Below are 72,089 nucleotides of genomic sequence, written 5' to 3'. Positions count from 1 at the left end.
CCTTTGGATAAAAGCAGCAACCGATTCATCGTTTATTTGTCTTAAGCTGGTCAAATCGGTCAACTTTAACTCAGTAATCCCAAAGAAAAAGAACTGACGAAATTGTCTCTCTAGATCGACCCAATATAATATGGAGTTTGCCGGCATAGTGGTGAACCAAACAAAGGCCGATCCAGACAAAGACAAGGAGAACAAACGGACTCTGAGTGCATCATGGTTGCCCACTTCTCCCAACTGTAGAAGGAACCTATTAACAAGTTCCATCGTAGAAACTTCTCCCTGCCCTGAGAACTTTGTGAAGTCAGGCATCTTGTACTTGTGTGGGAGAGGAATCTGATCATAAGCCGGAGGATAGGGAGTCTTGTACATAATGGATTGTTGCTTTGGCCTCAAACCAAACTGCTCCCTCATCACTTCAGCTATCTTTGTGCTCCAATCAACTTGCGGCTCAACTTGGCATTTGCTGAGGAGAAACCGTGCTCGCTGCATTGGTCATCATCGCAAGTTGTTGAGCTACATGGTTCATCGGCTGTCCAGCCGATTGCATCTGATGTGTTTGCTGAGCTATCCGATTGGGTGTCTGCTGAATCATCGTCGGCTGTGGAGCTGATGGACTAGCCGACTGTTGCCCAGTAGCCTCCATGTATGGTACACTAGCACACCGTATCTGTCCGGTTGCTTGATTGTGGAATACCCAGTTGACTCCCTTCTGATGCGGAGATTGCGACAACAACACTTCTGAAGGAGACTGGGTTGGAGCAGGATAGCAAGATGCTACTGTGGGGTCATCGGCGGTGGCGCCGATGCATTAGCTTGTGCCATCTGTTGTGGACTCCATGCGCCTTGTGCATTCAGCTGTGTTGCCGATGCATCCTGCTGTGCACCCATCGGCTGGATGACCGATGGATCAGGCTGAGAGGCTATCGGCTGAGAAGCCAACGCATTAAACTACATCTTGGGTGGCGTAGAAAAGAAATCCAGATACATACCATACCCAGTAGAAGGATTCCATCCTTTAGGAAATACGGACGCAGATCCATGTTGCATAGTTGTAGCAATCGGCGGCGTGGTTGAGTAGATAGGATCTGTTGTACCCGTCGATGCTGCAGTAGTCATCTGGGGTGGAGTTTGACTGTTGCTTGTTCCTGCCTGGCTATTTTGATCCGACAGGGCTGCTGCCATAGATATTTCCAAGGGAACATACTGCATCTGATCTGGCTGTATATAGCAAGGATTCATGCACCCTGAAAATGTGCCTTCAGCAAAAGTCTTAACCACCGTATTGTTCATTGTGTTGCCCATAACTATTGCACTCTTGATGAAGGCTTGTGCCACAACTTGGCCAACTGCGTCTATCATCTTGCTTTCACGTTGAGCCGCTGTCAATGGCTGGAAAGATGGAAGATTAAACTTCTTGATCACCTCACCAGATATGTTTGACGCTGTACAACTTGAGGCATTCACGTTTGAATCTCTCCACCAGCTCTTCATATTTCTTCTTTTGTTACTCTTTGAGCTTGTCTTCAGGAACATGAATCTGGTTTTCTTCACTAACTGCAGATTTATCTGTGATTTCCACCATGTTGAAGTTTTCGGTCCCATCGGGCGTGCCAAAAGATGTGTTGATGCAAAAATCAACACACTAGAATCCGAGGGCAAGTGTTCGCCAAGCTCCGGAAAGTAGACCAAGTGTGCCAGTCAATTTGACCTGTAATTGACAAGGGATAAACAAAGTAAAATCCGAGAGCGTATCGGCTGGAATTCCGAATGTCTCTCAGGTGACGTATCGCAAGGCTCTGCTGATACAGAAAACGATAACAGATCGGGTAATATAAACGTGTATTAAAAACAATCTAAGGGAGATCGGCAAGATGCTGCCGATATCGGTATGCAACAGACGGCTTTGATCTAAACAGACACGTGTCAGAAAACAATGCACAAACCCACGAATGTATGGATCTGAACAAAGCTGAGCTTACAATCAATCTAACCGGCTTTGCAAGATTTAACGTGAAAACAAGAGAACTAACAACCGATTAAATAGATCGTGAAGTCGGGTAATTTGTGATTTAATCTAGACGAGACGACAGCGATACACCCAGAAGTCAAAGCCTAAATATAATTCGATAACTTCTGAATAGATCTGAACAAAGTGACAGCAATACGTCCGGAAGCTAAAGCTCAGGTTTACTCGGTAAACAAAAACTTACCAGCAGATCAAGTCGCTTGAATGTGAGACGTCCTTGATCAACTCGAGAGAACTCGCCGAAAAGAAAAGAAAAGTGGCGAAGTCGCCGAAAAGTAAATTGCAAGTAAAAAGTAGAGTTTGTTAGTTGATCGTGTGATAAATCTTTCACAATAGATGGAGGTACATATTTATAGCCTAGACAACCTAGCCGGCTACGGCACACTAAACTTGTTAACTAAGAAATATCTAAACAAATTAATATTGAGATACACGGACTCTATCTTTCCTTCCCGTAGAATCCTTGTCAAATGAAGCTTCTGTCTTGCATTTGTTTCGGCCAAGGCAATTAGATTAGGAAATATTTTATTCTCGACAGGCCGAACACTATCCCGAGGTCATCAATTACTTTATTCACCCGGCATGCACATGCTGGCTTCTTTTATTGACGTCATTCTTCCTTTTCTTTATTCTTCTTGCCTTTACTAGCATGTCCCTTCTTTATTCTGATTATTTCTTCTTCATAGGCGATACGCCACGCATGCATACTTCTTAATTAATCAAATCGGCCACCATACTTTTAAGGTAAAGGCTTCGCCACGGCCCGCCGTATTTTTTTTGTTTCGCTACGGCCGGCACTATCTACCATCCATACACGATAGGGGATCATCCTACCGTCAATTCTGCACTGCAGCACAGGCTTATCATCACCACCGACGGTGTTCCCCATCTCTCTCGCACTCCTCGTGAGGGTGGGATCTCCCAACGTGGAGGTGGGATCTCCCGCCGCTGGCGCATGCCATGACCCCCCGTGAGGGAGCGGCGCAGCGTCCCCCGGTGAGCGGCGGCGCCCCATCCCCCGACGAGTGGCGGCGCCCCGTCCTCCCTGACGAGCGGTGGCGCCCCGTGGGGAAGTAGCGGCCCCAGGTGAGGGTGCCCGCTGCGGCGACCTCCGGCGAGGGCGCGCATGGAGGCAGCCCCTGACGGCGCTCGCGGAGTCGCAGTGACCCCCGCAAGGGCGCACGCCACGCCCCCAGCGAGGAAGCGCCTTGGCGGCGGCTCCCCCCAGCACGACTGCCTCAACATGCTAAAGATGGAGGCGAGCCAGGCGTCCTTCATGCGGCTCCTGCGGCGCAGCCGCGCACGGGCCAAGGCGGAGCCTAGGCCGGTGCTCTAGATCCGCAACCACTACGCCGGCAAGGTGAGGTCTCCCGTCCTCCACCTCTTCCTATGGTTTGTATTTCAGATCAGGAGAGTTTTGATGGTTCGTATGTCAGAGATCAGGATAGTTCCGATGGTTCGTGAGGGAACATGTAATGTTTGTTCATCTTTTTTTGCATGATAGATTGAGGCACACTCGATGGTATGGTGCCAGACCAACAAAAGTAGTACTGCAGCCCATTAACGGAGATTAGATGCAAGATGACTCTGAACTTTCAGCATGGAAAGTGAAATAGTGCATTTCTGCTTCTTTGTAGCTATAGGTGCTATATCAGTTCATCCGCTAATTTCTCAATGAAATGAACCAATGACTGTAACGACAACCCTTATTTATAATTAATCTTTGGATATCAAAATACACACAATTATCAGTCACATGTGTTTGTTAATACATTCTAGGTTCATCTGATGCACGATGTGGGACTATTGTGTTCTTTCATGGGGCTCCTACTCAATCATTTTAGCTACCGTGTGGTTATGGCTCAGGTTAGCTTCATTGAATCAATACACCATGGGAGTAAATACAGCTTATGAAATATCTGTTTGCTAGTATTGCACATTATTGAGCGAAAAATAGGGTTCTAATTCTGGCAGTTTTATGAAATGACTCTGTGCCTTGTTCCATATGTTGCACACATGCACCGTCACTTGCTCCTATGTTGCATCTAGGAGAAGCTGTATGGCAAGGTGGCCGACTAGGAGATGGTGGAGGAGCATGATAGCTAGGTGCTGCTCGAGGATGACAACACGGATGTCTCCTTCCTCATGGTCAGCAACCTGCTCGAGTTAAATATTTCCTTTGTTTCTTGTTGATCGTGCTCATCCCTCATATAAAGTTGACTAATTAGCGTTTTCTTTTGTGTGAGTTTTCCGTTGCAGTTCACCCATTTGTTTGGCCAGCTGGCACAATTAACTAGTTTGCTTGCATGAATTCAAAATTTCCAGAAGCTCATAGAGTGCTTCCCAAATCGATTTGCACTGGGGAAATGTGTGCTGCTACTACTCTACCACCACTAGTTTCAGTTTGTTGTTAGCAAAAGGCTCCCTAGTAGAGGAAAATGCGTACAAAGTTCAGTCAAATCAGATCCAAATATGATTCTCATATTGGCAATAAAAATGAATTGGAACTTAAAGAAACAATTAGAAATGGTTCCGGATTATCCAAAACAATATACCTCATTAGATAATAACATGGTTCTGATTAGGCAATAATATGATTCTGAACCATGCAAAATAGTTTACTAGATTAAGCAATGTTTAATTTATAATTTATTTTTCAGTGGTTGCCTAAAGTACTAGGTAATATATAACTATTAGCACTGGTATTTGACACATAGCCTAGTTCTTTAGCCTGATCTGACCACATAGGAGTAAATGCTATGTGTGCAATCATCATTTGCTAAAAATTCCACATAGGAGCTAAACTCAACTTACCAAAATCATTAGATTCATGAATGGTTGTGCTTAATAAACTACACTACCTTGTTGATGCCTTGATGGTCCTGAAAAATCCCAAATAAGCAAATGTGAGCACAAACAAGACAAAGAAACTCAGTATTATTTGATATTATATGATTTCTAGCATTTAAGTTGAAGCCAAGCAGTTTAGTGATTATTCAATACCAATTTAGTAATCTGATATAGGTAATAATATTGTATTTGTTAGGCAATAGCATAGAATAATTCATTGACTCAACATATTCAATTTATTAGAATTTATTTGTAGGTTTCCAATGCTTGAGATGCGGGAGAGGTTGTTGGAGATGGAGTCGGAGGACTGCTTGATGAGGAGGTTGGAGTCTGCGGAGTCGATCAGGACTTGGTAGCTGCGGCCGATGAGCTGCCGGAGCTCCTTCTTAGCGGAGATCTCGCGGCGGGTGGCGCCCTTCGCCGCGCGGATCTCTGGTATGTGCTTGGTGCGGAACAGCTCGTCGGAGTCGGCCACTGCCGCCTTGGATGGCTGCCGCAGGCATCGCAGCCGCGCTTGCCCGGTGGATCTTCGACTTTTACTGTATTTTCTCACACATCTTTATCCCCCAATCCCTGAATGCTTTCGCATTTGTTTTGGCCTTTGTTTGCTGTGAATTGAAGATCCCTGGAGAATGTCAGAGTTTTTGCTACTAGCACGAAGGCTGCCTCCTAGTGAGAAAGTGCATAAAGATTAGTCAGACCCATTCATTTTTTTTCAGTTGTGTTTAGTTCTTGTTAGTTGATCTAGTCTCTCAAGGGTTAGTTTATCTTCAAAGATCAACATTCATGCTACAAGCAGATCAGTACTATTTCTTGGTAATAATGTTTTTTCTACAAGCAGATCAGTCTATTTCTAGGTAGTAATGTTTTTCTACAAGCATATCAGTACTATTTTTAGGCAATAATGTATTTTTATACAAGTAGATTAGTACTATTTCTAGGCAATAATGTATTTTTTATACAAGCATATCATTACTATTTCCAAGCAATAATGTATTTCTTACAAGCAAATTATTACTATTTTCCAGGCAATAATGTATTTTCTATACAAGCAGATCAATTTTTTTTGTTCAGAGAAATCTTGCATGTTTTTGGTTCACTCGGCATCAAAATCACTAATCCAGTTTCTAATCTGCATTCAATCAGGAACTAAAAAAAACTCCTTGGTCCTGATAGAATTTTTCTCTTGTTACATTGATAATTCTATTGAAATGCTTCTATTGGAAATTCTCTGTTGCGTCTCATGTTCCTTACAACCCTTTTTTCATGTGCAACGAGGAGAACTTATGGCTTAAATTCTGAGACTTGGCATCAATAAAGGTGGTGCCTGCAGGTAAGACATTTCTTTTTGATCTAACATACTTTTTGATTGCTTTGGTTTTGGTGAGAGGGAGAGATCAATTGCACATCATGTATGCAATTCAACATCATACTCGCTAGTCTGTTGGTAGAGTTTGTTACTGATTTACGCTTGTCAAGCCGCGACATTACTTAAAAGCCATGGCTGCTTTTCTTTGCTTCGGTTTAGGCACATTAATATTCTGGGTTAGACAATTCTTCTGAGCAACTCAGTGCATTAAAATATGATTAGGCAGTATGAGGATGCATTAAAGTAGGGATTCATCAAAGTAAGCAACTCAGTGCATATATATAGGCAATAATGTGTTAAGAACATGACAAACCCATTTTAATTCTTCTGAGTTTCCGCATATGCAACTCGTACATGTATTCAGGCAACAATGTGTCAAGAATAAGGTAGAATAATGCAATTATTTAGGTAATTTTATCTCTCATGCCTAATTGTTTTTGCACCGCTACAAGTTCTCTAATCAAAGCATTATTTTGCAGGTCTCCGGCAGCATAAGAGGAAGGATATGTGCAGATTTGAAGCAGATTACGTAGATAAAGCAGACAAAATAAATACTTATGTGCTGTCATGCTGGTAGTATAGCTCAAGAACTTTAGGCATATATGCATGTGTATGTAAGGCACCGGACAAAAGAAGGTTGGGTAGAAATATTTCAGCTTGGCAGGCAGGCAAATAGGGGGAGTCTTGGATGGTGGAGGTGGATCTGCCTGGGCAGCGAGCCTATTTTTTGGCACGCGTGTAGCGCTAGTTAGTGCTACTACTTCCAAAAATAGAAAGGCTATACCGGTTGGCACTACTATTTCCAAAAATAGAAAAGTCGTACGGACATGCTATATTACAGTCGGCTGTAATATAGCCGGGTCCTACTTTTAATTGCCTTCCAAGCAGTAAACAATCTTTATGTTGCACCAACACCTGCATGCGTTCATGCGGCTCTACGGGCTACGCCCAGCCCTTCTCATTGCTTGCAAACTCTTGCGGATATATGCCACTAGCCGATAATCTTCATAATTCAAATTACATCGGTTTTGCCAAAATCCGGTGTCAACACACTGTGCGCCGCTCCCCACTTTTGTACTCCCTCCATTTTTAAATATATGACACCATTGATTTTTTTCTTCGTCTGACTATTCGTCTTTTCTATAAATATTTATGTAAATATTCAAATCTTCAAGTTAGATTTAAGCGACTCTTGATAATAAACGTAATGGTACTCATTTCACTTCATTTAGCTAACTGATTAATTAAATAATATTGGTCAAAGTTGAAGAAAAAAAGTCAACGGTGTCATGTAAAAAAGAACGGAGGAATACCTGAATTTCCCCTGCCTGGTGATTGCAATGGCAATCTTCTTCTTCCTCTCGCTAGGTGATCCGCCATTAACATAGCACAGCACAAAAGCACGCGGTGGATAATATATGTATCCTGTGCCCACATGGCCTGTTAGATCAATGCGGCCATCCAGCGACCACGACCCGGTCATGATGTCGTGGAGCATCCAGACCTCCAACAAAGGGGCGTCATGTCGACGAAAACGGAGGTCTCGCACCAAGCAGAGGCGACTGTCGAGCTCGGCCAGCGTCGCGTGTGTGTACTGGCCGCTTCGGCTTGCCGCCGCCCATGGCGAAGGGGGGCAGCGGGATGCGTCTGAAGAACTCACTGCTGAGCACGAAAGCGAGGATGCCATCCGTGTCACCGTGGGTCCCGTTCGAAGCCCGCCTCGAGAGCAACCAGTGGAGGCGGCCGTCGGCGAACACCGGGTCCGTCTCGGTGGACACGAGCGCACCGCGGATGACGGCCGCTCCGTGGCCGCGCGGCGCCCGCCAGCGGCACTGGCGGTCGCCGACGGTGAACACGCTGCACTGGAGCTCCGGGATCTCCCAGCGCGGCGACGCCGGCGGTGGCTGCGCCCTGACTAGCTCGAGCAGCACGGCCTTGTGCCTCCCGGCAGCGCCCGCGTCGTCGTAGCCGAGCCCGGCACTGTAGAAGTACCACTGCGGGCGGCGCGGCGGGAGGCGGAGGGCGCCGCCGGTGGAGGGGTTGCACACGAAGAACTCGCCCCGGCACGGCCTGCCGGCGAGCACCATGCCGTGGCAGGGCATGCCGGAGCCGCAGAACACCCTGCGGCAGCCCTTGCACGGCAGTGACACGGCCACCGAACCACGCGGCCCCGCCGCCCCGGCTGTGACGACGAGCAGCTGCTGGTGCTCGTCAGGATCCACCGGGACGGAGACGAACCTGACCGGCTCGGATGCCGCCTCCGCGGCCTTGGCCTTGTGGTAGAGGCGCCCGAAGGCGGGCGAGGTGATGAGGCGGTTCCTGGACGGGGAGACGCAGCGGGACACGGCCAGCGACCCGGACGGCAGCCGTAGGAAGATGTCTTCCATGAGGTTGTCCGGCAGAGGGACCGGAAGGGCGGGCGCCGGCGCCGCCTTCTTCGTGTTCCCTGGTCCCCCGGCGCCAGCCTTTGTGAGAACAGTGCGATGTGCTCTCGGTTTAGGTGAAATTATTGATTAATTTTTTAAGATGAGGGCCAGTAGCACGTGTCCATCTCTCGACACGCCACGTGCTAATCCACACCTTAGAGGCACTTAATCAACACAATTCACCTAGAACGAGAACAAACCCAGTAGTTCTGGTACGTGTTTGCCACATGCCCAGGATTAAGCACACATACCGTTATACAAGCGCGTATATTGCCGATGACCCACAAAGAGCAATTTTACACGCTTAATATTACAAGTTCGATATAGGTGGGTTCAAACTTTCTTTACAAGCATTGGGCTCCCGAAAGACATATTAAACATAAACTCAGAGTTTATTGAATTTACATGCTCTCACGGAGTTCGATTATGATAAAAACATACTAAGATAATGATGCCTTGCTCAAGGACATCATTACAGCCATAACGACCAACTCCTCCCCCGCATTTGGATCAGCGGGGTAGAAGTGGCCGAACACCACTTCCGGCTCACCTGCAACTAGATTTAGAAAGCAACCTGAGTACAAAAGGTACTCGTAAGACTTACGCGATTAATTAAACAAGGATCATGCAATGGCTCAAGTAAAAGTTTTAAGGTTAAGTAATTATTGCATAAGCATAAGCTCTATAAACTATCACCTAGCAAAATTAATTAATCTTGCCCAACTCCAAACATTTTTAGTTGATTAAGAGAGTAATATAATCTATAACTGATCATAGCTATGACATAACCCATTTCCATCTCAACCGAAACTTTCTACGAAGAGTTCAACGGACAAAAGCTTGCTCATAACTGAGGCGCGGCAATTCGAATTGATTTAAACCCTGCAAGGGTGTACTACTTTACCCACAGGACACAAGGACCATGCGGCTCACCCAACCGATCACGTCGGGTTAGGGGGTACTCACGTCAACCGTTCCCAACAAAGCTCGATCATTGAAATCTTCACACCTAACTTACGCGTAGAGACTTAGTTTCCACCGGGGCCATCTCTAAACTTTCCAACACATAGGTCCACCCTGGGGGACACCTCTATGCCTCTCTGCATAGCCCTTAGCCACGTATCTAAGACTGTACATCAATGATCAAGTCAAAGAAGGTAATTGGCTCATCCGTACCATTATTTGGATATGTGGTAGCATGGAAAGGTGCTCAAAGCCGACGTCATCCACGGACGGTCCTTAAACGATCCAAGCGGACTATGCCCATGTGACTTTATTCTCTAGGCCATACCATTCCGCTCGAATCTCGATACTACCAAACCCTTCACAACCAAATCGAACCAGTGCAATTAATGGTAACCGGTAAATGTGATCCTTCAAACTATTCCTGTCTAGCAAGCGAAATAAATATTCTAAGCAGGGCTAAGCATCTAGCTAAGTTAAGTAATTAACTGACTAACTAGTGCCAAGAACAAGGATAACAAATCAAAAAAGGATAATGCACGCAAATAGTTATAAGAATGCAATATATACATACTATATATAACCCAACATTACCCGGTGAGATAACTAATTAAATCAGGTTAAATAGGAGCAAAGATTCATGCTTAGCTGCTTGCCTTAGTTAACTTCGGGCTCGACACGAACTGGACTACGGGTTCCGGCTCGACGGACTCGGTGGGCTCCACGGGTTCGACATCCAACGGTTTGGTCACTATAATGCATGAATGCGATGCAAGAATTAAGAAATGAACTTATACGGCAAGCATAAATCACATTTTAAATTGAGCATGCAGAAGACATTATAAAGAGCTCATGAAAATTGGTTTTGTAGCAAAAACATTTTCCTAAAATTAATCATAAATATATTAATTTTCAGCTACTCTAAACAAGATAAATCGGGAAAGGCATGCAAACTCAACTAAACAAATCTAAGAAAATTTTTATAGATACTAGGCATGAATACAAAGCTAACAAAACTAGTTTCACCATTTTGTCACTTTCCAGCAAAACGTTCTACATTAAACCCTTTTCAGACAAAGCATAAGAAAACACGCTAAAACTTTAATAAACAGCAAGGAAACATACAAAATAACATTTTTTCTAAGTAGATCCTAGTGATACGAACCCAACAAAACAAGTTTCGCATTTTTCCTAGATCGGTACGATTTTCTACGCATTTTTCAAATTTGCAGCACAAATAAACTCGTTTGAAAACGCTAGACGTACCCCGCAGGGCTAGCCCAGGCGCCGACAGGCGGGCCCCACGGGTCAGCAGCTCCCCCGGGCCAAGTCAAGGCAGGCAGGTGGCCTTGACCCGGGGCGTGAGCGCGCCCACGGCGCGGCCCGCGCGCGCGGCGCAACGCGCGCGACGTGGCGGCGCCGGCGGACAGCGGCGCGGCGGAGGACGGGCCGGAGCGGTTCGGGGCGAGGGCGCACGGGGTGGAGGGGGCGACGGCAAACCTCACCGGCGACGGCGTGGACGGGGAGCAGCGGCGAGCGGGCGGCGCGGCGGCGAACGGCGGCTGCGGGCAGAGGGAAACGCCGGCGGCCCTGTAGGGAGAGGGGAAAGGCCGGGTTAGGGGCGGAATCGATCGAGGACGGCGAGGAGAAGCTTCCCACGCAAGGAATCGAAGCGACGCTCACCGGAGACGGCAAATCGCGGCGGCGACGGAGCTCGGGGGTGGCGCGGCAATGGCGGTTTGGGGGCTAGGGTTTGAGGGAGTCGCGGAGGATAAGGCCGGGGCTGGGCTTTAAGGCGAGGAGAGAGCGAGAGGGCGGCACGGCTCGCGAGGATGGCCGGCACGTGTCCCGGAGATGGCCGGTGGCGTGGCGACGCGTGCGCGCCCAGCAGAGCAGAGAGAGGAGAGAAGAGGAGGCTGACGAGTAGGCCCTGGCGAGGAAAAAGAAAGAAACAAGTTTGAAATTCGAAATGAAGGTGTTTTCGGGCTAAAAAATTCACCAAATTTTTACTGGAGATAGATAAAATCACTAAGAACACAATGCAATAAGAATCACTCGGAAAGATTTTGTAATTTGGTCGCAACTAAAAGAACAAAGAGACTACTTTTAAAATTCCCTAGAATTTTATGGCTCGGTTCAAAGGTCATAAAATCTTGCAAAAATATTTTTAAATCATCATTTGAAATCTAGTATTTGAATAAAATTTTTGGGGCCAAGTTGCATAGCAAAATTTGAATTTTCTTAACAAACACAAATTCAATCATACACAAAAATTAAATTCAATACAAAACACACATGCACATGATGCTCCTTCATGTCTTAATGCTGTTTATGATGATGTTATTTAAATGTTAAGCATGTTTTTACATTTGAAGTCGTGACAGCTGTAGCAGCACCGTCCAAATTAAACCGGCTTAAATGCACTAACCATCAACTTAATACTTAATCAAGTTACTGTGCACTTAAAACGGTGTAACCTGACAGGCTGTCAGGTAAAATCCCGATTAAACTACTGTACTCCAGGATCACAATTGCACTTAGACCCGTACGAAGACGAGCACAGGTGTTACCAGCATAAAAAAATCTTCAAAAATTAATTTACAACACAGGTTTTACATAAAAGTCTTAATACAAGCGACAGAGTTTAAAACACAGCGGAAGTTTAAAACTAAGTTCGAAATACAATACGATAACTACGACGACGATAAAAGGTGAGCTCCACATCCTGCCCACCGATGTGACGCCAACCTGCCCAATCTTCACGGGGAAGACGGGGCCCACTTGACGGTCCAACCCGGAGGAAGCGGACGCACAGATCTCCTCGAAGTCCGCAGGGACACAACCTGCTCAGAAGGGTTACAACAACAACCCTGAGTATACTAATACTCAGCAAGGCTTACCCGACTCTGGGTATACTTAGCCCATTACCTAGACATGCAAAGCTTTTTGGCTTTGGGGTTCGTTTGCTGAAAGGCTGCTAGAAGTGAATCCTTACTTTCAATATTTTAGCTCCATTTAGTATATCAAGCATTAACTAAGTTCGCCTATTCATCTAAAGCACACATGGTGGAACAGATTATCTTTTAGTAACTTCCAACCAGTCTTTTCCATTCCGTTTTCATTCCACTTTCTTACTACGATATGACAAAGTGACCAAGGTTCTCTTAACCGAGAGAGACGGCGAATCGATCCGATTTAACCTTGCAAGGTGGACCTAACTCACACGACACGCGTAAACCCCGTCGGGCCACACACGTCAACTGTTCCCATCATCACCCCGACGTCTGAATCACGCCTGCCAAAACCCGGGTGAAGGGTCCCTCACAGCGAACTCCCAGAGAACTAGGAGGTGACATACACTCCAACACCCGCCATCATCCCACTCCCAGAGTAGCAGGTCGCGATTCAAAGTATCGTTGCAAATCAGGTAATTAGCTTACCGGTTTCGACTACCTCCTACTTCCGGCATGTGGTTAGTACTGTTCAAACTCAGTTAACACTGCCAACAACGGAACGGTCCTCAACCGACTCGGGCGGAGATTTCTTTTCATCCATTCCATACCATTAATCCAAATCATATCCGCCCGGTCTCCATTTCTCTTTATTCCACAAATCATTACAAGCCAAAGCTAAGGGATCAAGATCCTAAACTCGCGAGTGACAGTAATCACTCGACTTCTACCGAATTCCTATTTAGCAAAGCATTTCTATCGACACCTGCATACTAGTACAGGCCCACGGTACCTAGGGAAACATGCATACTATGGTTCCATTCAACTCCTAGAACATAAATGCACAATACTTAAATAAACATTGAATAAATTAAAATAAGGTTATACTCCGGGGCTTGCCTTGCAGGTCAGCGGGGTTAACAAAGTCTGCTGGAGCGTGCTCAACGGCGACCTCCTGCTGCTCTCCTGCTTGTGGCTCCTGGACCGGCTCAGCAACTAGCTCGTGGACAGCTTCGTTCGCGGCGTCTACACGAATAAAAATATGCCATGCACAATTAGAACACAGTGCACTGCATGAGCACCTAATGCGATGAAAAAGATTAACTCAAATTAGCCTGAAGTGTTTCCTTCCAAAAACAACTACTAACTTTGCTTAGAGCAGCAAGGATTAAAACCGGAGTTTGTTTTGTTGAGGTACACATATATGAAATAACAACTAACAACATTTATATAAAGAAAAGAGTAAAGCTAGGGCACAATCTAAGCAAAACCCTAACTTGCTCATATGCTCTAGCAATAAAAATTTACCAGCTTAACTTGAAAACAGTAAGCATGCCACCCAAATTTTTCTAACATTTAACGACGATCGAAAGCATTTATTTTAACCCTAGAAAAGCAATTAAACAACAATAGATCCCCACACTTGCACATAGAACATGCACTTGAAACTCTTTCAGTGAACTACATATGCAAGAATTAAGCCATAGCAAATTTTTCATAATTTTTAGAGCAACAGAATAAGTCGTAATAAATAAACTAGGTTTAACGCAAACCAAATTTTTCAGCGGAGCAAAAGTGATAAAATGCATGCTTAAGCATTTTTCCACTGAAGATCATGATTTTAGAAACCTAACAAAATTTGTTTGGCATTTTTCGCATTTTTCTGTGAATTTCTAGGCAATTTAGAATTACCAGCCGAAATAAATGAAAGAAAAACATAAAAGAGAGGGGGCTGACAGCTGGGCCCACTTGCCAGGGACCCAGCCCACCCCCCAATCCTCTGTTTTGCGCCGCACGGCCCAGAGCCATAGCCGGCGGCGCATCCGGGAGGCCCGCGGCGGCGCGCGGCACCGGCCCCCGCCGGCGGCGGTCGGCCAGCGACACGGCCGCGGCCAGGGCGGCCTGCAGAGCCGCGAGACGCGCGCAAGGCGGCTAGGGCGCGTGCGGGGCGGCGCGGGGGCGTGCGCAGGGCGGGGGCGCGCGGCGGCGCGCGGCGGTGCGCGGCCGTTCTGGCCGGCGCAGCACAGGACGGCGGAGAGAGCGTGCGGCGCAAGCTTCAGGGATGCCCAGCAGCCTCGGGGCGCGCGGTGGTGGCGCACAGGGAGGCGCAGAGGGGGGTGGCGGCGTGCGTGCTCGGCGGGCGGCGCGTTCGCGGCGGCGCGGCGACGATTCGGCGGCGGCCGCCACGGATTCGGTTGGGGAAGAGGTCGGGGAGAAGGATTAGGCCGCGGGGAAGCTCACCGGGGGTTCGTTTTGCGCGAAGGAAGGCCGGAAGGGGGTCGTCGACGTGAGGGGCAAAGCTCGGAGCGGAGCTTGACGGAGGTCGGCAATGGCGGCTGCGTTCTGGAGCTCGGTGATAGGCCGATTCGGCCGGGAATCAACTCAATCAGGCACGGGATGAGGCGGAGGAGGTGGAGGGCAAGGTGAATCGGGGTTCGGGAGGATCGGGGCGCGAGGAACGACGGCCGGCGCCGAGGATGACGAACTAGGGTTCGCTCGGTGCTGCTCGCTCGAGCTCGGCTCGTCGTGCATTGAGGAGGAGAAAGGAGGATTGGGACGGCACGGGAAGCTTCGAGGCGTCCGCGAGAGGAGAAGAGCGGCGTCGTGCGCGATTGCCGATGCGTGGACGCGCTCGCCGGCGACCACAGCGGCGGTATGGGCGTCGAGGCACAGTATCGAGCACAGGAAGGGCACTGTTTGCTCGTTTAATGATTTTAGCCCGAGCTTGACCAGTTGAAATTCAAATTTTTATATAGGAACTTGAAATTTGGCCAAAATAAAAGTTGTAGAGGAAGGAAAGATCTACAACTTTTGTTTTGGGCGAAAATTGATTTGAAGCTCGGATCGGTGACAAAAACGAGATCGAAACCGATTAAACGATGTTTACTAAACGGACTCGATTAGCGCTAACGACGAATTGAAAACCACGATTAGCGAGATAAATCGTGATTAGCGAGCACGATTAACACAGGGGTGTTACAGCCTTCCCCCCTTAAAGGAATCTCGTCCCGAGATTCACGCGCGTAAGGGACAGATAAGGAGGGAAGATGTTTGTTAACTAATGATATTAGCACTATCCTAGTCTTACCTTCCTCAAACTGACTTACCTTCGGAAACTTTCTTAGGGGTAGCGCATTCAGCGTGAACCATCCCTTCTCGATGGTACCATGTGCCGGACTTGTTTCTGTCGCATTGCTTATTTGACCTTTGACCTTGTGTAGATGGTTCATACTGTGCAGCTAACATCCGAAGCAGATTGCTTGAGTCGCCTCCCGACATACGAACACTGGATAGTATCTTTGCCCAGTTCAGATTATTAGAGGTGCTAACCGAATTCGGTGGATCTTTCCAAGTGGATGAACGGCAATCCCGGATAAAATGGCCGTATTCGCCACACTTGAAACAAGGTTGACACCCGGTGCAACGACATTTCTTCTTTGATCTCATTGAACTCCGAACCGGTGAACGAGTTCTTGCTCTTATAGCTGGGTCGACATCAGTAGTACTCCTAACTTGCCTTCTACCATGTGGAGAGAATTCTGTGCATGTAATTTCCCATCCACTCAAGTCTATGCTGCCTGCGCCGAGCTTGGGAGTCCGACAATTTACCTGGTGATCTTTAAGTCCCATCGGAAGTCGCGATGGTGGCATTAAGGAGTCCGAATAAACATTCTGCGTCTTTTCTTGCTTCCAATTTATTTACGGGTTAGTATATTCTTCAAGTACTTCGCTGTGCTCACTTTTCTTTTCTTTGGGGCTGCTTCGTAAACAAGGGCGGTCGTACATCTTGCAACAGTGGCAAGGCTCAAATTGCCTCATTGGTGCTTCAGTTATCACGACGTCGGAAAGTAGAAGGTTGATGTGCCCCTGACCAGGTTCCTTCCTACTACTTCCCGCTGCATACTCCATTATTCACCTGAGAAACAGAATGAAGTGGAGACATCCTTAGCAGTAGGACAACTTCTATTTCGGGAGGACCCACACAAACCTCATACACATAAATAGCTATACACAACAATGCATACACGAGTTTCTAGCCCAAACTAAGCAAGGTCGTTTAGGGAACTCAAGATTACACATGCAGTCCAAAACTAGAATTTCCTACTAAGGTGAAAGGAACTTCCTCTAGCCAGAATTCGCACTTGCTGAGTTTAGCATATAGCTGATGTTCCCTAAGATGCTGGAGTACTATATGAAGATGCTGAGCATGTCCTTCTTCTGTCTTGGAATAGATTAAGATATCATCAATGAATACCACGACGAATTTATCCAGCTCTGGCATGAACACCGAATTCATGAGATACATGAAGTAGGCTGGAGCATTGGTTAATCCAAAGGACATGACCAAATACTCATAAAGACCATAACGAGTGGAGAATGCTGTTTTTGGTATATCCACCGGTCCGATTTTGATTTGATGATAACCAGATCGTAGATCTATTTTTGAGAATACCTTAGCTCCAGCTAGTTGATCATCTCGGTAAATTAACCAAGGTCCTTTGTCTACCACATCTTGTGGTCTTCTAGCATTTTCGTCCATTAGCAGTTCTTTGAAGATCAATCCCCTGGGTAACTTCGGAAGAAAGACTCACTAGATTTAGGTTCAGTATAGAGATTTTTAGGCAGAACGGCGAACGATAGATGCGGGGAATGCCCATGAGGAGATATCACACCGACACAGTGGTATAAGGGATCATAATTAGCAATCTCCATACCAGCGTGTGTCGAGTAGTACAAGCATGTGTTGATTGCTCAGAGTAGGCTCTTGGTTTCATTGCGGCGCCGTCAGGCATACTTCCAACGAGAATCTCTTGTAGCACATATAGATCGTGCATGTATAAGCATTACAAGATGGAGGGATAGCAAGGAGGTGATCCAAAAACGGGGCATAACATGAGAGCAACAGGGATTAGCTGCCACAGATTGCAGGAAATAAGATTCTTTCTTAAGCTTCACATACAGCTTCCGTCCACCGATGAGATTACCTGATTACCGATCAACAGCGGATTCGGTCTGGTTGGACAGTAACATGAGATCAAGTCCGCTAACCATTCAGAAACCTACGGGAGCTATAAACGAAACCAGCAGACACCTGGAACAAAACTGATGTACCTTCCAGAGACTTACCTGATAAAGCAAATGACGTGATTTACAACGGAATGATTTTGACGCTAAAGGAGAAAAGGAGATTAGCATTACACAAGATCATTCTTTACATGCAGTCAGGGACGCCTCCTGATGACGACAATGATTTTAAGAAACATCCGGACTCAATTCTTGCGAGACTCTTCGAGTAGAATAGATAATTGAGTGATGTAAGATTTTCTGTTCAAGAAGAAAAGGTCAAACAAAGCAAGGAATGATGCTGAGACAAGGTAATCAAGTCCTCACAGCGCGGAGATCGCATCACGAGGAAAGCAAATGTCATTGAGATTCATCACAAGGTTCATGAATAACAAGTGAGGGTAATAAGGAAGTATGGTTTAGGAGGTGTTTTCGGAATATCCTTGCTCAGGATTATATTATCTGATGAATTGCACAAAACATGCTTCTTTATGCCAATACAATGCCACCATGCCAAGGAATAAAGATAAAATGTTTCACCCATAGTGCAATGCTTGATGGCTCGGATAATGATGCACTCCTGGAATGCATGATTGCAAGGCTGGTGCAACACGATGATAAAATGTTCCATGCACAATGGAATGGTGCATATGAATTGATGCATTAGCTATGATGCTGGCCCAATGATGTATACACCATGGTGCAAAGATGATGATGCCCATGTTTTATGCATCTAGGAGGTGCATAAAATATGATGCATACATGCATGAGTTTGCGATGCACACAATACAACACGCGTCTTAGGATCGTTCTCTTGCGTGAGACTAACCTCTCGTTAACCCTATACCCTTGAGAGGGATTAGAAGTTAAGACACTAGTAAGGTTGCATAAAAGGGGATTGCAGTGAGTTATGTCACATATACCTTGGCACCAGCGTGCTCCTAGTGGCTCAATCATGTGGCTGCAGCACACATGAGACCCTAGGTTCCGTCGCGGCATCAGGGTTATGTAACTAAACACAACTGCAAGAGAAATCGATAGTAGCAACCCAACAGTGCCAACAGCAAGATAAATTAACGAAACCGAAGACACCCGAAGTGTACTCGAACGCATACCCGTTAGTCAGCCAACGCATTCCCGATCATGATGCAACACAATGCACTGACCAATGAGGTGATGCAGGATGTTACAATGACTCTACTCAAAAGTTATTTTGTCATGAACCTTTTTAATTTATCCAAACTACTGAGCAAGAATGGAATGTACAAAGTTCCGGTGTTAGAATCAAAATAGCCAACAATATAGATTACAAAATCAATGATAGGCCGATCATTGAACGATGGATTGAAGGACTTTGTTGGCAAACTCAAGGCTTTGCCACAAAAAGTAACAGTGGCTTGTTGGAATTGGTCCAAGACATGAATCAAGAGGTTGACTTGAATAACAAGCTAAGATCTACTGGAAAGGTTCTCATATGATCCAAAGCCGCTGAGAAAGATCTTCTCAACTAGGGTCAGACTAGCAGATTGTATAGGTCTCACTACTAACAACACAAATTCTAGGTGAACCTTTAGGTAAAAGCATCACATTTTAGCAAACAACGCGACAGGCATGACAATCAATCAAACTCAAGATTATGCCAAGATGCATGCACGTTCTATCATTTCTCACCCAAGCAAGTACCAAATATGGTATACGAAGACGATCGGTGGCATTTACGTACTCTCCCTATATATAGACTAGTCGTTCCTACGATCAAGGATTTTATAACGTGCTTATGTGGTTAGTTTCCTGCAGAAGAACACAGAGACAGATATATTATCCATTTCTGGACCCTTCGTGCCAGCACACACGAACGGCCCCCATGTGTCCTACGCCACACGGGTAACGCATATGCAGTTTCCCACATATTCATACATACATTACCATCCACTATAGAGATGGCACCCAGACGTTCGACGCTGAATGGGCAGCGCTGCATACGTCATAACAACGTATTCACTTCCCGTACACTCGCCTTACGGGACATCCAAGGGTAGACGTGTCCCAAGGGTCACGGTCATGGCCAACCGCATGACAGGTTTACATCTCGTAACATTGCCTTATGAAATGACCGTGATCACAATCACACGGTATGAAATCCGCACTCCATATCAGGCGGCAGATAGCGACAGGCTCATTTGAATTGAGCCTTATCACCTCCTCGTATGCTCATCATACGGGACCCGCGCACGTATGAAACACGTGGGCTAATCTAAAGGACTACCCAGAATGCTTACCTTGCTTACCTTAGCGGAGGTGCGTCGTTACAGAAGTAAGGTTTAACAAAAAGTAAAAGCTGGAAGTGCTGGAATAAAATAGATACTTAGATGCCACCTAACTTACATAACATAATTAGGGCATACGAACTATCTATCCTATTCCTTAGCGCATCTAGCGTCAACTTTTCGAAAAACCCGAAATCGTTGCAAGGTAATCACCCCAGTGCAATTTAGAGCTCTGATGCCAGCTGTAGCAGCACCGTCCAAATTAAACCGGCTTAAATGCACTAACCATCATCTTAATACTTAATCAAGTTATTGTGCACTTAAAACGGTGTAACCTGACAGGCTGTCGGGTAAAATCCCGATTAAACTACTGTACTCCAGGATCACAATTGCACTTAGACCCGTACGAAGACGAACACAGGTGTTACCAGCATAAAAAAATCTTCAAAAATTAATTTACAACACAGGTTTTACATAAAAGTTTTAATACAAGCGACAGAGTTTAAAACACAGCGGAAGTTTAAAACTGAGTTCGAAATACAATACGATAACTACGACGACGATAAAAGGTGAGCTCCACATCCTGCCCACCGATGTGACGCCAACCTGCCCAATCTTCACGGGGAAGACGGGGCCCACTCGACGGTCCAACCCGGAGGAAGCGGACGCACAGATCTCCTCGAAGTCCGCAGGGACACAACCTGCTCAGAAGGGTTACAACAACAACCCTGAGTATACTAATACTCAGCAAGGCTTACCCGACTCTGGGTATACTTAGCCCATTACCTAGACATGCAAAGCTTTTTGGCTTTGGGGTTCGTTTGCTGAAAGGCTGCTAGAAGTGAATCCTTACTTTCAATATTTTAGCTCCATTTAGTATATCAAGCATTAACTAAGTTCGCCTATTCATCTAAAGCACACATGGTGGAACAGATTATCTTTTAGTAACTTCCAACCAGTCTTTTCCATTCCGTTTTCATTCCACTTTCTTACTACGATGTGACAAAGTGACCAAGGTTCTCTTAACCGAGAGAGACGGCGAATCGATCCGATTTAACCTTGCAAGGTGGACCTAACTCACACGACACGCGTAAACCCCGTCGGGCCACACACGTCAACTGTTCCCATCATCACCCTGACGTCTGAATCACGCCTGCCAAAACCCGGGTGAAGGGTCCCTCACAGCGAACTCCCAGAGAACCAGGAGGTGACATACACTCCAACACCCGCCATCATCCCACTCCCAGAGTAGCAGGTCGCGATTCAAAGTATCGTTGCAAATTAGGTAATTAGCTTACCGATTTCGACTACCTCCTACTTCCGGCATGTGGTTAGTACTGTTCAAACTCAGTCAACACTGCCAACAACGGAACGGTCCTCAACCGACTCGGGCGGAGATTTCTTTTCATCCATTCCATACCATTAATCCAACTCATATCCGCCCGGTCTCCATTTCTCTTTATTCCACAAATCATTACAAGCCAAAGCTAAGGGATCAAGATCCTAAACTCGCGAGTGACAGTAATCACTCGACTTCTACCGAATTCCTATTTAGCAAAGCATTTCTATCGACACCTGCATACTAGTATAGGCCCACGGTACCTAGGGAAACATGCATACTATGGTTCCATTCAACTCCTAGAACATAAATGCACAATACTTAAATAAACATTGAATAAATTAAAATAAGGTTATACTCCGGGGCTTGCCATGCAGGTCAGCGGGGTTAACAAAGTCTGCTGGAGCGTGCTCAACGGCGACCTCCTGCTGCTCTCCTGCTCGTGACTCCTGGACCGGCTCAGCAACTAGCTCGTGGACAGCTTCGTTCGCGGCGTCTACACGAATAAAAATATGCCATGCACAATTAGAACACAGTGCACTGCATGAGCACCTAATGCGATGAAAAAGATTAACTCAAATTAGCCTGAAGTGTTTCCTTCCAAAAAACAACTACTAACTTTGCTTAGAGCAGCAAGGATTAAAACCGGAGTTTGTTTTGTTGAGGTACACATATATGAAATAACAACTAACAACATTTATATAAAGAAAAGAGTAAAGCTAGGGCACAATCTAAGCAAAACCCTAACTTGCTCATATGCTCTAGCAACAAAAATTTACCAGCTTAACTTGAAAACAGTAAGCATGCCACCCAAATTTTTCTAACATTTAACGACGATCGAAAGCATTTATTTTAACCCTAGAAAAGCAATTAAACAACAATAGATCCCCACACTTGCACATAGAACATGCATATGAAACTCTTTCAGTGAACTACACATGCAAGAATTAAGCCATAGCAAATTTTTCATAATTTTTAGAGCAACAGAATAAGTGGTAATAAATAAACTAGGTTTAACGCAAACCGAATTTTTCAGCAGAGCAAAAGTGATAAAATGCATTCTTAAGCATTTTTCCACTGAAGATCATGATTTTAGAAACCTAACAAAATTTGTTTGGCATTTTTCGCATTTTTCTGTGAATTTCTAGGCAATTTAGAATTACCAGCCGAAATAAATGAAAGAAAAATATAAAAGAGAGGGGGCTGACAGCTGGGCCCCACTTGCCAGGGACCCAGCCCGCCCCAAACTCCTCTGTTTTGCGCCGCACGGCCCAGAGCCATAGCCGGCGGCGCATCCGGGCGGCCCGCGGCGGCGCGCGGCACCGGCCCCCGCCGGCGTCGGTCGGCCAGCGACACGGCCGCGGCCAGGGCGGCCTGCAGAGCCGTGGGCGGCTAGGGCGCGTGCGGGGCGGCGCGGGGGCGTGCGCAAGGCGGCGGCGCGCGGCGTTGCGCGGCCGTTCTGGCCGGCGCAGCACAGGGCGGCGGAGGGAGCGGGCGGCGCAAGCTTCAGGGATGCCCAGCGTCCTCGGGGCGCGCGGTGGTGGCGCAGAGGGGGGGTGGCGGTGTGCGCGCTCGGCGGGCGGCGCGTTCGCGGCGGGCGGCGACGATTCGGCGGCGGCCGCCACGGATTCGGTTGGGGAAGAGGTCGGGGAGTAGGATTAGGCCGCGGGGAAGCTCACCGGGGGTTCGTTTTGCGCGAAGGAAGGCCGGAAGGGGGTCGTCGACGTGAGGGGCGAAGCTCGGAGCGGAGCTTGACGGAGGTCGGCAATGGCGGCCGTGTTCTGGAGCTCGGTGATAGGCCGATTCGGCCGGGAATCAACTCAATCAGGCACGGGATGAGGCGGAGGAGGTGGAGGGCAAGGTGAATCGGGGTTCGGGAGGATCGAGGCGTGAGGAACGACGGCCGGCGCCGAGGATGACGAACTAGGGTTCGCTCGGTGCTGCTCGCTCGAGCTCGGCTCGTCGTGCACTGAGGAGGAGAAAGGAGGATTGGGACGGCACGGGAAGCTTCGAGGCGTCCGCGAGAGGAGAAGAGCGGCGTCGTGCGCGATTGCCGACGCGTGGACGCGCTCGCCAGCGACCACAGCGGCGGTATGGGCGTCGGGGCACAGTATCGAGCACAGGAAGGGCACTGTTTGCTCGTTTAATGATTTTAGCCCGAGCTTGACCAGTTGAAACTCAAATTTTCATATAGGAACTTGAAATTTGGCCAAAATAAAAGTTGTAGAGGAAGGAAAGATCTACAACTTTCGTTTTGGGCGAAAATTGATTTGAAGCTCGGATCGGTGACAAAAACGAGATCGAAACCGATTAAACGATGTTTACTAAACGGACTCGATTAGTGCTAACGACGAATTGAAAACCACGATTAGCGAGATAAATCGTGATTAGCGAGCACGATTAATACAGGGGTGTTACAACAGCCTTCTTCTTGCCGCGACACTTCGCCATCCCTGGAATGCAGCAGATCTTCTTCAGAGATGGGCTCGCCTCACTTCAAGATGCTCACCAGTCACCGCCACTGCTCTCGCTCCTTGGGTTGTCAGCGCTTGCTCGCCATGCATGCATCAGGGGTTGTTTGGTTCCAGGGACTTTTTTAAGTCCCTGGAACTTTTTAGTATTTAGAAGTATTAAATAAATATTAATTATAAAACTAACTGCAGAACTCTGGGGCTAAACTGCGAGACGAATTTAATGAGGTATATTAATCTATGATTAGCGTATGGTTACTGTAGTATCACTGTAGCAAAGTATGAATTAATTAGACTCATTAGATTCGTCTCGCGAAAAAGCACACAGCTGTCAAAAAACATTTATAAACATATTTTATTTAATACTATAAAATAGTAAGATTCCTTCTGATGTGATAGGGACTTCTGAAAAAAGTTTGGTCTTCAGCACCGACGGCGACGGGGCTGGGTGCTGGGCGCGTCTTTTGGTAAATCGTACGGTCTTCCGCATCAACGTGTACTAGTAGATGCTTTTGATCGATGGCTCATGGCTGTACTGTGCGTCCGCGAGCAGATGGCCAATAATAATGCTCCGCTTGGCAATATCTTATTTTTAGCTTTAGTTTCATTTATCTTAGGTAAATCGAAATACTATAGGGTGAAGCTATTTTATAAATTTCTTTAAAAAAAGAAAAAAGTCCAGTTTACACCCTCCAACTATCGTAAAAGTCCGATTTTAAACCTTCAACTACGAAATCGGACAACATAGGCCATCCAACTGTCAAAACCTGGCAAATTTGGCCCCTGGAGTGATTTTCCATTTTACGAGAATTAAAAATATTCAATTTTACACTAAATTTTTTTTAAGTAATTCATTTTAAGTCAAAAAATTATGAAATAGCTAGCAAAAGTTTTCTAAAAATGTAACCTGTCTATTGTCACGTGACTTGTGAGCTATTTAAATCTAATTTTTTTATGTTCATAATATTTGACTACTTACAATTATGCCTATTATTTTTAATAACTAAGATTCAAATGGAGCAATAATAGATATGTTACATTTTTAGAAAAATTTTAGTACTAGTTTCATATTTTTCTGGTATAAAGTGAATTAGTTTTGATTTTTTAAATCTAATTAGATTTATTTAATTTTTTTTTAAAATGCAAAACCACCTTCAAAACCACTCCAAAGGCCAAATTTGACCGGTTTTGACAGTTGGAAGGCCTATGTTGTCCGATTTCGTAGTTGAAAGTTGAAAATCAGACTTTTGCGATAATTCGAAGGTGAAAATTGGATTTTTGCTTTTAAAAAATAAACTCGGGTAAAAGTGAACTAGAAATCAGACAAAACCAGTTTCTTTAGCTTCACCAGCTTCAACTTCACTGCCATAAGCTTGGCATAAGCTATGTCAAACAGGTCCTAAGTACTAACCTCTGTCAGAAAGTGAGAACGTTTCAGTAAGGATGTACTTAAATATTAGTTGAGTTCTCTCTTCTGAGAAAGGCGTTCATTGCTCGGTCTCCTCTTTCTCTTTGATCATTAAACTCATACCATACTAACACGATGGTTCTATCCTTAATTTTCGTTTGAGAGTAGCAAGAATGAAGATGGAATTTATCTTGTTCCGTTAACCCCGTTAAATGTAGGGCCATTGATCGTCCCATCATTTCTGGTACTCGGACTAGGCAAATTTAACCGAGAACCGAATACCCAACCGAAATAGTCAAGAACTAGAACCGAAAGAATTCGATTCTGCTTTGGTTCCATGTTTTGAGAAAAAAAAACTTTCTTAGTTATTTCGATTCTTGGGCTCGATTAACCAAAAAAATAGAGACTCAATAACAATCAGCCCATTTCTTAGGCCCAGTAGTGCACCGGCCCAACAACTCTAGGGCACTGGGTACATAAGGCCAGTCGGCCAACCCACCAATCTCGCCTATCCGCCCATCGCACTCCACCCCTACCCCACGCGCCATGATTACACTCAACCATTTGCAAACATTTACGGGAGACTTCCACTAACTTGATTATTTTAATAGTATTTTAACTTGTTTTTTGGATTAACCTTTAGATTCATTTTAAATTTATTAACAATTCATGTTATTTTTATATTTATTTTATTTTGCTAATGAATTGTACTATTTTTTAGATTCACTTTAAAATTATTGACAATTTTTGTTACTTTTTAGATTTATTTGTATTTAGTTAAAAATATTTCTGTGAAGTTAGAATTTGAACATAATTTCTTTATTCCAAATTTTACATATTTAGGAAAAATAACAAAATGGGCCTAACTTATTCACCTGGGCCTTAAGTTAGGCTAGAGGCAAAGCCTAATGGGTATCCAATCTAATTATCCAAATTAACTATCTTGATGATTCGATTGAATACCCGAATATGTGATGGATATCGTCCATATTATATTAAAACTCGACATCCAACAAGAATATCTGATTTCACATAAAATATCAGACTAAATTATTTGGATGTTTGAATGAGTATCAATCCTTGGTTAGTTGAGCAGTTGGAAAATATCAGCACCATTTTTACTGCTCGACAAATTAGTTTAGCTACTGAATTTTAGTTCCGCAGGGGGTTTCAGTTCTGAAGGGGACAAGCATAAGATGGCTAATGAGTACTGTAATGGAGGAAGCCGAATTTTGGCTTGTGACCCGTCTCAATTTCGGGTTCATTTTGTATATATAATCTAAAGTGAACAAGAACCCAAGCTTCTCATTGATATGCTCTGCAGGTAAACAATGTGGGGCCAATTCCCTATATAGCACCGGAAAAAACACAATTCCCTATATAGCACTAGAAAACTTTGTCTTCCTGTAAGGATCGATGGACCAAGAAGGGGTGAATTGGGCCTTTTTCAAATTTCTAAAATAAAATAAAGCAACCTTAACCTATACAATGTTAGTAAGGCTCAATTCACAAACCGGCTAACTAAGGAACCTACACAAGCTATAAAGTAAACAAGATATAAAGCTAAGCAAGGTAGAGCTAAGTTATGATCTCTAGGGTCAAGCACATGAATAAATTACATGAAAGTAAGTGCTTGAAAGTAAAGAGTTGGCAAGAGACGACCGGATTTTTTCCCGTGGTGTCGATGTGTTGGCACACACCCCTAATTCACGTTTTGACACTCACTAAGAGACTTGTCACCTCTCATGTCACCAAGACAAAGGGTGCTCACTAAGAGTCTCCGTTCACCATCCCGGCGTGGTGGAGCTCAAGCCACGTACAATCTTCTTCGGGCTCCCACAATCAACTTGGCAAGCTCCGCAAGAAGCACCTCAATCACCAAGATCGCCTAGGTGATACCAATCACCAAGAGTAACAAGCTAGGACCTTCACTTGAGCAAGAACCGATCACCAAGAACGGATGCACACAACTTTCTCTCTACTCAAGTCCTTAGCCTTCCTTCTTGGATGATTGAATGATCAAATGAGTGGAATGTGAAGCTCAAGGTGGCTCTCAACAAGAGAATAAGTGTATGAGTGTTGCCTGGTGTCAAGAGAGTTCAAAATGACCCATTGGAGGGGTATATATAGGCAGCTCACAAGGATAGAGCCGTTGGAGAAAAGCTTCCAGAAAAAGTACTCAACGTCGGTTAATCCGATGGCCCCCAAAAAGTCATCGTCGGTTCAACCGATGAATGTAAACTGTCCATTTGAAATACTAGCCGTTACAGCTCGGACAATTTAACTGACGTATCATCGGTTTAATCGGTGAGTGTAGTTGTCCACTGATCAACTGAAAAACCAACTCTCTGGACAACTGCACCGACGCTAACTCAAATCCTTCGTCGGTTTAACCGGTGAGTGTAAGCCTGAAAACCCCTGAAAACTGACTCTCTGGACAACTGAACCGACATTAATTTTAAACATCGTCGGTTAATCCGGTGAACACTGTGTCCAGACTTCAGCAACTACGTTTAACCGACATATAGAAAATTGATGTCGTCGGTTAAACCGGTGATAAGACTTTTTCTTGATTTTATTTTTTTTAATCTGAGTCTTGAATGAAATCCAAATATTCTTGAGATATGAGCTGAATAGCACTTATTTGATCTTCCGAGAACCTGAGTGACCAATGTGTGTGCATTCATTCTTTGATTGACCATGTCCATGCTCAAGTTACTTGGTCTTAACCCCTCTTAATAGTGCGATCTCTACAAAACTATAAAACCTATACTAACATAAGTGTCCTTCTCAACCTTACGACACTTAGAACTAGAAAGATACTTAGTCTTGTTATATACTTGAGTTAAATACCGAGATCGCCTTTTTGAATAATGAATTTTAGGGGCCTCTTTAACATATGATCCAATGAGCGATAAGATTTCATTAAGCTGCACAAACTCATTAGTCACAATAATTATTGTCATTAATCACCGAAACATACCTTGAGGGCCTAGATACTTTCACTTCCCTAACTGACACTAAAATTTTTTACTCACGTCTTGTTTAGTTCCCTTCAAAATTCCAAAACTTTACAAGATTTCACATCACATCAAATCTTTGAACGCATGCATGAAATATTAAATGTAGCTAAACAAAATAACTAATTACACAATTTGTCTATAATTTGTGAGACGAATCTTTTGAGCCTAATTAACATATGATGGGACAATAATTACCAAATACAAACGAATGTGCAACAGTACTTTACAGCTTCACTTTTACGTATCTAAACAAGGCCTCAGTTCCTTTTATAGCACTTCCGTTAACAAGTATTGCTGTGACAAACATGAACAGTGCATAGATATTCAATGGCCCAAAAATAAAGATTATTATCCTACCATCTAATAATCCAATAGATCCAAGTTTAGGCAATTGACAAAAAAAAATTCAGATATACTCTGACATGACAACATGAAAATGCATACAGGGAATTCCAACAGGAACATTTCATAAATAGTGATAGGTTCAATCATTATAATAGGTTCAGACATGAGCAACGTTAGCTGTGTTTAGATCATTTGGCCAAAAGTTTTTGAAAGAGAATCTTGCTAATTTGGAGTATTAAATAAAATCTATTTATAAAAATTTTTGCATAGATGAGTTGTAAATTGCGAGATGAATCTAATGAGCCTAGTTAATCCATGATTAATCCATAATTAGTGAATGATTATTGTACATCACTGTTGCAAATCATGGATTAAGTATGCTCATTAAATTCATCTCACGATTTATAACTCATCCGTGCAAAAACTTTGTAAATAGATTTTATTTAATACTCCATGCATGTGTCCAAACATTTGTTGTGACATTTTTTGGTGTAAAATTTTGGAATCTAAACACTCACACGAAATTGAAACATCACGTTCACATGCATATCTAACAGTTTAGTTCATAGATACACATAACCAATATTGTAGCAGGTTCACGTCCACTGCATCTGATTCAAAAGTAAGGCATGTGCAATCATAAACTAAGTCTTCTTTTACTTCTTGTGCTCATTGTAGGGCTACCAGGGCCTCCAACTTTTTTGCTTCTTGTGCCCATTGCTGGGCTGTCAGTGAGAGCATAAGTTTTTGTCCTTATTTTTTAGGTGGTTGCTTCCTTTTCGTTTTGTCCTTTGCTTCCTTTTCCTTTTCTTTTTCTTTTGAGCCACTTGTTGATCTACAAATATGCAAAAATAATTTAGCAAGTTAAAGTTCACATTTTACATTACTAGTGCACAATAGATGTCCAAATATTACCTTTTGGATACTGCAGATTCCGATTTGGCACTTTTTCCCTTTGTTGCAGTTGCAGATTCCAAAAATTGACTACAAAGAGAAGGAATAAACTTAGAAAATGAACAGCAAGTCATCAAATCTAGATACAATAATGAGAATACAACAACTTATGATATAAAACTAATAACCTAGGTGGAAAAGACATAAGATGACGCTGGTAATTCATCGCCCTCAAAAGGCATAATGCTTGTCTGAGATGATTTGATGGTCTTTCTCTTCTTTTTTGGTGGCCCTCTGCATAAGCAATATTAAGATAGTGACTTTTAAAAATGATGCAACAAAGAGTAGAAATAAACAAGTTATTACCTCACAACCATTAGGGCTGCAATGTCCTCAGGGTTACCCTTCTTGCACTTGTGCCAGTGATGGCCATAATTTTCGGGTTTGCCAAGAAGTTTAATTTTCAATAAATAGCATGAATTTGGATCCATCTTGTGAGTGAAAATAACACTAATTGAGTATGAGCAATATCCTAGCACTACTGTTTGGCAATCAAAATTGATGCATTACCATGGAAAACTAACCCTTGAAGGATTGCTGCAGACAGTTGTTCTTGTACTTCATCGTTGATCCCCTCCTTTGGAGGGCCTTCCCCCTTCGCCCCTTGCTGCGCCAGCCCCTGCGCCGTCCAAGGCAAGCACGCCGTGCCCGCTGACCCGGCCCCTTCACCCTCACCATAGCTTGCCCCTGCGCTGGCCACTACCACGCCGTGCATGCCGCCTCGGCCCTCTCGGGACCCTGGCTCGGCGTTCGCCCCCTGCCTGCCGCTCCCCATGCCAACGGGGAGGGACAAACGGGCCGCGCCTCAATCAGGCTAGCACTGTTAGCAGTGTGGCCGGTGAGCGCCGAAGGGCCTTGGATCTAGGATTTCGGAAGGGAACAGAGGAGAGCATGAAGAGATGAGGGAGACGGGAGGGTTGGGATCGGGTGCAGGGACAGAGGGAGAGGTGAGGGAGGGGTATTTTGGTCCACAAAATGTTTTGACCATAGTCGTTGTGTTCGCTTGGCTGTGGCTGTTGGCTGGTTGTTACGAGAGAATAATACTGCTGACTAGCTGGTAGCTGGTGGCTGGTGCTGATTTAGTATGAGAGAACAGTACTGCTGTCTAGTTGGATGACAAGCCAAACAAACAGATTGAGTGTTTTAACGGGGTAAGATAACATACCCGACAGAAGTGCTAAAGGACTGCCAAACTTTTTCAGTGATATATAGGGAAGCATTTTTTTCCAATGCTATAGGGAATTTTCTCTAAACATTGTAAGGTATTCCATCCTTGCAAAAAAAAATTGTATGCAATTCCAGAGTACTCCATTTCATTGATATGCTACAGAGTTGGCAATTGATAGACAAACACACATGAATCCAAAAATTACAATTGGGTAAATTTGGACTATAAAGCTGCAGAAAATGCAATGGACACAAAACCTTAGCACCACGTTCGGATCTGACCTGAACCCGTATTAAGATAGGTTGCAATGGATACAAAACCTTAGCACCACGTTCGGATCTGACCTGAACACGTATTAAGATAGGTTTGGGCCGGTTTCAGATTTTAATCCGTGGGTGGCCAACGGGGCCCATCAAAATAAGCTTTTTTTATTTTTATATTTTTTTGATTTTTTCAAAAATATATGCTGATTTTTTTTTTTTGCAAATTTGTCACTGTGCCGCCGGTTCATCCGGCGGAAGGTTGTTACCGCCGGATGAACCGGCGGTAAGTGTGTAGGCCCACGGCTGGTAAGTTAGATGGGTCATGAGCCTACACACTTATCGCCGGATCATCTGGCGGTATCTACCTTCTGCCGGATGAACTGGCGGAAGGAGCTACCGCCGAGGTACAGCCGGATATAGCTGCGCTGTAGATGACTGTTATGATTTCGCCGTTTGAAACGGCGATAGGTCCTCTGCCATTTTTTTCTAATTATTTTTTTGGTTCTCTGTCCTCTTTAATTACGCTTAGATATATTTCAAAAAGATAGTAGAGCAAGCAGAGCTTATGAAAATACTTTTTGTTAACTACTACAAATTAGATTTAACTCTAATAGAATGTGAAAATATATTTTCATGAGTTCCAATTACGATTTCGATGTCCTGTCGGCTTGCATCAGATTCTTCTGCACCCCCACTCGTTCACTGTGTGTGCATGTGCTCGTACGCCAATTGATAGCTGTGCGCTTTTCAGGTTACGTGAACCATGCCCATAGATCAAATACCTCCATCTATAAATAGGGACATCACCCCATCTCATACGAAATCACTAGACATCCCCGCACTACCACCATGTCTTCCTATGGTTCTACCTACATTCCGTGGAACAAGGTTAGAGAACCTATGCCTCAAGGAGTGCAGGTTCCAATGTATTTCTGCGGTTCGTTGTGCAAGCTGATGGAGTCCAAAGTTTTGGGCGATGACTTCGGCATGAGGTTCTTCATGTGTGACAACTACGAGTATGACCCACCAAAGCGCTACGGCAAGGACAAACCGAAGGTACCACCTCGCACTATCAAGTTTGCGCCTTCGAAGTACAGTAAGTTAAATCTAACTCGGCTTGGAAATAGAGTCCACCACCTCTTTATGATTTCATACAGTGGCTGGACACGGAGCAATCGACCGAAGCTAAGGAACACGTTGAGTGCAAAGCAAGGTGGGCTGCGGAAAGGTGGCAACGAATGTTGCATGAGAAAAAAAAATGGAGGAGAAGCGCAAGAAAGATAAAGAAGAGATCCAGAAGAGGTTCGCAGATGTGGAACGTCAGCAGGCGGAGGAGCGTGAAGCTGATAGGGAGAGGAAGCGAGAGAGGGCCCGCTGTGCAAAGGAGGCGGGGTCCGAGGCTATTAGGAAGGGAAAGTATCCTCGGTGCACCCAGTAGATCACTATCATTCAATGTTCGAATTTCATATTCCCTAAAGTATGTTAGGTCAAGTTCGAACACGACGTTAGCGTGTTCCATGCACATGCCAGTGCAATTGTTTTTGTAATTTCAATATCTAATTAATCTGCATTGTGTACTTTCTACTATAAGTACCCGTTTCATAAAACATGAGCTACAACTAGACTTTTCAGAAGTATTGGTCTACAAGTAAACTTTTCAGACCAACGTGATGATCCTGGATACAACATTTAATGCGTCGGTGCAGCAGAGAAGAACGTGTTCACCCACTCCGTTTGCGCGAGGTCGTCCACGTCCTGAATCTCCTCATCGTCGTCTATCCCTCCCACCTGCCGGTACTCTGATTCACAAACCTCCATCCATCAATATTCAATTAAGTATGTACTTGTTATCGCAAATTAACAACTCGTCTTAGATGTGCCTAAATCATGTATTGGACGATGACGGGAGGAAGATCCGGCGTCGTACGAATCTATCGGCCGAAACGACGACGAGCCGGGCACTTCACGAATAAGAAGTACAAGTTGATGAATAAAGTTTTACAAGCTGCGGTATTGTAAGTGACACGAGGTTAGAGTATGGTTTACCTGCCGAGTACAAATGTGCTGGCCGTGGCACGTACGTGGGCCGAGCTGCAGAAGCCGACGGTGTCGCCATCGTGACGGGTGGCGGTGGCGGTGGCGGTGGACCTGACTGTGCCGCGGGTGCAGACCGTCGTGACGATGGACCGGCCCTAGGCACCGGCCCCGAAGAGTGAGGTGGGAGCAAGGTGTCGTCCTCATGACAACTCACGGTTCGCCGAAACCGCCCGCACATGTCAATGATCTTCTGCAGCGTGCTCTGGTACTGCGCGGGCATCATGTCATGGTACGTGCCCATGCTCGACGAAGCCTCGGACTCAATCGCTCGTATGACATCATACTAAAGCGAGAAAGTAGTAACATCATATGCAATCTGTTTTGTAGAATGCAAAATCAATTAGAGAAACGTACCGCTATGGCGAACTTCTGGTCTCGAACTAAGGGGTACGTCTGGAACACCGCTATGGCCTCGATTCGAGCCTCTGGTGGAACATACACGACACGTGTGCACGTCCTTGGCAGGTACCACTGTAGGTAGTCCTCGAACGCCTCGTCGTTGTGCGGCCGATCCTCGAAAATGACGTCATCGAGGGCCGCGGCCCAGGAGTCGATGTAAGGATGGACCTTGTCGGCCCACAGCGAGCCTGGTGGCTGCCCCTGACGTGTCCACCTACAATCCAAAGATTGAGCGAATCAACGCTAAATGGTACATTATAAAAAAAGATGAATTATTAGCATAACTATATATTCCATACCTGTGGACGTGGGGCTCCACTGAGTGCACAATCGGGACCGGGGTCTGCTGGTAGACACCGAACTGCCTCATGACCCGATTGACGTGGTACTCCTCGATGTGGATGTCGTAAATGATCGGCTTCCTCGTCATCCAGTACTCGTGGTCTCGCAGGCATAAGGAAGAAAGACCGCTCGGTGCCGGGGCGTAAGTGTCGGCTGCAGTGTACGGAGTCCACCTCACGTCCGTGTCCACAAGAGCGTCGAACTGTCCCACGAAGTCATGGTACGACTTCTTCGTCTGCACGCCGACCCAAGAAGGCTGCATAACAAAAAAAATGTTAACCGCAAAATCGTACAGTTCTGAAGGCATGTAACAATAAGTAAAACAAATGATATAACGTACCCTCCTGAGGCACCACAACAAACCCATCGTAGGTCTGTCGACATCATTGTGGTCTGGGGACAGCTGGGCGTACGGCTCGAAGTCCATCTCTGGCCTACCGACGGAGAAGCGCACGTACGGCCAGAGCTATAACAGTAGGGGACACCCAACAAAGATGGGCTCCTCTGCTGAGACCTTTGTCACTCCCGTGCAAAGGTCCCTGTAAGTCGCAGCCAAAACGGCAGAAGCCCAGCTGAACTGTGGGACCTCGTGAAGTGGAGCATCAGCTATCGACCTCGCCAAAGGAACGAGCTGTTTAGGGCACGAGTCACCCTGGGAGCCGCAGAACAAGACCAGCCGAATAGCCACAGTAAGTAGGCCTCCAAGTGCCTGGCAACCGTAGCGTCGTCTGCGTCAGCCCTTAGGTAGTCCGCCTGCAAAATGGTACGAGTCGTCAATGCAAATACGTATGACCATAAATACGGAAGGATTCAACATTTAGGTATTCACACTGAACTGTAGGAGCCACCTCTTTGTCGGTCCGTGGTTCGAAGAGAAGGGCCAGTACGGCAAGGCTAGGTCGTTGCGCTGAACCCCGGCAAACCGAGCCAAAAGGTCGTCGCGCCACGAGAGTGCCACGTCCTCTGCACCCACAGCTCGTCCAGCACATGGCAACCCCAGAAGCTTCGCCACGTCCTGAAGTGTAGGGGTCATCTCACCGACCGGGAGGTGAAATGTGTGCGCCTTCGGACGCCAACGGTCGAGAAGTGCCGTGAGAAGGGACATGTCAAACTGAAAACCGTGGAGCCCTATCCCTAGGTCGACGTGCAGGGTCTACCATATCTCCCTCCACAAGCCGCGCAATCGGGAGAAGACCCGAAGCGCGTAGCCTACAGCGTGAAAATGAAACATGAAGTTAGAACAAACGGTTACCGAAACAATGAAAATATGTGACAAACGTAACCCGTACCTAGGAACCCAGCGACGGTGTATCGGCATCGTCGATATGGGCACACGTGCCCGAAACGTCCCCAAGCTTATCCCACGGACCGCAGACATGTACGACCGATGGCGCTTGTCGACGAGAGCATCAAGCAACTCAGGGGTGGCTCCTTCCTCGTGCGACATACCTGCATAATATGATTTATTAGAAAATATTTCAGAACATAATTAATAATATTAATCATAATAACATTAAATAATACAATAAATACTAAATGAAGTGTAACGTAATAAAATATTAAATAATGCACAACAAATTACATAACATATAACTTCAATTTCCAGTTATAGCAACAAAGTTTAACATAAGATTGCACCACACATTACAACAAATATTCGTACGCCAAGACGAAATCAGTTCATAACGTAGTAGTTCTTAACATTACATAAATTAACATAGGACATGATTCAATAGCGAATGACACACATGACAATCGTTGTCGATCACACAATGCCATCGTTGTTGACACGACGGCCACGACGACCCGTTGGCTACGTTGCCGGATTTGGAGCAGCTTCTGATAGGCCCGCTCCATCTGTGCGGCCACCATAAGTCAATGCCATGCAATCCTAGTACGTATGACCCGTCTCATGGCACTTGGAGCAGAGGAGCACGTCTGGACCAGCCTCCGATCGATCCATGTTATTCCGAATGTGTTTCTTCTTGCGTCACCCCACCCCTTGAAACATTTCTGGATCTGGGTCTGGAATGTAACTTGCATTGTGCCCTGGATCAGCTATGAAGTCTCCTAGGATACGGAACCCATAAATCTCGTGCCTCCAAGTCATCCAAATGGTTTCCTTCATGAAGTAATTTGAGACATACATACGAGGCTGTAGTCCCCCAGCTTTAAAACATGCAGCAATGACATGTGTGCACGACAGGTGTAGCAGCTTTGGCTCGTGACATGAGCAAATACAAGCATCGGTACGGAGAACACACTTGTGCACATGCTTCTCACGCCGGCCCCCATGCGGGTTTTGTCCCTACACATCACCTCGTACTGACGTTCCATACTGCCAACTGGAGTGACCCGGTGTAAATGGGCCTTTTTAAAAGCCGCCTCCATGTACTCGGTAATCTTGTATCCGTAAACTTTCCGATTATCAGCCATATCCTTCTCTGCCACAGCGTACCGGTCTCTAAAGTACTCGCAAGTGCGATATGAGAAGAACTCGACTATCCCAACAAGTGGCAGCGATCTGACACCACGCAGCACCCAATTGTACACCTCGGCTAGGTTCGTAGTCATTATACCATACCTAGCGCCTCTTTCATCAAATAGTAAAGCCTATTTCTCCTTGGGCTCATGCTCAATCCACTCCGAGAATGTCTTAATTGCCCTTCTCCTTTTGCACTTGACATTCGGACTGTCCAAACCCACGTCTTCAAGTGAGACATGGTCGTCCTCCTCTGTATTGACAAGTCTCTTCGAAAGCTCCATTGTTTGCTTCTTTGTCAGCTCATCCAACTTTTTCCACAGCAAGTTGAATTTTCTTTCTTGATTCTGGCTGCATAACCGCTTGAACATCTTCATAAGGGTTTTGTTCTTGAATTGGCTATGAAAGTTTGCCCCCATATGCCTCATGCACCACCTACTCTTTAGGTCCGGCCATAGTGCAGGCCTACGACGCTCAGTACTACCATTCTGTATGTCATCGATTGCTTGTAAGATACCCTTGTGCCGGTCATGAATCAAACACACGTTCTCTACATCTTTCACAATCATCTGCTTCACCCTCTGCAAAAACCAATACCAACTATCCCCTGATTCTTTCTCCACGAAGGCAATCGCCAAAGGCAACAATTGCCTGTTACTATCAGCTGCAACAGCTGTGAGGATTGTGCCTTTATACTTTCCTGTCAAAAATGTCCCATCTATGCAAATGACAGGCCGGAAGTGCGGAAACACCTCAATGCAAGCCCCCAAGGCCAAGAACGACCATTGCAGTACCTGCTTTCCAGGCTTCTAGGCACATGGATATGTTTTCAAGTCGTAATAGCTTCCAGGATTTCTAAGACATATGGTCTGCAGCAGTGCCGGCATATTATGATACGAAGCTTCATACGTCCCCCACCTCATCTCCAGTGCTTTCTGCTTCGCTCTGTAAGCTTTGTTGTAGCTAATTTTATATTTGAACTCCTCCTCAACAGCACAAATAATTGACTTCGGTTCATAACTAAGATTGTCCACAATCAAAGGGTACATGTAGTTAGCTATGAAACCGGCACTGAGGTTGTGGTGTTGTGGTTCTAATTGCTCAAGCAGGCATGTGTGCTCCACAACTTTTCTGACCTCCCAAAACTCCTGTCACTTTCCCTTAGAAGCGTACACCCTGAAAGAGCATTCGCTTCGCACACAACGCACATCATATGCTCTCCGACTGCTCTTAACCACTTTGAACTGTCTTTGCAAAGATAGGGTGGACCACCGTTTTATAGCTTCCTTCATATTGTCACTGTTGGCATACACCGAACCGATGTATACCTCATTTATCTTGTACTCCCAAGGGACCGCTTCACCTTCATTTACACTTAATTTTGAAAAATCATACCCGGGCCAGTTCTGTGGGACATGATAATAATCATCATCATCCGAGGAGTCATCATCGATTGCATGGTTTTGTTGTTCACCCTCCCTTTGAAACTCTTCATCTATCTCGGGAATGTGTTCCCCCTCATCAACCTCACCAGTTGCTTGACGAGGTTCGTGTGAAGCATTAGTACCATCTTCAACAATCTCGAGTTCAGCACCTTCTTCATGAGGTTCATGCATCGTCTCCGGATCTTCCGATACAATATTTCTCTGACCTCCATGTTCTCCACCCGCTTCAGTACTAAACCTAACCTTTTTGAAAGCTTGAACAAACAATGCAAGCGGTAATCCTCGGCTAGTACTTATATTAACATAGTCCCTCCAGTTTTGCGTCCCTTCAAGCGGCAATAGCTCCCAAAACACTGGTTTCCTTCGACTGACCACTGCCATGACAGAGATCTCATGTTCATCTCGATTAAGTCCGAAAGTTTTAAATAGCCAATTGGATATTGAAATCCAAGTCTTTTCTCTTGCTCTGGGTAATTTTTTTGTGATTGAGCTAAACTCTGTCAAATCTACCCCTTCAGGACCATATCTAACTTCTCCTGACCCATAGAACACTTGAAAATACAAATCATCTGACATCCCTGCCAACATTTATGACAGTAATTACTCGTACTTAAAATTTAATCAACGCCAGTAAATCTTTCTGTTATTTTGTAATGCCAAATTTTGACCGGAGTCTACATATTAAAAATATTTCCTACCCAGATGTGAACATACAAAAATCTATTCAAACAATTTTTTCATATTTCACTTAAACAAGTAATATATGTGACGCAGTTATATTATATTGCTGACCATTCAAATCTAATATTCTTAACATATCTTATCATCATTTATAATTTCAAATCATATAGTGATGTGTAATTAATTTGTTGGTCTACCTTCACTGGTTTTCTAAAGTTTCTATAACCGACAAATATGCCTTGTATTTATATCTAAAATAATATAATCTACTAATATTTCTATGAAACTAATATTTGTACGTAAACTAAAATTTGTATTTAAACTAATATTTCTAATATTTGTATGTAAACTAAAATTCATATTTAAAATAATATTTCTAATATTTGTATCTAAACTAAAACTGGTATTTAAATTAATATTTATAATTCACTCACCTTAAAATAATATTTATAATTCAACTTACTAATATTTGTATGTAACCTAAAATTCGTATGAAACTAATATTTCTAATTCAACTCACCTGAAACGGTAGAGGCCTCGCTCCGAAACTCGTGCACCAGCGGGGGGCGACCGTCGGCGCGCCGCGGCCTCCGGCCGAGCGCCGCCTCGCGGGGCGCGCGGGGGCCGTGCTGCGGCCGGTCGGCCAGGCGAGCGGAGAAGGCGCGACGCGGCCGGGACGACCGAGCGGGCTTTACCGGGTACTAGTATCGAGTAAATGATACTAGTATCGAGTAATTTAAATGCGTATATTACTATCTAGGGCTTTACCGGGCTTGCTATCGGAAACAATTCCATCAAAAGAAATAATCTCGCCCTGGAATCAAAGATGACGGATGCACTCTTGAACTGTGTGGATCATCATCAATCAGCTGCTTTAAAAATTGATGTTGATATTTGTGCATGATAATTGCGGTGAATTCCTTATTATCTGCAAGAGTCACCAAAAACGACCAGATAGTATAACTTCACGTGTGATAGACCAGTTTCAATGGAAAGTAGCGTTGCACAATTAACAAGACTGTGAACTAGGTAATTGAGCCGGAGGAGTGTCATAGTGACAACACTTCTCTCACATCCCATGACACGCCCCTCCTCTTTCTTCATAATAATTATGCCATGTCAACAAATTTAATGTTCATAACACTCATGACACTCATAGGTACATGTTGCATTTGCTATTTATTTGTTAGTTCAAATGATCTGTCATCAAATCTGTAGAATACCTCGTATTTTTTGACAATAGAATGCCTCGTATTTTGGGATAGATGTATCAAGCATATATGTTTAGTTAATTTGTGTCAACAATCAAACATTATGATTTCGTGCATCTTGAAAACTGGTTATCTCATATATATCTCCGGTAGGTGTTCACTAGGATGGTTAAGTATATATCTACAGAGTAGTGGAGACATCTGAAAGAGGAGTTGATATTGAAGTATGGTGGATGTGTCTTTCTTGCAACCGATACCTCAAGAACATCGGAGATATGTAGCAGCCCGGTTCATGTACACAGCGTGGAACATTTGGAAGGAATATAATAGAAGAGTTTTTGAAGGGAAATTGATGATAGCTCCGTTGGTTTTTGGCTGGGTTCCGGAGAACTTGGGCCTGCGACAAACGGGCTCTGAATTTTCCGGTTCAGTAGGTGTGGCCGGCACGGCTCGGCTCGTGCTTATCACATAGGGGTGTGGCTGAGAGTGGCCAAGTGCCCATGCTCGGTGGTGTGAGCTGACACGTCCGCATGCAGCTTTGCCGTAGTTTGTTTTTCCTCAGCTTCTGTCACGTCTAACGATGAACGGTCCTTGTTAGTTTGATTTGCGGCGCTGTGTTTAGTTCTTTACGATAAATTTTTTAACGTATTTGGACGCATATTTGAAGTAGTAAACGTATAATAATAACAACGTAACAAATTACTGATTCCGACTGTAAACAATCTGAGAGATTTGTGCTGTGATTGTGTCGCTTGTTTCCACTGTTGCTCCTTTTCTCTTCCATTTCTCGTTTGCAGTCTGAAACCTTGATTTGGTGCATTTGTTATATCTGTTTCCTAAGAACTGGTAGCTCTGCCGTGAGGAAGAAGAACGCCAGCTAGCCTCTATAACTGAGTGAAGATTTCCTTTACATTAGCTCAAGAACGCATTTTTCCTTTCCTCGAAAAGTACAGGTTTGCTCGCCGTTCCCTTACATTCATTGTTCCAAACGCTGCTAAATATTAAACGATAGGAACTCGATTAGTTCCTTTGTTTTTCTATGTTTATCCGCTGAACCAAAGAGGGTATTAAGGGCGAAATCAAGGGGACGTCATGTCTCCTGTAGCTGAAGTAGTCGGTCCTAACAAGCTGCAGTTTCAGTATCAGTTGGCCCTGCAAGATGTTCAGTAGCTTTCAGGGTAGCACAGAGCCAGAGATAACAAAAAATCGGAATACGGAATATTCAGTTTTTTTATAAGAAATACAGAATATTCAGTTAAGTTTTTTTTTCGCAACCGTGCATGGGCACGTTTTTCATTAAGAGGAAGAAAGAAAGTAGCTACAAAAGGAACCGATCACAGTTGGTACCGGCCCTAAGAGTTCTCTCTGTCCCTATTACATGGCCAAAGTTTCGCGACCTGGTACAACCGAAGTTGCAAACGATTCTAAATGCCTAAAACCGGCTTGGGACCAAGCCATGATCTCATCAAAGACTCTACCCACGATATCCTGGACCGTGCGACTTCAGCGATCAAAAGGTCTATCGTTTCTTTCCTTCCACAGAAGCCAACAAATGAGCACCACTAGAGAGTCAAAACCCCGATGCCAAACTTTGGGAATCAACTTCCGTGCATGCGCCCACCAATCCAGGATGAAATCAGATTGAGTCTGTTGCAGAACTCGCTCATATCCCAACTGGCGCAAGACCTGAAACCATACTTGACGAGAGAAAGGGCATGATAGCAATAGATGATAGATAGTTTCAGAGGATTGGTCGCAGAGCACGCAATTGTCGTCATCCTGCAGACCTCGTCTTTTCCTTCGAGCTACGGTCCAGCACCTGTCATGGATGACGAGCCAAATGAAGAATTTACACTTTGCCGGAGCTCGAGCCCTGCGGAGCAGCTTGGCTCCCTCAACCGGGTGCTGTCCAATGAAGAATGCCGAGTAAGCCGATGAGGTGGAGAAGACCCTATCCGAAGTCCACCTCCAGCAAATCCTACCCGGCTGATCCGCAATGAGATTGATCTGCCTCACGTGATCCCAGGTTTGCAAATATTCCAATAGGACCTGCACGGTGAGAGCCCCCGAGATATCACTGATCCATTTGTCATCGAGCAAAGCGTCTGCCACCATTCGTTGCTGCTTGCAGCGAGAACCGACAGCGTTACATAAACAGGGCGCCAGATCTAGCAGGGACTGGCCTTGCAACCAGCGATCCGTCCAAAAAAGCGCCTTCTTGCCGTCCCCCAACTCCACATATATTGATGCCTGAAACATAGCCTCCACAAGGCGCTCACCCTCAGCAGGAAGCTCCAGCCAAGGCCTCAGGTCGTCAGTTCTTCTCAGCCAGAGCCAACGCATACGCAAAGCATACCCGAACTTCTGTAAATCAACAATCCCAAGCCCACCAAGCTTAGGCGGCCTGCATACTCGGGGCCAAGCCAACAAGTAGTGTCCACCTTTGGCCTCCTTGGATCCTTTCCACAGAAAATTTTGTCTACAGTTATCGATGCATTTGATCACCCATGGAGAGAGGTTAATAGCAAGGGCCGTGTGTGTAGGGATGGCCGAAAGTGTACTCTTGATCAGCACAGCTCTGCCGGCTTTAGTAAGCAACCCTGCCTTCTAGGACGGCAGACGATTTGCCACTCGATCCACCAGAGGTTGTAAATCATTCTTCGTGAGGCTCCTTATACCCAGAGGTATACCAAGATAACGAATGGGAAAGGGTTCAATTTTTGTAGGAAAATTGGTGAGAAGCGTCACTGTGCTTTCTAAATCGCACCGGATTGGGGAGATCAAGCACTTTGTCATGTTTGTCCTAAGTCCTTATGCTCCTGCAAAGATCTCCAAAATGGTTCTCAGCATGACCAAGTCCTGTCGATTGGCCTTAAGGAAAATCGCGACGTCGTCAGCGTATAGGAAAACCCTTTCCTTGATCTTGTGGTGTAGCGACCTTAGAGAACCCATGGTGTCAGCAAGACTAATTAAGGCGTTGAGAGCTTCCATGACGATGACGAACAAAAGTGGGGATAGCGGATCCCCCTGGCGCAGGCCCCTAGCGTGGCAAATCCGCCTACCCAACGATCCATTTAAAACCACCCGTGTGCTTGCCGAGGACAGTATTAGCGCAATCCAGTTGAGCCACCGCCTGGAGAAGCCGAGATGTTGCAGGAGTTGTAGCAGGAAGCACCAGTTCACCGTATCGAAAGCCTTGGCAATATCGATCTTGATTAGTGCACTGGGAATCTTTGCACGGTGCAGGAGTCTAGCCGTCAGCTGAACCGCCCTATAATTCTCATGAATCTGCCTGGATTGGATGAAAGCACTCTGATTGTGCTTGACAAGCTGCTGCATCAATGGAGCCAAGAGATGTGCCAGGACCTTGGTGAACAGTTTGGCGAAGCTATGAATCAAACTGATGGGTCTATAATCGCCAATACCCGAAGGCTCAAGCTTCTTGCGTAGTAACACCATGTACGCCTGATTTAGTAGATAAAAACTGCGACCATCGACAGACCAAAGAGCCTGGAATGCTCTGAAAATATCACCTTTAATAATCGCCCAAGCTGTTTTATAAAACAATCATGTGAAACCATCAGGTCCCGGCGCTTTATCGGAAGGCATGTCCTTAATCGCCTGCCAAATTTCATCTTCGCTAAAACACTGATCCAGTTGAGCATCTCCAATGCCACGTAGTGCCAGTTGACTGAGTTCCAAGTGGACAGATTGATCACAGCTGGAACCAAGGATCGAATTGAAGTGGCTGAAAATGGCATCTGCCATCTCATCGTCCTTTACAAGGACGGCATCAGCAGTGCAAAGCTTAGCAATGTGATTTTTGCGGTTTCTATGGCAGGCCTGAAGATGGAAAAACTTGGTGTTAGCATCCCCGTCGGCCAGATAAGTGATGCGAGAACGTTGCCGGATCAACGTTCGTTGGAGAGAAGCAAGCCCCAAAGAACACAGCTTAGCCTTCCTCCGTAGGGCTATCTCATGCGTTGCTAACTCTCTAAAATCCTGGGCAGCGTCAAGACGGAGGACGATTTCCTTAGCGATCGCCAGCTGTAAGCGAATGGACCCAATTCTCTTGGCGCTCCAGCTTTTGAGTGCTTTGGCTGTGTTCCGCAACTTGAAATCCAAGCGCCTGAAAGCATCTGCAGGTGCGTCCGACCATGACGGGGGTGCGTTCCAAGCCTCCTCAACCACCTGTTAGTAGCCGTCGCAATTGGCCCAATAATTCTCAAAGCGAAAACACTTTAGGTGAGGCAGGGAGCAGTCGGTTCGGAGTAGGAGTGGTGCATGATCAGAGCACTCAGAAGACAAAGCTGAGAGAGCGTGGTCAGGGAAATCAGCAACCCAATCCTCGGAGACGAATACCCGGTCACGTCTCTCAAGCGTCGGCGTGGCACGCTCGTTTGACCAGGTGAAACGGCGACCAAAAAGATGCAGCTCTTGAAGATCCATATCATCCAAGAAGTGACGGAAGGCACTCATCATGCGCCTATTGAGACGGCCCTTGTTCTTGTCCTGGGCCTGGTAAATGAGGTTGAAATCGCCCCAAACAAGCCACAAGCCTGGACAAGCCTCACGTATCTCCCTAAGCTCCTCCAGAAATAGCAGCTTTTCTTGGTCAGTTTGAGGACCATAGACGCAAGTACACCACCAGGTTATATTACAGTGGAGCAAGGTGATTTTCGCTGTCAAACTAAACGACCGGATCACAGGAGAGGTTACTGACCAAGCGTCACGCCTCCAAGCCAACAGTATGCCACCACAAGTATTCACCGCAGGTTTACAAATGAAGTCGAAATCAGCGCCATAGGTCTCCAAAATTAAAGGCATCGTGCAGTCTTGTAACTTCGTTTCTTGTAGAGAGAGCAAGGAGATACGTTCTTGAGCGACCAGATCATGCACAACATTACGACGAGCACTAGAATTGAGACCAAGCACATTCCAAGTCATACAATTTTCTCCTAACATGATCTACAGATTGTGCGACCAATAGAACAGGAACGACTGAGTCAAGACACCATCATCGGTGCAACCACCTCAGTTGCTAGGGATCCCATCCCAGTTGGTAGGAGAGCGTCCAGGGCTTCACAGTGTGCCGGTGTTAGAGTGGAGGAGAACGTAGCTGTAAACTGCTGGAAGGAGGAGGCATCCGGAGGTCGGCTGTCCGAGGTGATTCCCAGCTTTTTCATCATAATGTTTTGCGCCTGAACGGCGGGCTTCGTGGCACGGTGGCGCGACTTCCTTGCGAGCCTCTCGCTGCGCCTGACGGTGAATTCCTGTTGCTGCAGCCGCGAAGTCCGGTGGGGTGGGGAGGTATGCAACACCGGAGTTGGTGCGGCCCTGCAGGCAGCATTCGCAAAATTAGCAGCCGATTCATTCTTTGTGTTTTGTTCATTAGCAAAGAGGTGAAGTGGGAGAGTTTGGCGTGTCCCCCAGGCGACCGTTACATTGCGTAGCTCAGCAGTTGTGGTTCGAAGCACCGATGGAGAGCCCTGAACGTCGAAGCGCACCGGCTCAAGCTCAGCTAGTGTCTGAACAATGCACTCAACAGCAGGTGTTGTGACCACTTCCTCCGGAACCACACCAGGCGGTTCAGTAAAAGAGGCTAGCTCCAAACGGCCAACATGAGCGCGCCCAACCTCCACCCTGGGCGCACGACCTGCGGCATCGGCCTCAGCGAACATAGGATCAAAATCTCGGCACGGCGCCGCAACAGGTTGCAGACGGACAGTCAATTCAAGCAGCATGGGATCGGCATGATCCAGATGGTGGACCTCACCACGGTCAATGCAAACCAGAGTAGCTACATCATCGTTCGAAGGCAGGAGGTGTCGAGAGGTGCCAGGCGGGTGGCACAAACAGCCGAGAGATCCAAACCGGAGAGGACAGGAAAGCGACCTAGAGGCCATCTTGCAGGCACTCACGGTTGGCGCACACGCATCAGCAGCATTAGCAGCATTACCTGTGGCCGATGCCGGTGCCCCACCACCACCATCAGCATCACAAGCACCATCGCCGTAGCCAGGGGTCCTGAAGATAGTCCACCGAGGCCACGGGTGGGATCGGAGATTCAAATCAAACCCCGGGTAGTCCTCGTCCGAATCCGAATCACTGAGCATACGGTCAGGTAAAGTGCCGCCACCATCGGATGAACTAGAATCATTCCAGTCATGTATCTCAAGAATTAAAAATTTCAACATTATAACAGAGAAGACGTAATTCATGATATCTAATCTCCTCCGGTCGGAGGAAAAGATTGTTCGGCTCCAAATCATCAACCTTCTCAGGGATGCGGATCACAGCAGCATTGGGGATGAGGTCAGGGTCACTGCACCAAATAACCGTCTAAAAACGACGCAGGTCCGCGCGAGCAGTAGTGGTTGGAGTGAGCTCAGGGACAGCACAGGCATTGCCAAGAAGAGCTTGAGCAGAGGCAGCCGACCATGCGTGAGCTGGGAAGCCCCTGATTTCAAGTAAGACCCTGTAGTGCATGACCTCCGCATCGGCCGTCGAGAGGCGGTTCTAGCGACGAAACCACAGTATCATGTCTGCCCGAGGCAAAGGAGGAGCCTCCAGGACTCGGCGAAGATCCGAGGCGTTACGGAAGACGACCAGGAAGTCCTTCGGGCAGTAGCGATGTAAGGTGAAATCAGCACCGGCTACCCCGAAGTTATCCTGAATGAATCTGCGCACCTGGTAGGGAGCGAAAGAAGGCCTGGTACCGAGGACCAGGATCACTAGGGCCTTGTTGATGAGGTCGTCTTCATTGTGCTGGAGCTCTGGGGTCCTGGGTACAGTGCGAACCACCATCGGGGGATGGCGAGAAGGGTGACCACGTGGGAAACTCGGGGGAGAGGAGCAACCCGGAGGCGACGCCGGAAGGCCAGTCGGCGACAGAGAGCGGTCCACCAGCGACGCCGCGCAAATAGACGGAGGACCAGAATAAGCGCGACCAGTAGAAGCCGATCCAGAGGACGCGGTGGATGCCGAGGCAGCCGAGCGACCCATGCCTCGGCAATTGGCGGCCACCGCCGCATCGGCTACAGGGCCCGCACGCCGGACCGGACGACCACGATCCCGCAAGGGCCCGACCGGGAAGCGGGGTCGCTTGCAGCTCTTAGCGACATGGCCGACCTCCTCGCAGCTGTTGGCGCTCCTTAAGTACCCCTTTTACCCCTTGTTTATCCTTGATAATGGCATGAATTTAATATCAAAATCACTAACCGTCCTAACCCCGGCCTAATTATTGGTCATTTTCACACTTGCACATATATTTTGGAGGAACTTCGTTTTTGCAGGTTTTTGGCCTATTTTGGAGCATGAAATGACGAGGCCCGTGATCGAGCGCTAACACGGAGAAAGATGAAGGCCAAAGCCCAAAGAAAGGACCAAAGCCCATGTTGATTCGAAGCTCATTCATGCACATCCATCCTCCAAGAGAGCCCAAAGGACCAAGCCTACGAAGATGAGATCAAGATACTTCGGGATTAAGCAAAGCAAATGAAGATTTAAGGAAGGATTCCCAATCCTTTCCTCGAAGATATCTCCAAGATAACGACGTCAAAAGGGGTGCAATCGTGAAGGACATAAACTCTAGAAGATGTGAGGAGTCTGCATGCGAAAGGAGGACACGAGATGGCGAAGGAATGAGCCAGGCCGGCCGGCCTAGGCCCATTGGGCCGGCCGGCCCAGCCCTTTTTTAGGTCGATTCGACCTCCCCTTCGACCGGTGGCTTCCTCGGCTTATAAATAGCTCGCACCTTATTCAACTCGAAGCATCCATCCACCCAGAACTCGACGAAAACCTAGGGCCAAGACCGGAGGGAGACGACGGCCGCCGCAAGTCTTCGAAGTTGTTTAGGAGATGGCTTAGGCCGACCCTAGCCGCCGTGGCCTCCCTGCGTGGTTGTGCCATGGTGGAGGTCAAGAGCTAGTTGGATTCATCGATGGTGTGCACATGGCGGTGATGATCCAAACGAATCTATTATGTGAGTAATGATAATCATGTCTTCCGAATCTATTAGCGATCATGTTCTCTCTTTCGATTTCGTTCTTCTCTTTGGGTTTGCTTCATCTTAGATCTATTATCGAGATAGATCGCTTAGCATGATCTTGTAGTCATTGTGGCTAGAGGTTCATGGCGGAACTACCAAAGGGGGTTCGACTTGCTTCAGGGTATCTTGTTGAAAGGGGTGGCGTCATGACAGGCCGTTGCCACTTAGTAGGTGGGGTATCGAGGGATCAGATTGGAGATTTTGAGTTTAAAGATGCTTTTGATTGAGATGCATGATTTATCCGCTCGTTAGCTTGAACTACAACTAGATGACGATAGGCCTAGTCATATCTTTGGTTTTGCTATGATTAAGCCTATGTTCATGGATGAGATCAACCTCTACATATCACTCATATCTATTAAAGGTTTACCCTTTATATGCAATCAATGCTTCATGTTAGGATAGATCCATTAGATTAGATGGAAAATCTTAGGTAGTTCTTTGTCGATCCACGGATTGATAAATCTTGGGGGAATACTCTAAGGGAAAAGCTACACGAACCGTGCGCTTGCGGTATACAAATCGGGGCGCTAAGGAGCGTCAACAAACTTTTCTGGCGCCGTTACCGGGGATCGGCAACACGAACCCTAGGGCGATCTATCTAGTTTTTGGAGTAACCCTAATTTTTATTATTGCATATATCCTGTGTTTCTTGTTTGTGTCCGTGAATGCAGGTAAAACCCTAGACACAAAGCGATTGAGAAGTTCTCAACGTCCGTACTTTGACAAGTCCAATCTCACTCAAGCAAGTTGATGGCTACGTGAAGACCCGCTCTTTAGTGGTAGGTGCTAACTTTTGTTAGCGGACGCGGATCTACGCCTCCCGCCGGCCGCGACACCCTTCCCCTTAGGGGAAGTGCAGGGGGATCCAGTGAAGCTCCTCCTCCTCGTCCTCATCGACCTCGGAGTCCGAAGAGACGCTGAAGCAGATTCCCACCGGGGAGCCCTCAGCTGGCCGCGATGGACCAGATCCAGGGGAAGGGGAGAAAGGGGCGGCCTCAGGCTTGAGCTGCCGACGCAGGTCGGGAGCAGATCTGGAGTTCGGCCGGAGAAGTGGTGGGGGTGGGGAAGGGGGTGGCGAGCTGCCCATCGCGACGCGAGAAGAGAGCAGCGAGAGCAGGGGTCAGCGGTCTTATTCAGTTAAGTTCAATCTAGCAACACGTAAGTGTACTTCTCACTTGGCAAAACTGTAATTTGGTCGTCTGGCAAGAAAGACAGAAGTTCAGGTATAGAGAAGCAGATTGTTGTTTTTTTTTAAAATAAAAGACAGGAGCTCCACCGCTCTACTAAGACGATAGAAGCAGATTGTTTCTTGCTCTGAATTTTATGAGCCACGATGAGACTGAAGAACATTTAGCTGTTGTTAGGGGCACCGGAGATGGATTTTCATGGCCATATATAGCAGGAAACATGTACATGAAATACCTTGAAGGGAACAAAACTAGATACGCAGATGGATGAAAAAAAACAACATAACATGTTGTGAACAAGCAGACAAATAAACAACATCTCATGTCAGACGACCTAGATCACAGATTCTGAACTTTTTCTATATCGGGGAGGGAAAAGGCCATGCATGCATCTTCACTTCTCGAACTTCGCGTCCCTTTGTTAACAAGGGGCATAAAAAAAAATCTGATCCAGAGCTCCCACCCTGATGACGCCGTGGAACAGCATCCCTGTTTATTTGGTCCTAGCTCACCTCGATTTGTTTCAGCATGCATGACAGCTCAACCACCAAATACAGTGAATCAAGGGTACTAATTTTCAAAAACACATCATAAGCCTGCATACTTTAGCTTTAATAATAATATTTACTGTCGTTTGTCAAAATATCTTCTTTTTCAGAAATGATACATCAATCAACAAGGCAACAAACACTACTAGCTAGCCTTCAAGCCTACTTACTACCACTGAGGAATCAAAACCATCTTCTTTTTTTACAGCGAATCGAACCAGAGCACAAGCGTAGAGAAATACTAAAGTAGAAAAAAAAATGCTCCAAGAAACAGCAGCAACTTCCTAGTCCATCTACTCCTACTACTACAGGAGCGAGGCAGCGTGCAGCTCTACATGACGGCGCAGGCGGCGTTGGGGTTCTCGTCGCTGAAGGCGGCGGTGTACCTGACCTCGGTGGACGAGGCCCGGGCGAGCGGCGCGGCGGCGGGGTCGGCGACGACGTTGCGCACGTAGCCGGGCGGCGCCTTCTTGTCGTAGGCGCCGGGCGCGTAGGGGTGCGCCACCACGTCGTACGGCACGTAGGGCCAGGGCTCCACCCGCTTGCCCGTCCGGCGCGCCACCCGCCGCATCACCTTGCCGGCGTCGACGTACCCGGCCACCGTCACCTTGTGCTGGCGCGGCGCCACCTCCACGGAGCTCACGCCCTCCATGCCCTCCAGCGCCTTGCGCACCTTGCGCTCGCACCCTTCGCAGTCGATCCGCATCTTCATCTCCACCGTCTGCCAGCGCCATCATCAGGACTCGATCGATTAACAACAGATTGACTAACAGATCTCGAGCGATTCAGTCGGTCGGTCCGTACCTGGAACTCCTTCCTCTTCTTGAGGTGCCGGCGAGTCCTCGGCAGCGCGCAGAACACGGAGACGACGTCGACGATGCCCATGGCAGCTCCTGGATTAACAGATCTGGTTCTGTGTTCTACGTGAGTGATGAATGCAGTGTGAGAGGAGAGCTGGATGCACGCCGCATCCGTCTCTGATATAGGCAGCTTCTCCAGTGACTACATCCAGTGCGGGCACGACACGTGGACTTCCTTTCTCTTTTTTTTTTAAGACGCTCGCCCGAGGTGGGTGAGAAACGGCGCCTCCGCGCCTGCCGCTGGGGGCCGGTGGCGACGGTGGGACCCACACGCCGTGTAGGGCAGGGCCACGTGACATGCCGGATGGCTAGGTGGTGACGGGTGACGCGCCCGGCGCGAGGGCCGCTGTTGGAGGCGGGGCGGGGGCGGTCAAGCTTCGAGGGAAGCTGCGTCCGGGCGCGTCCGTCTGCCGACTGCCGACGACGAGGCAGGCAGGCAGCTGCCAAACCGGCCAAAAATAAATGGGCTCAGCGGACACGTGTCAGTCACCATGGACTACATGGTTTGTAGGAACTAGAAAGTTTCCTTTCAAATTGTCTTTTTTCTACTTCTACTAGAGTACGTACATGTCATCCTGCCGTTTTGGTTCAAATAAGAATTTACCTTTTTCTCAGTAAATGATACTAGTATCGAGTAATTTAAATGCGTATATTATTATCTAGGGCTTTACCGGGCTTGCTATCGGAAACAATTCCATCAAAAGAAATAATCTCGCCCTGGAATCAAAGATGACGGATGCACTCTTGAACTGTGTGGATCATCATCAATCAGCTGCTTTAAAAATTGATGTTGATATTTGTGCATGATAATTGCGGTGAATTCCTTATTATCTGCAAGAGTCACCAAAAACGACCAGATAGTATAACTTCACGTGTGATAGACCAGTTTCAATGGAAAGTAGCGTTGCACAGTTATCAAGACTGTGAACTAGGTAATTGAGCCGGAGGAGTGTTATAGTGACGATACTTCTCTCACATCCCATGACACGCCCCTCCTCCTTCTTCATAATAATTATGCCATGTCAACAAATTTAATGTTCATAACACTCATGGGTACATGTTGCATTTGCTATTTATTTGTTAGTTCAAATGATCTGTCATCAAATCTGTAGAATACCTCGTATTTTTTAACAACAGAATGCCTCGTATTTTGGGATAGATGTATCAAGCATATAAGTTTAGTTAATTTGTGTCAACAATCAAACATTATGATTTCGTGCATCTTGAAATCTGGTTATCTCATATATATATCTCAGATAGGTGTTCACTAGGATGGTTATGTATATATCTACCGTGTAGTGGAGACATCTGAAAGAGGAGTTGATATTGAAGTATGGTGGATGTGTCTTTCTTGCAACCGATACCTCAAGAACATCGGAGACATGTAGCAGCCTAGTTCATGTACACAGCGTGGAACATTTGGAAGGAATATAATAGAAGAGTTTTTGAAGGGAAATTGATGATAGCTCCGTTGGTTTTTGGCTGCTTTCCGGAAAACTTGGGCCTGCGACAAACGGGCTCTGAATTTTCCGGTTCAGTAGGTGTGGCCGGCACGGCTCGGCTCGTGCTTATCACATAGGGGTGTGGCTGAGAGTGGCCAAGTGCCCATGCTCGGTGGTGTGAGCTGACACGTCCGCATGCAGCTTTGCCGTAGTTTGTTTTTTCTCAGCTTCTGTCACGTCTAACGATGAACGGTCCTAGTCATAGTTTGATTTGCGGCGCTTTGTTTAGATCTTTACGATAAATTTTTTAACGTATTTGGACGCATATTTGAAGTAGTAAACATATAATAATAACAACGTAACAAATTACTGATTCCGTCTGTAAACTGCGGGCCTAATTGATTCATTATTAACAAATATTTACTGTAACACTATATTATCAAATCATAATGCAATTAGACTCAAACGATTCGTCTTGCAATTTATACACGAATTGTGCAATCAGTTTTTCATTTTGTCCACATTTAATACTTCATGTATCCATTTATATTTTTTTTGATGAGACATGTATTAAAATATTCCATGTGATATTTTTAATCAAAAATTTATGGAATCTAAACAAACCCGTGAGACTGTTTTCGATGGAAAGTCACGATGCACCGTTGTTGGGCCCGTGAGACTGAATATGAGGGCAGCGCTGAGTCCAAGAGGCTGGATTAGATATGAATGGGCTCTCTAAATCATTAAAAAAAATATTCCACTTGTTACATCAAGAGAGGGGTTGCGGCACCTCATAGCAATATATGGTATTTGTGGAACCGAAATGGCCCATCATGGGGATGAATGAAAGTCATTAAAAATTTTCCAAGAGAACAAAGCCTATATTCCGAACTCAACATAATACGTATCTTTTCTAACCGTCAAGGTGACAAAGCCAACTCGTAACAAGCTCACCCTAGAAATAATTAGAAAAAGCTTGACGAAATGTGAAAGCCAAAGTCAAATTATTCACTCGAGCAAAACTATCACTAAAACTTCACTTGACCGAGCATGCGACGATTTAACAGTGATTAGCACATCTCAAACCAAGCAGAAGCAAATCAAACCAAGCAGAACCAAACCTTAACAAAAAGCCAATCAAGAGTCTATACCCCTACCATATGGCGGGGGGCCTACCGCCCGTCTACGGGGCGGGTGACCCCCTGCCGCCCCGTAGACGGACGGTAGGGACCTATATGTAATTAAAATTTGAGTTCTATTGCATGGAGCCCCCTTCTGCCCGGTGGAGGGGCGGCAGGCAAGCCAACCGCCCGGCAGGGGGGCGGCAGGCACCCCCAATATAAAAGCTGAGGTCCCCCCAACACCTGTATTTGCATTAAACAACATCCATAGAGGGAAAAGAGAGAGACATGGTGTGAAGGAGGGAGTTGCAACAGCGAAGTCCTAGCACTGGGAAGCGCTCATCGTCCTCATCGTCCGATGAGTCCCCACATTGCTCTATTATTTGTGCATCATGGTCTTCTTTCTCCATGTCCTCCACAATTCTAGGTATCCGCTTGCCTTCATCTGCTAAATCTTGTGGTTCTGGAGCTTGTACGTTCTCTTCTTCTTTATCCTCTTCCAACTCTTCATTCCAGTCATATATTGGGTGTGTTGATCCTTCACCTAAATCACCGACCTTCTGGTGAATCTGAATTACTATTGCAAGAGGCCACCCGCTTTGAAGAGTTGCGTGCATGTAATGTTTCCATTCTTCCGTACTACTTATAAGCGTCAACTCCCAGAAATCCCCATTTGTTTCCCAAGAAGTCACGGTATGAACCGTAATCAAATGGGTCTTTGGGTTCATATTGAACTTCCCGTGAAGCCATTTGCGTATGGAACCAAAACTCCTCTCTAGGTGTTTATCTAGACTGCACTGTCTTCGTTCCAATGCTGATAGATTTACTTCATAGGAATCACGAGTAATTCTATAGAAATCACCGTAATGAACTTGAAACACCACCTTGCTCGACATATCTGGTCATTCAAAGGCTTAATTTTAATTAAACCAGTTTCAAAAATTATGGTACGGCTTCAATTATAACCACTAATCCGAACCCTAAGCGGTTACAATTATAAAAAATACTAATCACAGAATTATATATATATAAAATTTAGAATGACAAAGTTGAGAAATATTGGTTACCTGCGGTTCGGATCTAAAATTCGGCAGGGCTTCGCTGTTGCAACTCCCTCCCTCACCCCACGTCTCTCCTTTTTTCCTCTATGGATATTGTTTGCTGCAAATACAGGTGTGGGAGGACCTCAGCTTTTATATTGGGGGGAGCCTGCCGGCCCCCTACAGGGCGGTCGGCCTGCCTGCCGCCCCTCTACCGGGCGGCAGGGGGCCGGCCGCCCCGCAGACCTGCCGCCCCTTGCCAGGCGGTAGGGGTATAAAACTGTAAATTGTGAAACCAAAAATATATTTCTCTAAAAAATGTTTTTAAAAAATATAAAAATAGAAAAAAGGCTCTGGTGCAGACCTTGCTGCGAGCGCGTCGAGCGCCGCCGCTGGCCTCGCGTGCGCAGTGCGCCCCCGCGCGCGCTGCGCTCCTCCACTCGCCGCCGTCCGGTGCAGCTCGCCTCGAGCCTCGCGCCGCTGGCCTCGCCCCGCCTGGGTGAGTGCCTCTCGCACGGCGTCCCGCTCCAACGCTTCCCTGGCTTAAAAGGAAATAGGTCGGGAAGAACAAAACCGGAATCTCAAATCAAAGATGCTCCTTCACCAGTCGATAGATCCAAACGAAACTCAAGCTACAGATGCGCAACCTCCGAAAAAAACTTTATAAAACGGAGGAGTAAAACTCGCGAATCGGAAATCACTCATAAATCCAACCAAAAATCGCAGAAATAGAAAAAAGCTCGGGATGAACAAAAGAAGCACGAGATAGTTCTTTGATTGCTTCATGAGGTCCGATTAGGGCAGTTCCAATGCAAAAAAACTATGAGTAATTTCTACTACATAGGATATTGTATCAAAAACTATTCATCTCAATGCAAAATTTGTTACCAGTGTCCTCGTAAAAAGTAGACCAATCATTCATCATGTTTCCCTTTCTAATCTCCGGATCCTCTATGCAGAAACCATACAGGGACCTGAAGCGAGCGCGTGAGCAAAAGAAGCTAAGTCCACCGACACAGAGCGAGCTCGAGAGGAGGGGATTTGAGACGGTGCAACCGATCTGGGGTGAGAGAGGAAGACACGACCTGGGTCTCCCCGACGAGAGTTTCACCGACTTCGTTTCTTCTCGGGGAAACAATTTCTTCCTTTTTTCTTATCTCTCTTCAATTAATCACTTGATGTATCAGCAAAATATTAATATAACAACCTAATTAATACACATAGAAACTGCTATAATTGTACCATTGGGAGTGCTCTTACAAACCACTACTAGCAACAATCAAAGTTATAATGACAAAAAACTCAAATCAAAGAGCCACTCTTCCCTAATTATCTCACAATCAAATGAGAGGACCTCTAAAATGAGAGATGCAAAAGAGGCAAAACTGCTCATCATCCCGTCCACATGTATATAGGCTCGGCAAATGACCAAAACATCCTTACATGAAGCACTTAACCCAAATATCCCCGATGGCTAAAACCGTCCAAGTTTTACTTATACCACCGGACGGACACGCCGTCTTCACGACTCCGTTTCGCCTCGACGCAAGTTTTGCGATGACGATATGTGCCCTCCGCAACTGCCATCCGGACGCACCTTCGATTTTGAGGCTCAAACCGGTAAACCTGTTGCCGCTCGGTTTTGAGGCCCAAACTGGTAAACTTACCACCTCTGATGTCGACGCCTGTCCAGCCTCCCGCCAACTGTCACAACACTTTCAAGATCTTTCGCGCTCCCGGCGCATGGGCAGCCTACTCGAACTGGCCATCGCCTTCCTCCCTAACTTGACCGACGACTTATTCATCATGTCCATATACTCTTACTCTTCCGTGCACCAAGTGAATTGTCGATGACTCTGCCTGGACTCCTCGGGTCCCTCGGTCCAAGCCTACTTGTGTCCATCCTTCACCACTCTTGGTCCATCGGTATGAACCTTTCGCTCGACCTTCACCGCATCCGTCGATCGCGGCGTCGCATTCTACACCTGCACATCACGAGCCAAGAGATACATCAGATCAAATTTACATAATGTTGACAATCACTTATCATCTAAAGATGACCACCATGGATCCTCAGTGTTCTGTATTTTGGTAAACATGGTCAAATCCTAAAGGTAATAAGTGAATAAGTGTTTGTAAATTTTTTTCTCGGTGCGGCCGCACCGAAAAGCCACGACATAGCTCCGTCCCTGACTGTATAGAAACGAACAAAACTGAAAGCCATGATTTGGAAACTAGTACAGATTTTTTATTTTGACTTTCTTCTTTTCGGACATAATCCTATGCCAAATTCATCGGCCGCACTTACGTGGGCCTCGGCCAATCAACGAGGCAGCTTCAGCCTTCAGCGGCGACTTATGGCGGTCGCGCATGCTACTGCTTAACGGAGGAAACTATCATATTGCTTAGCAGGGACGGTTGTCTGTCGGGGTACAAGTGGTTGCAGGGGCCATATTTGCAGAGTTCACAAGTGGCGTCCTGCCGTCCTCAATTAGATTCTTCATCAGCAGTAACAAGAAAAAAGTTCCAAATAATTGTGAATAATCTAGTGTTGACGAAAATGTCGACCATTGGAACAGAACGAGGAGAAAGACCTACTATCTGCCTTCTGGGTCTTGAGTAATAGTTACATCATTCAGACTACAACTCTCAACAACAGTAGCTGATTCCATTGCTTTGGACACTCAGGTTGAAGTACGCCGGATGCTTAGGCTCAGGTAGAACCACACTCTCACTATTTAGCGCGGCAACAACGTCTGACATGGTGGGCCGATCGTCTGCATTCTCTTGGACACACATTAGCGCGATGTTAATGTACCTCCTAGCCTGTGCGTTGGTGATATGCCCAAAAGCCCATTATCACAATACGGTTTAAAGGCTCAAGTGGATATTGATCCAAGAGGGATTAGGGTTACTAATGGGCCTATGAGATAGAAGCCCATTAGTACGCCCTATATATATGAGGGAGGGGCTAGGGGTGGCGATGACCTGAGCCGCGCCACCTCCCTAGCCGCCGCCCCTCCCTCTCTCTCGGCCGCCGCCCTTGCCGTGCGTGCGGTGCTAGCACACCGACGCCCGGCGTTTCATCCCCGTACGTATGGACTCCGTGGAGGCGCTGCTGCGACTGCTGCGCTGATCGGCTGCTGGGATCAAGTACGAGGAGCTCGGTTCGTGGGACGTGATCGACTACTTCCTCTACATCGACGCGCGACTTCTTCCGCTGCGCTGCGCGTCTAGTGGTAACGATCTATGATCTTCTACTCGCAAGTATCTTGGGTTTATGCGGTAGTGATGCTAGCGTAGCCTACCCGTTTCCCTACAGTGGTACCAGAGCCATCTTGCGTAGTTTTTGGTCTGGATCTTTTGCATATAGGCGATATGTTGTTGTTGTAGATTGGATCTATTACTTTTGCACGGTTTGATTAGATCAATTGGTCATAAGGGGTTAAAACTGGAGCGAGTTGATTGCGCGGCATATGACAAAAGATTAGTTTGTGTTCTTTCTCTGTTATGCATACGACATGTCCCTACCGGCTGGAATCACCATCGGGACTAACTGTGTGCATAGTCAGCAGATTGAACCAACAGATCAAGGTCATGTGTAGATGCAGTCTTCTCAAGTGCAAAGTTTGCACGGTCAAGGTGATTGACCTAGTGAAAATTGAGGCATTATGAATGGCTCGGATTTGAGGTGATGCGATCACTCTGATGAGATTTTCATAGGGATTCCATAGATGCGATCTGTGTAATTCCATAGATTTTCGGGACCGCCGTTGCTTTCTCGCTGTAGCGGCTTCTCAAGCGCTACTTTGGTAGAACACGTCGTACGCCTAACTTGTTTTTGCAGGGTGTGATGTGAATGGTATGGCCTCAATGTCATGTGATGATGTATGTGATGATTTGTGCGGCCTGCGTGTCGCAAGTTAACACAACCGGGTTGAGGTTGCACCATTATTGTATAACGACCTGCGTGTCGACTTGTGATGTTTGAATCCTCATGTAATTATTTCACTAGCTATTAGATGTAGTAGCTTAGTACCTTTTCATGGAGGCTTCAATCATGATGGCGATGATGATCACCACAAGACAGGACGGATGGCAATGGAGGTCACCTTGGAGCCATGGCGATGGTGCCCATTGTGATGCAAGAGGCCATACTATTCACAATATAATATGATTATATAATTGTGATGTTTATTTTCCTGTCATACTATTCTTTCATGCTTTTACATATGGTGGATGCTTTAATCATGATAGAATAGCTTCCCTTAGAAAAGGTTGAGTTTTTTATGCCTTTTACCAATAGCTGCACCTATAAATTTTGATCGTTGTGTGGTAGGTTTACCAAAGTAGAGTACCCTCAGCTATCACTTTTGTATAGGGTGGATGTCGGACATTCACAAGCATAGTATTGGTTTACTCAGCAAAGCTATCAAAACAGTTTTGGGCTTTAAGGCATAGGGTTGGGGCCGGGGCATTGGATGCCACCCAACAAACAAGAGTCGCATAGAGATGTGATTAGTAATTTGTTACTTACCTGTATCACTACTTTTCTAGCCGTGATGCTAAAGCTCACTAGAATTTTAGTGATTATGGATCTTGAACCACTATATGTCATTAGAGGGAAGATGACTTTGATATAGTAGGTTGTCTTTTGTTAAATCAGTTAATGAAAGTCTTTACATAAACTTAGTGCTGAAATCTTGCTTTACTTTAATGTTGTAGATCATGTCTGCCAGTAACAATTCCGCTTTCAATTTGCGTTCTGTTCTTGAGAAAAAAAAGTTGAATGGAACAAACTTTATTGATTGGTACCGCAACCTGAGAATTGTTCTCAGGCAAGAGAAAAAGGAGTATGTTCTTGAGCAGCCATATCCTGATGATCTCCCTGACAATGCAACTGCTGCTGATCGCAGAGCTTATGAGAAGCACTGCAATGACTCACTTGATGTCAGCTGTCTGATGCTCGCCACCATGTCCCCTGATCTGCAGAAGCAGTATGAGCATGCGGATGCTCATACCATGATCGAGGGGCTGCGTGGGATGTTTCAGAACCAAGCCAGGACTGAGAGGTTCAATATCTCAAAATCCTTGTTTGCGTGCAAGCTGGCAGAAGGTAGCCCAGTCAGTCCTCATGTGATCAAAATGATTGGTTACATTGAGACTTTGGATAGACTTGGTTCTGAACTTCACCAAGACTTGGCTACTGATGTTATTCTCCAGTCGCTCCCGGCGAGCTATGAGCCTTTTATCATGAACTTTCAGATGAATGGCTTGGATAAAACATTGAGTGAGTTGCATGGGATGCTAAAAACAGCAGAGGAGAGCATTAAGAAGAATCCCAATCATGTGATGATGATTCAGAAGGGGAACAAAAAGAGGAAGCGTTGGACGCCTCCTAATCCCAAAGGTAAAGGCAAGGAAAAGAGTTCCGGTGGTGAGTCCTCAGGCTCTAAGCTAAAGCCAGCACCTAAGGCCAAATCTGGCCCTACTTCTGAAGATGAATGCTTCCACTATCATGAAAAGGGACATTGGTCTAGGAACTGCAAGAAGTACTTGGAAGAAAAGAAGAAGAAGAAGAGAAGTGAGACTTCCACTTCAGGTATAAATGTTATAGAAATAAATATTGCATTATCTTCTATTGAATCATGGGTATTTGATACTGGATCGATGATTCACACTTGCAAATCGTTGCAGGGTCTAAGTGAGACTAGAAGATTTGCAAGAGGCGAGTTGGACGTTCGGGTCTGCAATGGCGCAAAGGTTGCGGTGTTGGCGGTCGGCACCTACCACTTGTCTCTACCCTCCGGATTAGTTTTGGAATTAAATAATTATTATTGCATTCCTGCTTTGAGCAAGAACATTATTTCTTCTTCATGTTTGGAAGAAGTTGGTGATTTTAAGATTGTAATTGAGAACAAACGTTGTTCTATCTTTTGCAATGGTATTTTTTATGCTCATTGTCCATTGGTGAATGGATTATATGTTCTTGATCTTGAGGATAAATCTGTCTGTAACATTAATACTAAGAGGCTTAGACCAAATGATTTGAATCCCACTTTTATTTGGCATTGTCGCTTAGGTCATATAAATGAGAAGCGCATTGAACAACTCCATAAAGATGGATTGTTAAGCTCATTTGATTTTGAATCATTTGACACATGTGAGTCTTGTTTGCTTGGAAAGATGACCAAAGCGCCTTTCACTGGTCAGAGTGAGAGGGCGAGTGACTTGTTGGGACTTGTACATACCGATGTATGTGGACCAATGAGCTCAATAGCCAGAGGTGGTTTTCAGTACTTCATTACTTTCACTGATGACTTTAGTAGATATGGCTATATCTACTTAATGAGGCACAAGTCTGAATCGTTTGAAAAGTTCAAAGAATTTCAGAATGAAGTACAAAATCAATTAGGCAAGACAATTAAATTTCTGCGATCTGATCATGGAGGAGAATATTTGAGCCTTAAATTTGGTGATCATTTGAAGCAATGTGGAATTATTCCGCAGCTAACTCCGCCCGGAACGCCTCAATGGAATGGGGTATCCGAACGGAGGAACCGAACCTTGTTGGACATGGTTAGGTCCATGATGAGCCAAGCTGATCTTCCATTGTCATTTTGGGGTTATGCTCTTGAAACTGCTGCGTTCACACTGAATAGGGTTCCAAGTAAGTCTGTTGAGAAGACACCATATGAGATATGGACTGGGAAGCGTCCCGGATTATCTTTTCTCAAAGTTTGGGGATGTGAGGCTTATGTCAAACGTTTGATGTCAGATAAGCTCACTCCAAAGTCAGACAAATGTTTCCTTGTGGGGTATCCTAGGGAAACCAAAGGATATTATTTTTACAATAAGGCAGAAGGCAAAGTGTTTGTCGCTCGCAATGGTGTTTTCTTAGAAAAGGAGTTTCTCTCAAAAGGATTTAGTGGGAGCAAGGTGCAACTTGAAGAAATTCAGGAAACACCCGAAACTGTTTCAGCACCCACTGAAGATCCACGGGATGTGCAAGATGTTGCACAACCCGTAGTTGAGGCACCAGCCCCACGAAGGTCTATAAGGGCACGTCGCGCTACTGACAAGCTCAACCTCCTTATTACGGAGGAGCGCCATGTATTATTGATGGAAAATGATGAGCCCTTGACCTACAAAGAAGCAATGATGGGACCCGACTCCGACAAATGGCTTGAAGCCATGGAATCCGAGTTAAAATCCATGCATGATAATCAAGTTTGGAACTTGGTCGATCAGATTGACAGTGTAAGACCTGTCGACTGTAAGTGGATTTTTAAGAAAAAATTAGACATAGATGGAAATGTTCACATATATAAGGCACGATTGGTGGCGAAAGGTTTCCGACAAATTCAAGGTGTTGACTATGAGGAAACCTTTTCGCCCGTCGCAATGCTAAAGTCTGTTCGGATTCTCCTAGCTATTGCCGCATATTATGACTATGAGATATGGCAAATGGATGTCAAAACCGCTTTTCTTAATGGACATCTAAGTGAGGATGTGTATATGACACAGCCTGAAGGTTTTGTCGATCCTAAAAATGCTGGGAAAATATGTAAGCTTCAGAGGTCCATCTATGGATTGAAGCAAGCATCTCGGAGTTGGAATATTCGTTTTGATGAAGTAGTCAAAGGGTTTGGCTTCATCAAGAATGAAGATGAGCCTTGTGTTTACAAAAAGGCTAGTGGGAGCGCACTTGTGTTTCTGGTCCTATATGTGGATGACATATTACTGATCGGAAATGATATTCCAATGCTTGAAGCCGTTAAAACCTCATTGAAAAAGAGTTTTTCGATGAAGGATTTAGGAGAGGCGGCTTATATTCTGGGTATTAGGATCAAAAAGGCTAATTGGATTGAGCCAAGACACGTACATTGACAAGATATTGAATCGGTTCAACATGCAAGATTCCAAGAAAGGTTTCTTGCCAATGTCACATGGCATTACTCTAAGCAAGAGTCAGTGTGCTACGACACCTGATGAGCAAAAGAGGATGAGTACGATTCCTTATGCTTCAGCCATAGGGTCGATCATGTATGCTATGCTTTGCACGCGCCCAGATGTTTCCTTTGCTCTAAGTGTTACGAGCAGGTATCAGTCAGATTCCGGTGAACCTCACTGGACAATTGTAAAGAGTATCCTTAAGTACTTGAGAAGAACTAAGGATATGTTTCTAATATTTGGAGGCGAAGATGAGCTCCTTGTAAAGGGTTACACCGATGCTAGTTTTCAAACAGACAAAGATGACTCCAAATCGCAATCCGGTTTTGTTTTCTGCCTCAATGGTGGGGCAGTGAGCTGGAAGAGTTCCAAGCAAGATACGGTGGCTGATTCGACGACAGAGGCCGAGTATATTGCAGCTTCCGAAGCTGCAAAAGAAGCTGTTTGGATCAGAAAGTTTGTTTCTGACTTGGGTGTTGTTCCTAGTGCGTCCAGTCCAGTGGACCTCTATTGTGATAATAGTGGTGCCGTTGCACTAGCAAAGGAGCCTAGAACAACTAAGAAGTCCAGACATATACTGCGAAAGTATCACCTCATCCGTAACTTTGTTGAGAGAGGTGATGTGAAGGTTTGCAAGGTGCACACGGATTCAAACGTTGCTGATCCGTTGACGAAGCCTCTCCCACAACCAAAGCATGAGGCGCACATGAGATCTATGGGTATTAGATACTTACATCAGTGATTCTAGTGTGCGTGGGAGATTTTGTGTCATGAGTATGTTTATGTAATGATAAATAATTGTTATTTGTTCCATGGATGATTATTTTACATTGATTATCAAGTAAGTGACTTGTTCGTGAAACTCTTTGTTGAAAATGATATAATTCTAAATTATCCCTAGTTTATGTCGTTGTGTGGGACAACAACGACGTTGAGACTAGCACATGCATTAATTGATGATCATGTTTCACGGATCATGGATATGGAGATATCGGATTAATGATGTGGACACATGTTGGTGAACATGGTGTTGGATTGACCCACTCCAAGACAATGTTGGGATTGTTATTTTGTATGTGCCATCAGTTGTTCTTGAGTGTTATACCTACTGGATCCTTAGACCTGAGATCGCCATTGTTTCTCACTGTGTGTAGAGGTGCATCTTGGGGCTGCTAAACGCTACTCCGTGACTGGGTAGTTACAAAAGCAGCTTACAGGTATGTCATGAAACATGGAATGGGATGTGAGCGGATCAAGATGGAATTTGCCCCTCCTAGATAACGGGAGAGATATCTCTGGGCCCCTCGAGATAGTTGGATTTGATAGTGCATGGCCATGCCAAAGTGATTAAAGAGTTAATCATGATGACTAAAGGTTAGTTATGAATAGAATCCACTATTAGATCGAGAGAATGGTCGAGCTATCACAAAGGTGGCACGCATCTCGCTTTGAGCTTGACTGGTATCGTGTGGCAAAGGGATCGGTGTATGAGTATATCTATGGTTCGGCCGATATGATCTTTATGTGTATTTGTGAGTCACTATGCCCTGCTAGGTGCCGCTATTGACTTGTGATTCGGAAATGATTTCCGATCACGACCACCTACACATGAACCTAACGGGTCACACACTTAAGGGGTTTGGAATGTTGGAAAACTTGCATGTATGATTGTCTCTAGTGCAAGTGGGAGATTGTTGGTGATATGCCCAAGAGCCCATCATCACAATACGGTTTAAAGGCCCAAGTGGATATTGATCCAAGAGGGATTAGGGTTACTAATGGGCCTATGAGATAGAAGCCCATTAGTACGCCCTATATATATGAGGGAGGGGCTAGGGGTGGCGATGACCTGAGCCGCGCCACCTCCCTAGCCGCCGCCCCTCCCTCTCTCTCGGCCGCCGCCCTTGCCGTGCGTGCGGTGCTAGCACACCGACGCCCTGCGTTTCATCCCCGTACGTGTGGACTCCGTGGAGGCGCTGCTGCGACTGCTGCGCTGATCGGCTGCTGGGATCAAGTACGAGGAGCTCGGTTCGTGGGACGTGATCGACTACTTCCTCTACATCGACGCGCGACTTCTTCCGCTGCGCTGCGCGTCTAGTGGTAACGATCTATGATCTTCTACTCGCAAGTATCTTGGGTTTATGCGGTAGTGATGCTAGCGTAGCCTACCCGTTTCCCTACACTTCATGCATCTCCTTAGAAATTGATGCTTCTACAAGCTCAAGCCATCTTCCTTCCTCCCACAGGTGCCAGGTCTGCAGAAAGTTCATTAAGCCTTCATGATATGTAGGACTGTGGCTGCATAACAACTTGGAGAAAATCTATAGATACTTACATATCCAAGAAGGTTAATGAAGTCTCCAAATTGGTGAGAACTGGAATTCCGCTTTCCGCTAAGGATCTCAAGAAGTAGAACACCAAAGCTAAATACGTCGGATTTAACGGAATAGATACCTTTATAGGCATACTCTGGAGACATATAACCACTGAAAATCATGATTAAGCAAGAGAAAATGTTATGTCAACATATTAGAATTGTTTGATCTCACAACACTGACAAGTAACAATCTTGTCAAATACACAGCATGTGCTTAGTGCTTACTATGTTCCGACCACCCTTTTTGTGTTTCCTTCGGTATCATTGGAGCCAAAAATTCTTGCAAGCCCAAAATCCGAAATTTTGGGGTTCATATCCTGGTCCAAGAGAATGTTGCTAGCTTTAAGATCTCGATGTATGACGCGCAGCCGGGAGTGTTTGTGCAAGTACAGTAGACCTTGTGCTATTCCTTCTATTATAACACGTCGTTTACTCCAATTAAGTGAACTGCTTTGGTTTTCATCTACACACCACACGGATGTAACAATAAATTAGAGAGTGTATTTGGTAATGAACAAATTTTAATTTTAGCGATGATCAGTTTTATCTGAGCAATGCTTACCAAAGATAAAGAAGTCCAGGCTTTTATTTGGCATATATTCATAGACCAAAATTTTTTCCTCTCCTTCAATGCAGCATCCTAAGAGCCTAACCAAATTTGTATGTTGCAGTTTCGCTATAAGTTCGACTTCATTCCTGAACTCTGTAAAACCCTGCCCTGAATGCGATGCAAGCCTTTTAACTGCAATTTCCTGCCCATCCGATAATTGCCCCTAAAAGTATGTAAGAAAATATATTAATATAATTCTAAGTGTGGATTAATAACATTAAAGTTATTTAGTGTTTACTTTACCAGTTTTGCAAAAAGAAAGTGTCACTGATACATACACAATGTCTTACCAAGGTTACTGGCCTTAAGAAAGTAAATTATATCTGGAAACCTTGTATCATTTCATATGTACAGGGCCACAGGCTCCAAATGGAAAAACAGTAAATAACTGCATAAGTATAGTAGAATGTTCATAGTTATCGAAGACAACGTGTAAGAAATCACTCATGGTCATTATCAGTAGGATTTCATAACCAGTTTGCAGGATGTGAGACGGAACTTCTTTTTGTTTATCTTTCGTTTTTCCTAATTTCAGCATGGAGTTTATTTTGTTTTTCTCATTGAAAGTGGGAGGAAGGTTTTGAAAGCGTGTAGGATAAGCTGCTAGTAGGTAGTCCTTTTCCCATTCCAATGAAACACCGTAACCATGATATTTTGTTAATTATTCCCGCAGCTACAGAGGTTATACATGATATTGTTACTAATAAATACCGTTGTCTGCAGAAAAGGTAAGAGCATCTCCAACAGATTACTCATACTTTGTACCCTAAATATTCTCTCTCTTCATTACCAATAGCTACTTTTGTGTTTTATGTAATGATTGCTACAGTAGATTACCAAAATTCAATCACCAAGAATAGGGTAGAGGGAAAATCCCCTTCATTTAGCTGAGAGAGAGGTGTGTTTTGGTGATTACTAAAAATTTATAGGTAATGGGGATCGGATTGGTAATCTGCTGGAGCACTTCCATCACCAAAACTCAATTTTTTTTGGTATTGGGGAGAGGGTTGAGTAATCTGTTGGAGATGCTCTAAATGCTTGTCTCAGCTAAATATGCTCATGCATGAAGCTTATTTTACCTTATACACAGGGCCAAAACCTCCCCGTCCAAGTCTGTTTCCTTCAGAAAAGTTTTCCGTGGCCCGCTGTAACTGGGAAAGGTCAAAAAGAGTGAACCCTGAACTCTTCTCTTCAATTCTCCAAACCAAGGCGTTTTCTTCAGTCCTATCCATACCAGCTTTGTCCTGCAAGCTCACATTTCCTGAATGCAAAGCATATGCAGAACTATTTGGTATACAGTTTTATGACTCAAAGAGTAGTAAAAGATTACGAATAACAGCATACGCAAAGTAGTACAAACCTTTCTTGCGTCTCCTCACCCATAGAAACGTAATACAGCAGAGTAGAATTGCCAGCAAAGGAACTGCTACACCAATACTCCACAGCTTATTTTTGCGCCCTATGCATAAATATAACACATCATCAAACGAATAAGTCAACAGATATTGCCACAGAAACAGTCTCTTAATTTCAGTCAAAGGCCTAGCTAGGTTTGCTTTCTGAGTCCATGATTCCTTGATTTTAATTATCCCGCACCCCCTCTTCCTCTTATTTTGTACTCCCTCCACCCCAAATTATTAGTCCGACGACTAATAATTTGGGACGGAGAGAGTAAAAACCTTTGCAAAGGTATTTTTATAGTCCATGTATGAAACTTCAATAACAAACAGACCTTTTATAGGAACAGTTTGTTAGACTTATCACGACGACTAATAATTTGGGGTGGAGAGAGTAAAAACCTTTGCAAAGGTATTTTTATAGTCCATGTATGAAACTTCAATAACAAACAGACCTTTTATAGGAACAGTTTGTTAGACTTATCACGAGGATTTATAGATTACGAAAAAATGACTACTCTACCCTTCCACTATTTTTTCTTTTTTTTTATCAAATACGCAGGAGAGCTGCGTATCATTGTATTAAGGAGAAGATGTTAAAGAGTTACAAGATCGCATGGCAAGCCATGCACGACGATGTCCCGGACGCCACCCGTTCCTAATGGTTATATTACAGAAGCAAAACAACTTAGGGAGGGAAAAGGAAAGGAAAAGGGGAGGTAGCACTACTCCTCGCGAAAGAGACGACCAAGGTTCTTGGCTCCTGCCGCAATCCAGTTCTCCCCCTCGAGCTGGATGAGCCGAACAACCATGGGTGGCTGCAGCTCCACGGCATGGAAGGTCCTCGCGCGTTGCGCTCTTTCCATATCTGCCAGGTGATCAAGGCGAAGAGGGAGTACCCTTCCACGATTCTCATGTTAGCTTGTTTTTGTTCTCATGAATATGATGTCAAAAGAGTCCTCATTCTGTCTAAAGTATCTATCCACCAACGTCTTACACGTGGAAGTATCCTTTGGGGCCTTATTAATCTAAACAAACAATCAAAAGCAACTGAAAATCGTAGAATGGCTTACGTACCTCTCTGTTCTTGTGCTGGACCGGCTCGGATTATCGCTGGTGGCGGCTGCGGCTGCGAAAACACTGTGACTGGCGTTTCCGGCGGTGTGCCATTGATCGCCGGTACAGCAGGGGCCAGCGAGATAATACGCAGCATCGGGTCCCCTTGGTAGAAAGGGTAGATCTCGTACCTCATGTTACACCGCACCCCGATCAATCGACCTCCTTGGCTCCCGTCGAGGTACCTAAACGTCAGCTGCGGGAAGCCCCGCAGACACGCCGCGCACTCGCCGGCGGTGAGGTCGGGCGTGCACTGCACCAGGCAGTACATCGTAGGCAGGGAGCTGATGTCCAGGCGCGCTGTCGTGAACCTCTTCGACCTGCTGGCCGCGTCCTGGGACGTGGCGTTCAGCAGCGTGAACAGCATGAGCCTCATGGAGTCGGCGCTCTCCGTGAAGTTCTCGGTGTTCATGAGGATCAGCAAAACATCGTTGTCGGTGGTCGTTGCGAAGAAGTTTGTGTTGGAGAAGCGGAGGAGGCAGGAATCGTAGTACACGGTGGCGTCCTTAGCGAACGCGCAGAGCTGCTGCGCGTCCTGGAAGCCTGTGGCGACGCAGCTGTTGCAGGGGGAGGCGTTGATGTCCCCGCGGCAGAGCGCGAGGGCGTAGACCATGTCCGGGATCGTGCCGGCAGTGCCCGTGGCGAAGAGGGTCGTGTTGGACGAGGCTTTCCTGGGGAGGGCTGCCGACAGCTGATTTAGGTTGGATTGGTAGTTGCTCCCCGCCGTGTAATTGCCTCTGCTGCCGCACAACTGCCATGGTGTTTCGGCATCGGCGAACGGCAACAGGAGAAGGAGCAGCACGATGGCGGCCATGGCGGGAAACGCCATGGAGGATTGGTAACCCGACAGGTAAAGCAAGCAAGCTTCTCGAGTGTTATGCCTCTCGGATGAGTTGTTTGGTTGAACGTCTTTCTTAAGAAATAATGTAATGCAGTCCTGTCAACATCGTTTAGAAATTTCTTGGAAATGCAGAACTGGTCATTGGTTAGGTGTAAATCATGACAAGCGAGAGGTGTTGAGGGAAAGCCAGTCAAGCTGACGCTGACTCTGTATGTAATCACGCCATAAAAGATATGTGTAGACTTATGTTGAGTAATGAGTCAATAGTATTAAATTTTGAAAGAGACATATTATGATGTCAAACAGAAACTAGAATGCGTAGATCTAGTTCCCGTTTGATTTGTGCTGTGCTAGTGAATAGTGACATTTGGACCACTAATTATGGTGTCAAATAAAGTCAGTTTACAAAACCAACTTCAGAACCCCCGCGCTAGTGACCCTGAAGAATCTAATGAGGCCTTTGACCGCGCGATCAGATGACGGTACTGTAGCATCACTGTAGCAAATCATCAATTAATTACCGTCATTAGATTCGTCGCGAAAAGTTACACCCATCCCTGAAAAGATTTTGCAAATAGACTTCATTTAATACGCCATGCATGCGAGATTCTTTTATAGAATGGAATAGAATGGAAGGAAACAAACAAGGCCCTAAAATATACTAGAAAGCGTTAATAACATAGCCAAGGTCTTAGCACTACTAGAAAACAGATCATAGATCCACCATAAAAGTACCAGCAGGAATATGCATGCTGGTACTTTTTGGGGTGGATGAGAGCCTAGGGAGATCCTTTAGTATTGAATGATGTACCATCCATTACCAAAGGCTAGACATAAGTACCAGGTGGTAAAACCACCCGGCACTAAAGGATTACTACCAGGTAATAACACCATCGGGTACCTATGTCTAGTCTTTGGTACCAGTGTTACCATTCGGTACCTAAAGGTGCTCCACGGGTTACTTCAAAAGGAAAAATATTTCCCTCTCAATCATAATTTTTGTGTAGGTGAGATGGTAAATGAGCTACGTGCGAGACAAGAGATTGCGGGTTTGAATCCCAACCACCACACGCGAATACGCGTGTAAACTCGCATGCCTTGTGACTTGGAATGTTGCGCGTGTGCAGGCCTCATCCCAGGTTTAATATATTTTTTTGGGTACCGGGTGGAACCTTACTAAAGGGAGCACTTAGAAATAAAAAAAATAAACATTTGAATTCAGCCCTGATACCAATCAGGAAAGGGCTAATTTCTAACAAAGTTTCGAGTCAAATAGCAATGATTCGAAGCACTTCTTTTTCCATTACACTATTTCGAAAAGGGTTTTCCATGAGATGGTGAGGACGGGTTATTCACATTTAATTTGATGGTCAGAGGCGAATTGAAAGGTTGTTTTACTCGATCTTGGTTTCGTAGTACCGGTTCAAAAAACCGGTACCTAAGGCTCTGACCAATCGGTGCTGATGGGCTTTTTCCTAGTAGTGCATGAATCAGGATACATGTTTAAGAAACAGATAAAATCACATATACGTACTGGGTGTTTCCAAAGAGGGAGTTGTGGCTGGAGCATATGCGTTTAACCATGACGAACCGCTGCAGTTGTTGATGACGAAGACGACTAGCTGCTCGTATGGCGGGGGAGTTGATTGGAAGATGTGCAGTGGTGAAGACATTGAGCGGTCGCGCGGAGCACCTCCCAAAAACCTTATTCACTATCCCTCAATGCAATATCTCAAAGACAAATTAAAGGATTCCAGAGACCTGCTCTCCTATTCGTTTGTGCAGATTAGTGTTGGGATGGAGAAGACTATGGCGGCAGCACATAAGGAGAAGAGATAAAAACCCTGTAGCTTGCATTGATTAGATATATTTTGGTGGAGGCCAATGGGCGGTGTGTATACATGGAGGAGCTGCGCGATCTCATGTCACCATCACGATTTAAACAGATTAGATTTTTATATCTCGCATATGTATATCTCATAAAAAATAGAATTGCAAAGGAAGCTCGGTGTTGAAACTATGATCTTTTCTATTTTGAAATTATGTGCATGCATGCACTGTTTGGTTCTGTCATCGTCCCTCACATGCATGCAACACCCACTGTCCGAACAGCCGTACAACCAGTCTGATTTACGGCCGACCTAAAATAAGTCTTCACTTTTTTTTAATAAGGGGAAACCGGCCTCCACTACCACATGGTGATAGTTGCAGCCATCCTCCTCGTCACGTAGTTTGAAGTAGATACAATATATTTATGTTGTTTATCCCACTTCTCTCGTAGAAAAAGTAGGGCTAAGGTCCGCACCACTTTCTAATGCACACATTAAGATTGATTGAAACTTCTGAATTTTTTAATGGACCGAGCCTGAAACTCTAGCAGGATAACATATAGCAGCAAAGTGCACATGATGAATCGGCTGTTGAGGCTTTGTTTGAATAAACAGACCAAGTTGAATGATGAATGCCGCAGCCCAAACCAAAGAAACGTTCCAAACCTTCCAGTAAGTTACGCGAATAGATACATGATGACAAGATCTAAATTTGCATTTGTAGAAAGAGGAAACTAAAGAACAAAAGCTTAAATTTGAACTCCCTAAATACTCTAAGTAGTCGTACGTACATTCTTTTTTTCAATCTAATGCATTCAGCCAATTAAGTTGGTATTATTTGTCCTTCTGGTATTATGTACCTTGCTTGCCATATTAATGTAGTGGTAACATAAACCAAGTTCAGTTGTACGTAATGTAGTGGTAACATATTAATGTAGTCAACGAAATATCAACTCTTGTTGCATTTAACGAGTCGACCAAGTTCAGTTTCCCTTCATTTGTCGTTTTTACTCAATTATATTATATGCATATATATTATCTTATTTAGATGAATGTCACCGACAATTGTTCATTGTTATAAAGCTACTATCACATTAAAGCCACGTCACCTCCAAAACGATGCCCGTTCAGTCTTAATTAAGCACATGTTCAATCTTTTGTACAGCTAAATTTTAGTTCTTTTGGTCTTATTTTGGCTTTGTTATGTATCTTGATCTACGTCATGTCTATCTAGTTAAAAAGCTAAAATGATTAATAATTTAGAACGGAAGGAGTAGTAAGTTTCCATCCTCGGTCCCTCCAATCATAATGACTTGGTTATTCTCTCAAAGACTTGGTGCTGCTCATTCTACGGCGTGCCAATACCGTAGGTGTTGCTCATTCGCCTTTTGACCCTCCTTCCCTACATCTCTGTAGTTTAGTACAACTGCATCTATTTTGCTTCTACATTATAGGATTGCGCCCATATGCTCTTGTATTTTGATTGAAAAAGACTAGCAATGGAAAGACAGCAGTTCGTGTTGTAATGCCATAAACCACTTTCTTAAGGAAAGACATCGACTTCAAAGGACTTTATGCATCCACACACAACTAAGAACGAAGTCTTTCTTAATTTAAATCATACAATACAACCAAATAATACCACAAGTCGTAACTGAGCATTTGATCTAACATGTGTTCGCATTTAAGATTCACAATGTATCCAACACCTCCCAGGTGACACGCACTTTCCGAACACCAAGTACTAGTGTACTACGCTTACTAATGAGGTCATAATCCAGAATTTTTTAACATTTAAATATCATTTAATCCAGCAATTACAAAATAATTCCCTCATTGACATATTGCGGTACCGTATCAGCAAATTTGACTTAGATCAATTTTCCGCTGATGTTTCCTAGAACATAGTGTCATTATGATGCCGTGGAGAAAAGTAGTCCCTGCTCGAGTGAGCAAGTCTTGAAAGAGTTCCTTGTCAAAGTTTGTTGGCCATTGCCTCCAACAAAATCGTGTGGCTTTTACTTCAAAAAGAAACCGTGTGGCTTGTGCGTGTCATGTCGTCATGTCTACTGGTAGGGATGAACTGAAAATTCTGTCCTTTGCCTTCAAAGCCTGCAGAAATGACAAAAAGACCGAGGCCATGGAATGAGCAAACACGGTGAAAACAAACT

The 72,089-nt window shown here is 45.4% G+C and overlaps 3 protein-coding genes and 1 long non-coding RNA gene across 8 annotated transcripts in view; 1 reads left to right on the top strand and 3 right to left on the bottom strand.

The window, feature by feature from the left end:
• The first annotated feature begins 3,302 nt into the window (after nucleotides 1-3,302).
• On the top strand, nucleotides 3,303-6,889 carry LOC120683383. Its single transcript, XR_005678784.1, has 4 exons — nucleotides 3,303-3,386; nucleotides 4,076-4,174; nucleotides 5,133-6,209; nucleotides 6,725-6,889. It is a non-coding gene; the product is annotated as an uncharacterized LOC120683383 (long non-coding RNA).
• Nucleotides 6,890-49,375: 42,486 nt separating this feature from the next.
• LOC120683020 (heavy metal-associated isoprenylated plant protein 27-like) lies at nucleotides 49,376-50,360 on the bottom strand. The gene is made up of 2 exons (XM_039965034.1): nucleotides 50,137-50,360; nucleotides 49,376-50,053 (listed from the first exon to the last, which is right to left on the bottom strand). Exons 1-2 carry the CDS (start codon nucleotides 50,215-50,217, stop codon nucleotides 49,664-49,666), a joined length of 471 nt encoding a protein of 156 aa, XP_039820968.1. The 5' UTR covers nucleotides 50,218-50,360; the 3' UTR covers nucleotides 49,376-49,663.
• Nucleotides 50,361-54,989: 4,629 nt separating this feature from the next.
• LOC120681863 (cysteine-rich receptor-like protein kinase 10) lies at nucleotides 54,990-68,159 on the bottom strand. 2 transcript variants are annotated; one of them, XR_005678115.1, is made up of 9 exons: nucleotides 67,210-68,159; nucleotides 66,096-66,194; nucleotides 65,815-65,996; nucleotides 64,688-64,898; nucleotides 64,351-64,588; nucleotides 64,084-64,234; nucleotides 63,932-64,003; nucleotides 56,390-56,627; nucleotides 54,990-55,780 (listed from the first exon to the last, which is right to left on the bottom strand). XR_005678115.1 is itself a non-coding variant. In XM_039963505.1 (8 exons), the coding sequence occupies exons 1-8, from the start codon at nucleotides 68,075-68,077 to the stop codon at nucleotides 56,445-56,447; spliced, it is 2,004 nt and encodes a 667-aa protein (XP_039819439.1). In that variant the 5' UTR covers nucleotides 68,078-68,159; the 3' UTR covers nucleotides 56,256-56,444. The 2 variants fall into 2 exon arrangements, 1 of the variants encoding a protein (XP_039819439.1); XM_039963505.1 differs by lacking the exon at nucleotides 54,990-55,780 and having other exon boundaries at nucleotides 56,256-56,627.
• Nucleotides 68,160-71,509: 3,350 nt separating this feature from the next.
• The window catches only part of LOC120681865 (protein DETOXIFICATION 16-like), a 4,564-nt gene continuing 3,984 nt past the window's right edge, over nucleotides 71,510-72,089 (bottom strand). For 2 of the 4 annotated variants that reach the window (XM_039963506.1, XM_039963509.1), the window contains exon 9: nucleotides 71,510-72,030. In XM_039963506.1, coding sequence (XP_039819440.1) covers nucleotides 71,971-72,030 — 60 coding nt within the window. In that variant the 3' untranslated portion in view covers nucleotides 71,510-71,970. The remainder of the gene's footprint in view (nucleotides 72,031-72,089) is intronic. The other 2 variants (XM_039963508.1, XM_039963507.1) reach the window with 1 other exon arrangement.

Source organism: Panicum virgatum, chromosome 7N (assembly GCF_016808335.1).
Source record: "Panicum virgatum strain AP13 chromosome 7N, P.virgatum_v5, whole genome shotgun sequence".
Lineage (NCBI taxonomy): Eukaryota > Viridiplantae > Streptophyta > Magnoliopsida > Poales > Poaceae > Panicum > Panicum virgatum.
The sequence above is the reverse complement of the archived record's forward strand: the minus strand, read 5'-3'. Positions and strand labels throughout refer to the sequence as shown.

Excerpts from the sequence above, each read along its gene's own strand:
- LOC120683020 (XM_039965034.1), bottom strand. The coding sequence starts at position 50,217 with ATGGGCATCGTCGACGTCGTCTCCGTGTTCTGCGCGCTGCCGAGGACT. Across the intron at positions 50,054-50,136 it reads AGAAGAGGAAGGAGTTCCAG|ACGGTGGAGATGAAGATGCG; the intron begins GTACGGACCGAC and ends TGGCGCTGGCAG.
- LOC120681863 (XM_039963505.1), bottom strand. The coding sequence starts at position 68,077 with ATGGCGTTTCCCGCCATGGCCGCCATCGTGCTGCTCCTTCTCCTGTTG. Across the intron at positions 65,997-66,095 it reads GGTGAGGAGACGCAAGAAAG|GAAATGTGAGCTTGCAGGAC; the intron begins GTTTGTACTACT and ends CTTTGCATTCAG. Across the intron at positions 64,235-64,350 it reads AAAAGGGTGGTCGGAACATA|TGGTTATATGTCTCCAGAGT; the intron begins GTAAGCACTAAG and ends CATGATTTTCAG.